This window comes from Taudactylus pleione, unplaced genomic scaffold (assembly GCF_031769625.1).
Source record: "Taudactylus pleione unplaced genomic scaffold, aTauple2 ptg000127l, whole genome shotgun sequence".
Lineage (NCBI taxonomy): Eukaryota > Metazoa > Chordata > Amphibia > Anura > Myobatrachidae > Taudactylus > Taudactylus pleione.
The window spans coordinates 7,967,630-8,039,718 of NW_028284529.1; positions in this window are offsets into that span (position 1 = coordinate 7,967,630).

Here is a 72,089-nt window from a genome sequence, read left to right on the forward strand (position 1 = left end):
AAACACATAGGATCCATGATAACTTCACAGACCTATGTGTTTTCGCCATTGCGCTGGCAAAAACAAAGCACTTTTCGGAAATTTTTCGGAACACATTAGATCTTGGAAAAAATCCCTGATAAGTGCTGGCATTGGGCCAGACTTTGGGGCTAATTGGACAGCCCTCTGGGGGATCCATTAGCAGTGTTAATTTACTGCTGCTAATTGGATACCGCTTTAAGTGTGAAAAGGGTATAATTAAAATATGCTCTAAAACTAATCAAAGACTTATCTGCAATCTGATGTCAATAATCAATACCCATTGGTTTACAAAATGATCCAAAACCAACCTTTAGTAATTTTACCCCCAAGACTCAAGGGTGCTGGAGAATTGTTGCCTCTTTCTGTTCCCTTGGAATCATGGACCCATATTAGTAGAGATTTTATGTTTGGCCTGCGTATGAGTAACCAGTTGTAACATGACCATTTAATAATTTCAAAATTGATGTCAAAACTACCAAAAATCAGACTTTAGAACACTTTAGAACATTGGAGCAACTATCAATATTTTAACATAGACAAGTATAGGAGCTACAGATTTACTAATGGTCGGTTTGCAAACTGACCAAAAACCTACCGGAAAACAATGGAAAACTTGCCTAAACAGTAGACTTGCCTGTGTTTACTGTAAGTGAGGCACTGCACAGATCACTACAGGTGGCCTACAAGTCCTAGCAAGCCTCCCCTGGCATGATGGCACTTGCCAAACCACAATTGCCAAACTGCGTGGACATTATGGGCTTGCTGGCACCTGTAGTCCACCCATAATAAAAATATTTATATAAACAGTACATGCACACCATATGTTCTTTTATTTTAATAAATAACCCCCCCCACATCCCTTGTTCAGCAAATTATTAATTACAAAATGTTGGGATCATGCCCTCTTCAGTCCATGTATCATCCGTGGTCTTTGCAAAAAATAACAAACAACAAACTTGTTTTGTAGAGAGCACCCATCAAAAGTAACAGGGTCACTCCTGGTCACTCTCCGTACTGTAGAAATGAATGGGGATGTCTTGGCCTCAAAGCGATCATTAGTAAATTTACCCCTTAGTGTTATATATCCACATGTTATTAGTATAATCCCTTGTTCACCAAATTATTAATTACAAAATGTTGGGATCATGCCCTCTTCAGTCCATGTATCATCCGTGGTTTTTGCAAAAAATAACAAACAGCAAACTTGCTTTGTAGAGAGCACCCATCAAAAGTTACAGGGTCACTCCTGGTCACTCACCGTACTGTAGAAATGAATGGGGATATCTTGACCACAAAGCGATCGTTAGTACATTTACCCCTTAGTGTTATATATCCACATGTTATTAGTTTAATGAGAAGTAAAGGGGGTCTCAGTGACCCTTTTTCCATTATACAAGGTCTATTTGAGTTCAAGTTCAGAAGTTTTGATTATTTTTTCTACTATCCCCTATTTACAGCCCAGGGTAGTGTGATGAGCCAAAGAGATACATTGCACCAGTCTTGTAGTGTTTGTCCCCTCATAAAGGTCTCAGAATATGCTGGTATTGCTCCATATTATAATAAGGGGAATAAACTTAACCAGTGTAAACAATTATCCAAATTTACCATAGAAAAGATTACCTGTCAGTTGATGTATACAATGCTGTATAAAAGTCACAGTAAATTACACCCAAGAAGGAAATGATCTCATGAAAATGAAACTAGAGTTGATCATCCCTAATATCACTTCCACACAATTCACCCCCTGCATGCACATTTCCTGGGTTGCATTGAAGAGGATGGTGTTGGAACCAAAAGTACATTAGAATAATATGTGATAAAAAGCCATGCAACTCATAATACACAAAATGCAATTTCCCATTCAAATCTTTACAGTTACACAATGTTTACATTTGGCTGCAAAATTGCTTTCTGCTCTCAGGGCTCTATTTATTAAATTCATTGCTGAAGGTATATACTATTTGAGTGCAGAAAATGGCTGCTGAAAACCATGTTGTGTGCAGTGATTTTATGAATGTGTCAGGCATTAGATAATGGTCAGACATTAGGTGGTGGTCAGGCATTGCATTCGATGGTACAGGAATGTGGAAACTAGACAAGCCATAAATCCTCAAGGCACTGTCTTTAGGTATATATGCATGCGTAGCTGTCTTATCAATATTTAACCAATAGAATAGTTGGAAACTGATTTATACCCATATTTGTAAGTGGTGTCTGAGCCTGATGGCAGGTTAGTATAAAAGTCCAGGACAAAGAAGATTCAAAGGCCTTTGACTTTCACTTTCTCTTGATGTGTGAGATTTCAGTTCCAAGGTGTTGGAGGGGGCTTCTGGAAATTTAACCATTTATGTCCTAAGTAGATGAGCTGATGAGCAAGTTAAGTGCTTATAATATATTTTCTTTTACTTTGTGATAAATGTCTTTTTAATTGATATTTGTTTTTATGGCTTAATTAAGGTCTTTGTATCCAAGAATCTTATCTTGTTCCACTGAGAACATTAGAGGTGTCAGAGTGGGATACAAAGGGTTAAAGCCATAAATCTGCTTAGGATGTATAGATGATGGTTAGGGTTGTGAAAACTTGTTGTAAATTCTCTTCATGGTTAAGTGTATTTGGGCACTGTTGTCCTGAAGGAATGTTCCTCTGTCTCATTCTAATGAGGGAGGTGTGATGTGATCATTCACAGAGTGTATATGTTGCATGTTATATGTGTATGTTGTCTGTGTTAATGTCTTTGTGTTACTGAAACAAACAAGAAAAATTTAAATTTTTTTTAAGAAATATGCAAATTTTCTAAAAGATAAATTGGAAATTCAGCTGGCTGATTTCCAGAGAAAGCATAATGTGAACAAGTAGCATGTTGTTTTATCCCTGCCTGTTGTTGATGTGAGTGGATGTAGTGACATTTTGTCTAGTCCTGTAGATGTTGTAAAGGGAGGAGGGAGTATAGAATCTATGCAGAAGAATGCAGCTATGATAAGAAAACCTATCTCACAGACAGGGCTAGGAAACTTGATTCCACATTGTCCCATGAATTCACAAGGGAGGGGCAGTGAGGGGGTTCATTACTCAGCAGCTACTGGGAGAGAGAAAACAGACACAGCTGCTATTGAGAAGAAAAGTTTTCAGATAGAAAAGTTTAATGAATCTGAAGATTCCTGTGATATTATAGAAGATCTTGATAGTCACATATTGTTAGAACAAGTGTATGATTCATCTGTGCATGAGGCAGTATGGCCAGATGTATTAGAAAATGAGGTTTCTGACAACATGCCAGTGGCTTGTGAGATGAATGATGGAACATCTGATTTACCAAGCACTGTCCAGTTTGCTATGTGTGTCTTACAAGTGGCCAGCACGACTTGTCACTCTCCAACACCCTGGTGACCTCTTCTACCACTTCTGCCTGCTGTACTGGAACTGTGCCGGCTGCTGCTAGGCGATCTGGATGCTGGATGACATCATGTGTTATTGGGAACATGGGATGATCTTCCTTTGCGGTGATTGGTTTGATACCTTTTTTATGCCTTGTAGCTTCCTCAATGCCTTGCCAGCAATAGCATGTCCATATGTGTCCTTCCGGTTCCTGTTGTGTAGATTCTGCCAGTAACTTGGCTCAGCACTTTTTGCAGCATTGGTTACCTCTGGCTGTCTCAGCTGCATCACAGCTAACCAAGCCGCACCTTGGACAATCCAGGCCACATCATTAGCCTCCGGCTGACTCAGCTGCATCATGGCTACCCAAGCCACACCTCGGCCAAGCCAGGCCACATCATTCCCCTCCAGTCATATAAGCCGCTTCATGGTTAACCAAGGTGCACCTCGGCCAAGTCAGGCAGCATCATTTACCTCTGACTGCCTCAGCCACATCACAGCAAACCAAGCCACACCTCAGCCAAGCCAGGCCGCATCATTTACCTCCAGATGTCTCAGCTGCATCACAGCAAACCAAGTCACACCTTGGCCAAGCCAGGCCACATCATTTACCTCTGGCAGTCTCAGCCACATCATGGCTAACCAAGCTGCGCCTCAGCCAAGCCAGGACACATCATTTACCTCCAGCTGCCTCAGCTGCATTACAGCAAACCAAGCCGCATCTTGGCTCACTAGTCGCACTGGGGCCCTCAAAGCCATAATACATCTACCCCACCTCCTCGTCTCTCAAAGCTACATCTCAGCTCACTAGCTGCACCGGAACCCTCAAAGCCATCATCCATCTACACCACCTCCTCGGCTCTCAATGCCACGTCTCAGTGTTTATGATGAAAAGGCATGCATTGCAAATGATGTTTATGGGTTATAAGTTATTGATGAGACAGTAGTGGTGAGAAACAAACATATTGATAACCAGTAAGCCATCAAAAATGGCAACGCATAACAGTTTTTCACCCTCAACATACAAACTGATTGGGGAAATTCTGTTTGATAACAGAGAGCATTATTGGCCATGCGAAATTTAAACCAATGTTTGAACTGTACATATTGGATTTCTTTATGACCACAGCTCCACAGTGGTGGGAAGATTTCCAAGACAGAGAGCATTATTGGTTCATGGATTATGGAGCTGTCTGCACCAATATCTAACTTTTATTGACTGTTGCTGCAGCAATGCAGGCATCTTTCGTGACTGTCAGACAAACACGTGATGAAAAGGAGCTACCCCTACTGCAAATAGGTGAGAGACCAGTTCAGGTGGCAGAGTCATATGCCAAATTGAAAGACCAGCTTGTGTGGTCCACTGATGGATCAGCCACACTGACAATGCAAAGACACTGCTGGACAGCAGTAGCAGCATTCCAGCCAGCTGCATAAGAACTGCTGCATGACAACAGTGAAGTTGGATCAAGCCAATATGCAGAACTGCGAGCTGTGCTGATGGTGCTGGAGGAAACCCAAAGTCCTATAGTTCTCTGCACAGACAGCTGGGCCATGTTCCAAGGCCTAACCACTTGGATGATGCCAACAAGGAAACAGAACAACTGGCAAATCCACAACAAAGGAACTTGGGGTAACACTGCCCTGTGGAACAAAATTTGGGATCTGTGCAACCATAGGTCTGTGTCGGTGGGCCATGTCAATGCCCACTTTGGACTAGATAGTAATGAAGTTGTGGAGGCACTGGTCCAAGTCAGAACAGTGGTACTTACCCCTGAAGAACAAACAGATCTGTACAAAATGGGAGAATGGGCTCATGCGCAGTGTGGCCACAGAGGAGCAGAAGGCACATGTGCCTGGGCTCAAAGAAAAGGATTTACTATGACACAGTGGATGGCAAGAGACATTGTAGAGAAATGTGAAACAGGTCAGCTGGTGAATTACAGAAAAAGGCCAACCAAAGACATGGGCTCTATATACATAGGAAAACAAGCAGGACAGGTGTGACAGATAGCTTTCATTGGCTCTATGCCCACTGGATGTGGGGGGAGTCAAATTCTGCTGCACTGCGGTGGACACCTACTCTTTGGTCTTGTCACTTGCCCCTCTGTACATTCTGATACACACGCCCATAGCATGAATGTGTGCAATTCATCGCAGACAAAGCATTGATTGTTGCTTGGACTCGTGAACTACAGTACAGTCTGAAGGTGCTGAAGTTCCATTCCTGCAAGCCTTATTCCAAACCATGGACAGAGACATTGCATAAAACTGTCATGTTTTAAATAGCTGAAAATGGGGCCTAACTTACTTGTTGCTGGGAAAGACATAATGAACTGTGAGATTATAACTGCACAAGAATCAGTTGCTGTAATTAACAACTTGATGGAAATATTACCTTTGAAGCATTTGAGTTACCCATCTTATAAATGGGGAAAGGTCCACTGAACGTTGCAGAACCATATACAAAGCCAGATGAAGAACAGAAGAAACTTGTGCATTTTACAGATAATCCTTTGCACATTGAAAAACAGAAGCTGGACAACTATAGCCTACCAGACCATCACTGAAACTATCTTAAAGCTTTGACAAAGATCTTTGAGACTTTTAAGAAACTTAAACAAAAACAACACTGAGTACAATGGATGGTCATTTGAAATTTCTTACTATCCACAAAACTGCCAATGTGAATGGGTGAATGTTTTTGTTTAGAGAATTGAAATGTTTAAAAGTTACATAGATATTATAGTAGGATACATATATCTGTTTATTTCAGTATAGTCTCTGATTTAACAGGAGCATGTATACAGAGGTTAAGATGTAGATTTTTACCATCTGGCAAATACACCGAACATTTAAGTAGAAAATTATGTATATAGGACCAATGTATTATGTTGTATTAGATATTGAGTCTCACCCTATTTTCTTCCTTCTTTCAGGATATATTATCAAGAAGGATGTTTATCCTGGGTCTGCTTATTTCAGTGCTTTCTTGTCTACTATATCAGAGACTGCATTAACAAGTTGTCCGATGACAACAGGGGGAAGACTGTTAAATTGTATGGGATCTTCCACAGTGCAGGGTGGGGAGGTATTGACTTTAAATTAAACTTTCACAACAACTGTAATCTGGTGTGATCTCACACAGGACAATTTCAGATACCATCAAGGACTCAATTTGTCCAAGTGTCAGGGATCTGGTGCTATGTTTATTATAAAGGATGTATTTGTACATGTATGGTGAAAAGCCAAAGAATGGTTAATGATGTTGAATCAATTGTGACATGTAATGGTAATGGTATGTTAACACAAGGGGTTTTACACTCAACATAATATAAACAGGGATTTGTTACCTGATAATGTGTATTACCTTAGTGGTAGAAAGGTGAATGAATGGATGTTATTTGGAAGAGATGGTAATTGTACAGTCATATGTGATGTGTGAGATTCCAGCTCCAAGGTGTTACAGGGGGCTCCTAGAAATGAAACCATTTATGTCCTAAGTAGATGAGCTGACAAGCAAGTTAAGTGTTTATAATATATTTTATTTTACTTTGTAATAAATTTCTTTTTAATAGATATTTGTTTGTTTGGCTTGATTAACATCTTTGTATCCAAGAATCTAATCTTGTTCCACCGAGAACACAATTTGTATCCTTTAAGTTAATAGATATGGTTACTATGATACCACCAGAATTTACCAATACTCACCTGTCTGGCAACATCCTTGGCATGGTCCTAAGCATAATCCTCCTCTCTTGCTGGCAGCCTAATGCTGTGAATTGCTCGTGCATGACAGATGTCCAGTCACAAGAATAGCTCTTCAACCCACTGAGGATTCAACAAAGACAGAAAGGATTTGCTGTAGCTGGAACTTCCAGGCATTTCCTAGTGGCAGAAAATTTCATAAATACAGTTAAACCACCAACCCCATAAGGTCAGTGCAACTTGCCAGTGGGTTAAGGCCAGATAATTAAACCCTTTGATAAATGGTCCAAAGCAGTGAAAAACCTATTTTCTGTCAGTTTCTCCAGAAAATAGGTTCATAAATACAGCCCTAAATAAAGCATGTTCAATTATAGTACTAAAACTTCTGTGGTTACTTTACTTCAGTACCACATATTAGCTGCCCCTGTCTCATTATTGTAGGTTAATAGAAGCATATTTGACTTTACTCTAATCATGCAATTTACCAAATGTAAATGTATTCTGCTGCTATTATGTAGCTAAAAATATTTATTTTTTTAGCAGTCATTAATATCTGTCCCACATTTTCATGTGATGGAGTTTACTGTTTTCCATTTTAAAAGTGAGGTGATAATTAATCTTCTCACATTAAAGCTTTGAAAATATATTTTACTTTTAAATTAGTGCAGACAAAGGATTACACGCCTACATGTTTTAATAGCTGTATACCACTAGTCTAATTGGCGTACAGCCTTTGAGATGCAGAAAGGTTCATATTTAGAATTTCAATATCTAAAGATAACTGTGACCTCTCAGTGTGCAGACATTTCATACGACACCCCAGCTGAACGCTATCTCTTCAATATGGGAAACAGAATTGTATAATGTGAATAAAGTTTCTGTAGATTTCTTCTCATGGAAAATGACACCTAAAGTATTAATGTTAAAAGCTTATACGAGCTACTCCATCACAAGAGGGAATGAGAAAATACACAATATCGCCATGGACCTAACTGTGTGTAGTTTTTATATTATCCCCATCTGGTTTTCTCCCACAATCCTAAAATGTACTAGTAGGTTAATTGGCTCCCAGCAAAAAAAGAAACCTAGGGGTAAATTTACTTAGAGCTATGTTTGACTTCTAAATGTGATTGCTGGACATTGCTGGAATATTTTATGATCAAAAACCCAAGTTACTAATCAAAGTATGTGACTGTCTATTTACATTAGATGGTGATACTCAGCAATTCTGTCATGTGCGAAATCAGTCAATTTGCCCAGTTTACAATAGACTCTGCCGACAAATCAAAGCATGAATCCGCTGACAGTTGGCAGCAGATTCAAATAACTGTACATCTCAGTATAATCTGTGCAGGCATTGGTGTGTAAAGGATTAAATAAAGGGTTAATTTTTTTACTTTGTAGGAAAAAACAGCATGGGGTCCCACCTGTGTTCCAGTAACCAGCCCTGGGTAGAACCAACTGCCAACTGGAGGGCTTACACTATACAGCGTGGGGTCTCCACACTATAATATAAAACCAGTACCAAACTGGACAGCCCAAGACTTGATAGCCTCAGAAGGGAGGGAACCCCAAAAATAAAATGGGGTCCCCACTCCCGATGATCAATGTGGAGGCCGTGGGTGTGGTGGTAATGGTGTGAAATATACATTTAATATTGTTCTTTACAATTAAACTACAGGTCCCTGCAAGCACTTGGAGAACCACATGTGCCGGCATGACCAGACATTTACAAATATTACAGGACACACACACCGAATGTTGTAACACTTTATTACACAAACTCAAACTCACATTTCATACTTACCTTGTCCTTGGATGTGTTCAGTCTCCTTTTCCATATAGAAGTCCATGGTCTTGAAAAGAAAACTTGCAAACACCCATGCCCATGCACAAGCTGTACACTATGTATAGCTCTACCCGAGATACAACAATTCCCATGTGAGCCACTGTACTAGACAATTGTGAAGCACTGATTGGCTAAGAGTTGGACACTTTCAAATCAGAGTTTTCATTAAATTCTCAGTGTCATTATTGTTATACTAATATTACAGACCTTTTATTTGCTGTATAGCTAGCTGTTGTGGCTGGCACTGCTAGTGTTTTCTTATTTCACTTTCTGTGTACCCCCCTCTTCCATGTCTATCCTCCATTTTCCTGTCTCTCTCTCTCGGTCTCTCTCCCCCTGCCCTACTGTTGTACTATTATACTTTAGTATATATTAAATATTTATTTAATATTTATCATCTACTAGTAATTCTCTCACTCTTTTAATGAATGATAATACTCTGTTCTTAGGGTTCACCCACATTTAAGTGGCCTGGGTCCTACAAAGTCTTAATCTAGCTCTCAATTATTGTTGCTGATTTGTGCTCACACTTCCATTAGCAGCTCACACTTCCATTGTCTGCTCACACTTCCATAGGCTGCTCACACTTCTACAGGCCACTCACACTTTCATAGGCCGCTCACACTTTCATAGGCTTCAAGCAGAAACATGGCAAAAGACACATCTTGCAAATCTGGTGGAAGCCGTCCTGTGGGCAGCTCAAAGGTAATTAAATCTGCCCCTAATTTCCAGCAGTGCTGTGACCCTTGGAGTCTATTCTGTGAATTCCATTAGGTTGTCTGGCTACCATATTAGCATGACACTAACAAAAATGAAAAAAAGTTTTATGAATTTCTTCTTTTATATTTTTATTGCTTTCATTTAATGTACTTAATGACTCTTTCATTTCATCAATATTTGCTTATTATAAAATTGATCATATCTTATCTTTATAAATTGTATAATAACTTACACAATATCACAATTTATAATTTTAGCACCCATATTTACCACAAAGGTTCATAGACAGAACAAGTTATCAATACATTTACTTACCTATTTGATCCTTGGTTATCCGTATATATTACTTCAGATTAGCACTAAATTTAATCAAATATTCTAAAAAGGACAAGTGAAGATGTTGTTCATGGCAACCAATTAGATTATTGCTATCATTTTATAGAATGCAGTAGATAAATGATAGGTAGAATCTGATGGGCTTTTAGGGGGTCAGATTGAAACCGGAAATTATGATTTACACTACAAAGGGAAATTATGTACTGTAAACCATACTGCACTCAAAACACCATGGTTTGATAAGATTATCAGTTTTTTTAAATATACACCAGAACAATGGGGTAATAGAGCAGATCTAAAAATTAAAGTGCTTTCACTCATCTATACTTATGCAGCCCATCGTTCAATAATACTGAGCTGTACATGTATCTTCTGCAAGTTTGTTGTTTATGATACACTGTATATCCAAGATTGATACTTCATATTTGTGCAGATGGTGAAGGGTATACCATGTGACTGATGATTTATGTTTATTATAAATGATGGGAAGTATTCACACAGAACAGAGATTATGTTCTGTATGTTTTGACATCAAAACCAATCTCTGTAATATATGAGAATTCACGATTATGATTTACTGTAAGGTTAGTTTAATATGAAACATTGGGATGGATGTTTCAGTTTGATGAATGCAAACTATATACTGTATGCTTTGTATCAAGTGATTGAATTTTTCTCCATTGCCTGAAGTTTCATTTAGGAGACAATTGGAAAGCATTTTTTCGCCTCCTCATGATTATCGCCTTGATTTATTGTATTTTCTTTTCTCATTATGAGCTTATACATTGTGTATTAAAGTGTATTGCTGTCTTAGGGGGAGGCTCACTACCTATCTGAGTATGGTTTCCCCAATATTTTAAGAGGTTAAAAGTAAAAAGTATATTTTAAATATAACTCATAATTCTTTACAAATTTCATATACTTTAATGTAAATGAGTGCCCCAAACATGGAATTAGTTTCTAATTAGCTACTGCTAAGTTTCTTCCATTGAGTGCGATGCAGTGATTCGCAAGAGTTATTTGAACCTCAAATTACAGATTTACTAACAATAATGTTTGATAGTCTCTAGTTTACAGATGGTGACACTGATCATGTTTGGTCATGTGCGAGTTCATGTCGTATTGGCCGGAAATCAATAGACCAGCCTGTGAGCTGCATGTTGTGCTGATCTGTGCAGGCTTTTGTGTGTTACATTGTAAAGAAAGGGTTACAAATTAGAACAAATTGTCATGGGGTTCCAGCCCCCCTCCCCAAAAGTACAACCAGCCCCTGACCACTGAGCCTATTCTGGTATTGCAAAGATGGCGGGAAAACATTATGAGGTCCCCCCTTATTTCCAGTAACCAACATCGGGCTTAAACAGCTGGGGGGTATGGCCATAGCAGGGGGTCACATCATGGGGTCCCTCTGACATCACATTAACCAATTCCAAAATAGTCACCCCAGCACTGGAATTCCTCAAAACCTTTGTGTACTCCCTCAAAAAAGTGGTCCCCCTCCCTAGTATACCCTAAGGCTGTTTTGAAGGTCGGGGCTATTCCATGTACCCCTGGTGGCAGTAGATGCAGGGGTAATGTGTGATAAATAGTTACAGTGGAACTACAGGTGCCAGCAAGCCCAGACAGTATGGGCCCGCTGGTACCTGTACCACCACTGTAAAGAAAATATTTAAAAAAGACAAGACACAAACACTGATATGTTAAACTTTATCAACCACTCACATGCACTTAAACTACATACTTTCCTACTCCATGGTGCTGGCTGGTCCCCTTCTACAGGTAGACATCCATGGAGCTTGGCAAACCAATCTCCTGGTTCCATGGATCCGAAAGCACTGTACTACATACTGGACTTACATTGCTTGCCTGAGAATGACAATTCCCACATGGTTTCCTGCACTTAAGCACTGATTGGCTAAAAGTCAGACCTCTGTCAGCTAATCAGCCAGCGGTTTCTATGGCAGTGGCCACTGATTGGCTGAGAGAGGTCTGACTCTTAGCCAGTTATCGCTAAAGTGCAGCAAACCACGTGGGTATTGTCACTTTGATATATGTTAAGCATATATGAGTTGTAGCTTCCATTCCAGTGCAGAACATTTTTACAGTATTTAAACATATATATATATATATATATATATATTTATTGAGTGGATGGATGGTGTTGTAGTAAATGGATGATCTGTAATGAGATAGAATGCTGCAGCCAATGACACAGGTGTGCTCCTTGTTCTCACTGGTAACGAGTAATATAGTAAGTATAGATGTGTGTCTGGACTGGTGCAGCATATAATATTGGACTAAAGGGATGTATATATTATGGCATTTATTAAAATAAGGAGTGAAGTAATATTTATGTCATGAAATAAATATAATGCATACAGCTTTTCTATAAAAAAAATGATTAATAGAACTTTAAAACAACATATATTGGATATTATGACAATCGCAAATATAACTCTATATAGTGAATGAGGTCACATTAAAAATGTAAATAGAATATACAGAAATGTATACAAATATAATCTATATAAAGACATGTAATTTAATCCAAAGTGATCTGTGCTTAAATGTAATTTGTAGTAACTATCCTTATGGGTTGGTTAGACTTGCATCAATAGTACTGTACTATTGATGCAAGTCTAACTAACCCATATATTCTATTTACATTTTTAATGTGACCACATTCATTATATATGGTTATATTTGCGATATTCATCATATTCAATATGTTGTTTTATTAATGTATTAATCATTTTTTTATAGCAAAGCTGTATGCTTTTTATTTATTTCATGCCATAAATGTTACTTCACTCCTTATTTTAATAAATGCCATAATATATATATATATATATATATATATATATATATACTTTACAACCAGCATACAATTTTCTATGATCACACTGAAAGCTTGTTAAAAGAGCGAAATAAATATTGGTTGGAGGAAATCTAACAACAAAGTATGGATCAAGTCTAGTCTAACAGTACGTAATAGAGATTCCTGTTTGTGCACAGTTGTGCTATTCTATTTGATGACATGTACATGTGTGATCATGTATTTTAAGACATGCCAAACTTTGCATTGTTGGGTGGCTAATTGCACAGTTGTATGCAATTAAATACAAACCACAAGATTGCAATTACTCCCTCATAATTATATACCTTTTGTAGTGTTTTACTTCTCTTATACTTGGAAACCAGTGAGAACTTATTGAGAAAGAAAATATATAAATATGGGCTTTCTAAAAATGACTTGCATTTACTGGAAAAGCTATAATTAAAAAATGTATATAATATGTATATTTATTTGACTACACAGTATATTGACCACAGCATGGTATTAGAATTTATTCCAGACAAAAAAATTGGAGTAGCAAATACTATAAATTTTACAATACTAAAATAAAGCTACTCATGGCAATATGTGGTCATTTGATTTGATAAATCAGATACCAGAGTCGATTCACCCATTCTCTTTCTATCAATCATTTATAATCTTTGTTGGCACAGTAGGCAGCATAACACAAGTGAAAGCTATTGTTGGCAGCGTGCTTAAAATCATTTAGATTATTTAGTGTTTCTTTCAGTTACAGCTTGTATAAATTCTATATTTTGTTAATTTCCTCTTTGAATTTAAACATTTAGGGACCCATTCAAAGTTTTTGCAGATAGCTCTTGCAATTTTAAACACTCCACATGCCATGTGGCTGAATGTATGCAAATCAGAGCCATTACAGGAGAGTCAGGGACATATGCAACACATAATCGGTATGAATGACCACCGGACGAGAGCCCGGCGGTCGAAATACCGATGCCGGCAGGCCGAAAAACGTATATCCTGACAGAGGTAAGTAAAGTACTTAACCCTCACCTCTCACCCCCTAACCCTCCTGTAGGGGTGCCTAACCCTAACCTCCCCCCTAGTGTCTAACCCTATCCTCCCCCCAGGGGTGCCTAAACCTAACCCCACCTCCCCGCACCCTAAACCTAACCCTCCTGGGGGGGTGCCTAAACCTAAACTCCCCCCGGGGGTGCAGAACCCTAACCTTCCCTTCCCCTAGCCTAACTGTAACCCTCCCTGGGGGGATGCCTAACCCTATGTCCCCCCGGGGTTCCCTAAACCTAACCCCCCATCCCCGGCTACGTGGATACTTACCCCCAGCATTGGACAATTGGTCTGGCATCCTGTCGGGGTCCCAGCATTGGGATTAACATAGGCATCGGTATTTCGATGCCTTAGTTAGCTCCCTTGCCAGGATTATACTGTCGGGATTGGGACCGGCGGCCTTGCGCCCAGCGGTCACATGACTGCATGCCTGCAACACAGTTGCATCTCAACTTGTGCCTGAACTGGGCAGCAATGGGCTGTTATTATAAAGGCAAAGGGGTATATTTGCTAAAGTGCAGGTTTTTAAAAGTGGAGTTGTTGCCCATAGCAACCAATCAGATTCTAACTATTATTTTCTAGAAGATGCTAGATAAATGTTAAGGAGAATCTGATTGGTTGCTATGGGCAATAGCTCTAATTCTAAAAACCTGCACATTAGTAAATATACCCCTAAGTGTTCTGAGAGTGTGTCATCGGCATGTAAGCATAATTGTGTGCTATGTTAAAGTATTCATCTGATTTTGGATTGATTTCTTGCACCAGGTATAGTGATGGTATAAGTGAATGGATAGGGAAGTTTGGACGCATTCAGTAGATGCATGCAACTCTGCTTACTGGTTGAAGATCTGCATTTAATTCCATGCAAGCAATGCAGACACTCTGATTTGTATGCAATTCTGAATCAGACCCATGTTTTCTTTTGGTTATCATATTTAATATGATTTTATGCAAATATACTGAGAGCATGACTGAAAATTAGCCACATAGGATTTACAATTTTAACTATGATTATATAGAAGCAGTTCAGGATGCTGGAGAACCATCACCTTTTGTTGATGCCACTAGATATAGCTTTAGTTTAGTGATATGTGATATACTATGAGCATTCTCATGAGCAATATTGGTTTTCCAGAGACTGTCGCATTGTGATACAAGAGGGTAATATAATATAATGGGTACAGGGGCTGTGCACATGGGCCCCTGGTTTAAGGGGCCAGGTGACACACACTCTACACCAAAAATAGATCTCTCTTTGCGCCAGCCAGTGCCCATCTTTTGGTCATCTATTCAAAGAGATGTCACCAGTACAGGAGATCACAAAGACTCTACCACTGTGCCAGACTCTTTGAGATCATCTGAGCTTGCACCATCTTTCTGGTAATATCACAGGAAAGATGGCAGTCTGCACAAAGTATAGAAGGACCCACTGCATGAAGGATGTGCCCAAAACTCCCTCACCATCAATAATGCCACAATTTCCTCAAATACTCAAGAATGAATCTAAATATTTGGCCATTCTCTCCTCATCTGCAGCCTCAACTACAGTGACATCTTTCTGTCTGGTATTCCCCAAACCCATATGTCCCGACTTCAATCCATCCTAAATATTTTGGCAGAACTGTTATTACGCTCTCATCACTCCACACAGCCACTACACCACTACATCTGTGAAAGTATGTTTTTATATATGTATGTATACTGTATATGAGATCTCACTCAGAGTGGAGTAAACACAGTGAACTTTGCTACTGGAGAACAGCATATACCAACAATGCAACTTTATGAAAAAAATAGATAGATAACAATAACCAAGAAGTACCAGTAACACGTAACAATCTAAAACAAATAGTACTATAGACACCACAATCCTCCTAATTTAGATTCTCAGCACAATAAAATTACAAAACCACATTGCTAACTATATTTACAAGTCCTGTCTTTGTGGAGACTTCTGTATACTGTCTGTAAAAGTTGCAAAATACCCTGGATTTCTGGGAGATGTTCTGGGACTCCTTGTTAGGTTCAGGACATTGATGTTTTTGCTTCTGCAGGAGAGTCCACATAATCCAGAATTGGTTCAGGTAAAGCGTCAAACAGATTTTCTATGTTACTTAGCTTGGGAGTGACAGGATTCAGCCTGGGAATGGCTGTTACTTACCATGGTGCCCGCTTCCCCTGACTAGCAAGTGTGGTCAGACGTCAGGTGCAGCGGTAGGTGACACACTGAGTATTCTCCCCGGTGGCCCAGGTAACTTCCACGCAATTCTCCAAATTGGAATTCCCGTGGCGGTGGTTATGGGTGCAGCCATGTTGTCTGTATCACCTAAAAGGATCCTTATCCAATGGTAGACTTGTCAGTTCTCAGCTGACTCTCTCCTCCAATTGACACCTACCTTAGGGTATAAAGCAGGACTCCAGGAAACAGGAAGTTGCCTGAACAACTCTTCACTAAACTTAGAAGCTGCTTGCTTCTAAGCCTCATTCCGGGCTCCATGTTGAATACTTCCAGTGACTATCTCCAGTGTTATACTGCTATTTCTGTGTACTGATCTCCAGTGATATACTTCAGTGCTATTTCTGTGTACTGATCTCCAGTTATATACTACAGTGCTACTCTGCATATATTCTTCAGTGACATTCTGCAGTGATATTCTTCAGTAACATTCTGCAGTGATATTCTTCACTGACATTCTGCAGAACTATCTCCAGTGATATTCTTCAGTGATACTCTGCAGTACTATTCCTCAGTGTGATCCCACAGTGTTAATCTTTAGTGATAATCACCAGTGCAAATCACCAGTGTTACTCTTCAGTGTTAATCACCAGTGCATATAACCAGTTTTACTCTTTAGTGTTAATCACCAGGGCAAATCATCAGTGTTACTCTTCAGTGATAATCACCAGTGCAATTCACTACTGTTATTCTTCCCTGATATTCTCCAGTGACATTCTTCAGTAATACTCTACCAATAATTCTACAGCATAATCTACATTGGTCACTACCGATAAATCTACAGTATAATCATCATCGGTCACTTTTAAAAATTCTACAATTTTACCAACATCGGTTCTCACCGATATTTTCTAGGACATTCAACATCATTTCTCACCAATATTCTCCAGGACATTCAACATTGGTTCTCACCGATATTCTCCAGGACATTCAACATTGGTTCTCACAGTTTTTCTCCAGGACATTCAACATCGATTCTTACCGATATTCTTCCACCTATAATCTCCAGGACATTCCCCAGTGATGTTCTCTACGTGACATTCTCCAATGATATTATCCATGTGACATTCTCCAGTGATATTCTTACCAATACTCTCCAGTGTTATTAACATCAGTCACCACTGATATTCTCCTGTGTGCTACCGATACTTTCCAGTGTTCCCTGTATCAGTCAATACCAACACCCTCTAGTGTTTATTTGCTGCCTTTCCACCTAGTTCCCTCGACTCCCAGTCCCCGGACTGGAATCTCACGGTCCAGATTGTGACACCAGTCCATCGACTGAAGATCCCCAGAGCCAGTTTATGACAGGGAGTTTTATTTAGAGTAGGCACCAATAAGGTAATGTCCTTGATACTAGACAAGTTAGCAAACTCTTTAGTTTTGGAACTCCTCCTTTTCAGACTGTTAATATAATCCCAATGTTGTATTGCTGGAATATTTTTTATTTCAAAAGTAGTTGTTTTATCCAATACATCCAATACATCATAATCATGTTTGATTGTGTCCTTATTACAACAGTATAATATCCCAGTGGATAATTTCAATTTCAGTGGACTCTGAATTACTCTTGGAACATCCTAATAAGGACTTTACTGACCATATTACCAGTATCTCTTTTGGTACTGCTTAATTGTTAATTATTTGTGAATTTACTGAAAATGTAATTAAAATTATATAATGTTTTAATTGTCAATCATATTATACATGCCCACCCTTAGAACTGTTTCTTTTTCCCTAACAAGTTAGGGATCATGTTGGACTCAACCATCCCTCTAGACTCAATGATCTGGTCGACTTGACAGCAACACAATTATTCTCCCACCTAAATTTATCATCACCACCCTAGACCCACAGATCAAACATTTATGGTAGTAATTGAATAAACTGAAGTACTATAATCTGAGCTGTGTTACTGACTTTGGGTGAGGTGTTTGCAACATAGCCTCTATTTTGACCTCTGATTTGTGAAGCCCATACTTGTTGATCACATGTCCAATGCACTGTGAAATATTTGATCTTTGAAAAAATTAAATTTGTTCTTAATGACTCTGTATTGTTGTAGTTGATAATATGGTGCCCCCTGTTAAGACTGTATTGATATGCTCAGTTTTAGTAAGGGGTATTGCACCATGTGCAAAACTGGCTTCTCCTTTGTCTTGGAATTTCCACAGTTTTGGATGGTTCACTGTGGCCCACTCACTCAATTCCAAAGGTGAAGGCACCCAAGAGTTTGCTAACTTATATACTTCTTCCTCTTCTGCTAGCCATATGGTATATGGAACAGACCATGTCTTGCAGAACTTCGGAGCATCATTAGGGCCCATTAAGCTCCTATCAAAGACAGCCTGGAAGCTCTCTTGCAACTTTTTTTTAACAGTGTCCATTTGCAGCTGAAAAGACTACAGCTTATAGATGACTTTAAATTGTTATTTGATTTTCTTGAGCCAGTTCAGACCCAAAAGATTCAGGTCACCATTATGCAAAACATATAAAAAATAAGACTGTGCCTTTGGTCTTTGTATTTAACTTTCCCCTTTAACTTTCCCACTGGCAGAACTTTCAAGCTTAACTAATGTTTTCCTTAATGGGATAAGTGAGAACAATGGATTATAATCATTTGTATTAATAACAGACAATGCTGAACTAGTACTTTCTCAGAATGGCATACATATTATATGTGTCCCAGCTGGTGGTATCTTAAATAAACTTGTCACAGAACCAGCAATGATTGGCAATGTGGGTGAATTTGCCACAAAAAAAACATGGTCATCAGATATCATTTTATAGGGGAGATGTACTAAGCCTCCAAGAGAGATGTGGAGAAAGATAAAGTACCAACCAATCAATTCTTGTCCTTTTACAGGCTGTGTTTGAAAATGACAGTTAGGAGCTGATTGGTTGGTATATTATTTCTCTCCAAGGCTTAGTACATATATTCCTAAGTGTGTTGCACTCCAGCCCTTTCTTCTGTAGCTATGCCACATTCCTGGCTTTAATGGAAATACCCTATCTAGAGGTTTTTTCTGGTTCAGACAGAAGTCTTCTCAGGATACTTTTGCTAATCATGTCATATACTAATTGGTTTCTAAGGGCATTTCTTAGTTTTTATCTAAACTGGGAGTGGTCTGATAATTCCATAATATAGTCACATATTCTGTTATGGATTTGTCCTGGTTTTGAGACAGTCTATGAAACCAAAATGTCTCAGCAATCACTAATAGCTTTGGGTTTAAGTGACTTTGTAAAATGTCCATAATATTCATAAAGGATAGCAGATTTCAATGGAGACAATTAATCAAGCAATAATTTACATTTTAAGGATCACAATGCTCAATAAAACTGTCACTTTCTTAACATCTTGAATATAACTGGCCTGGCAGTATAACTCCACTCTTTACATATATATTAATATTATATATACACACACATATGTATGTATATGTATATACATTGTATATATATTTATGTATAATATATATATATATATATATATATATATATCACACACAAAGAATCTGGCACTCCTTGTCAAATGCAGTGGCTTGGGTGCCCTTCCAAAAATCTCATGTGTAGTATGGCAACTCAGACAGCACTCACAAGGCTTGTAATGCATAAATAATTACCTCAATGCCAGCAAGTACAAAGCCACCATTTCAGGGTACCAACCCTTTTATAAAGACTTACATGAATAATAGAAAATTAACATTAAATACTTATGTTGGACACCACAGTGATCAAATGGCAGCCGCTGTTCCAGAGTGGAGACCCAATGACGTAATCAGGGTGACCCTGCGCCCACATCCCGGATGTCTCCAGGGGGCGTGTCTGAGAATTATGTACCATCACCATGGTGATACAAAAAAATCTTTCCACCATACATTAAAAAATTATAGACTGGATCCCCCCCAATTATAGAGGTGGTGGCAGGGGACATGTCCTACTCCAGAGAGAGGTGCATTGGATTCATACCCTGCAAACAGTTCAACCCCTGGGTCTCAATGAGGTGTTATCTTTACCCTATTTTCTGTAATATTACAGGGCTGAGGTGTGGTTCTGATCATTTGATGTCATCTGCATTGTCTCATATTATAGGTCATGCCAGTGATTCCCCTTTAACCAGTGCATATGCATTTATTCATGTTCCCATTTGTTCAACTATATGTCACTGTCTGTGACATGGTACTTACAGCTCCTATTTTTTCTCATAGGACCACATTATAGTCAGATATATTTTTCTAGGTGATATATTTTAATAGTATCAGGTGTGTGTTTTTCATGCACTGTATTAGTCTCTTTTACAGGTTTCCGTGTGAGGCATTTGCAGTTTGTCAGGACTGCGACTATTTCAGTACATAAAGATAGATTACTTTTGCCAAAGTTCCATTGTAGTCATTGGAGGAGCTATCCTGCTTGCTGGCATGCTTCTCATTCAGGGGATAGAGTGTTAAAGTGATCATCTGTTTCCCAGGTGTTATCAGGTTGTGGGATTCCTAGATTGCTCATTATTTCAAACCTGATTCCATTTGGGTCACATGTTCTGAAACTTCCTATGGATCACAGACCTCTAGTATAAAGCCTGTCACTAACTGTGTCTCAGTGTCTGTGCAACGTTGCTTTCAGATCTTTTCTTGGACTCCTGCCAGATCCCCGCTGTGCCTGTGGATTGCTGTGGACTTTGTTATATTCCAGATGAACTTCTGATGCGTTATCCGCTGCACTACAGAGCCCAGCATTCCTATTGTCTAAGTATTGCTTTTATCTGAAAGACAACTTTACCTGTTGTCTTTCCATTCCTGTGGATATTGAACTCATCCTTGTTACAGTTGTAAACTGCACCATTACAGTGTTATCTCCGCATCACGGGGCTCAACCCCGCTCCAAACCCTAGCTACATTACAGGGCTCAACCCTGAAACAATCTTCTCATCAGGGGGCTCAACCCTGCTCTGAACCTTAGCTACATTACAGGGCTCAACCCTGCTACAATCTTATCCACATCACGGGGCTCAACCCCTCTCCGAACCCTAGCCATACCACGAGGCTCCAGTTTGCTTCATCTCTCACTGCACCGTAGGTCTTGGCCCTGTCCTGGAACTATATTATTTTGCAGGGCTCGCTCTGCTCTGGATTTCCATTATTACAGGGTTCTACCCTGGCCAAGGTCCTCAATGCCATCCTGAGGTGTTAGCCTCATACTGGACTCTGGGTTCTCTACCACATTAGTTCTTATATGTTAAAGACTGCATATATATTTGGGGATTCTCTCCTATACTTATTATTGCATATATGAATCTTTGTGCTGTTTGAGACTTTATATGAGACCTTGCTGATTATAATTCTTTCGTGAATAAATTCTATTTTACTTTTATCCTGTGCTGCTGAGTTTCATGGAAATGTCATTACTAAGACCACCCGAGTTTATTGTGCCTAGTAGGCCTGCCTCCAACCAGGAGTCTCAAGTGTCAGCAGTCGTGACAGTTTGCACAGACCTAAAAATGAATCCGGATCTGGAATAGGCTACTGAGGTACAGGTGCTTCAGGGTTTGACCGCCCATTTGGAAGTACAGGAAAATACCCAAGTTCAAGTTTTACAATGTCTACAGGATGTTTCCACATGTCTTGATAAACTTAAAATTCCTATTACAAGTACATCAGGGGTTTCTGCTTCTCATTTACGCCTACCAACTCCTACCTCTTATGATGGTACTCCAAAAACATGTAGAGGATTTCTCAACCAATGTGAGATTCATTTTGAATTCTTACCTCAGAGTTTTACCACCCCCCGTATCAAAGTGGCTTATATTATGTTATTATTGTCTGGTACTGTTCTTGAGTGGGCCTCTCCTTTATGGGAGAGAAACGATGCCTTAATGTCTAATTACCATGCTTTTGTTTCTACTTTTAAAAGGATATTTGATGAACCTGGAAGATCAGTGGCTGCATCTGAGGACATTTTACGAGTAAAGCAGGGAGCAGCTCCAGTTGGTCAGTATGTGGTTCCTTTTTAACCTATATCCACAGAACTTAAGTGGAACAATGAGGCATTAAGAGCAGCATATTGGAATGGTCTCTCTGAGAGACTTAAAGATGAGTTTGTGACTCGGGATCTTCCTGAGAATTTGGATGAGTTAATTTCATTGACTATTAAAATTGATCTGCGTATGCGAGAACGAGGGGTTCAGAGGAATCGCACTGAGTATTCTAAAAATTCTCTTCCCCAGTCTCGCTCTGTTTATGGTACATCAGATGAGCCTATGCAAATTAATAAAGCCAAATTGTCTGCAGTGGAGAAGCAATGTAGAAGCCGTTCTAATCTGTGCTTGTATTGTGCATCCTCAGAACATTTTTTGGCTAAATGTCCAGTCAGGCTGGGAAACGGTCATCCCTAGTTGATGGAGGGAAAGTCAAACTAGGGGTACTCTCTAAAGTTTCCCCCAAAAAATATTGTTTAATTTCTGTGAGCATTCCTGACTTTGGTTCTTGATGTCAAGAGTTTTCTGCATTGCCAGATTCTGGAGCAGCTGGCAATTTTATTTCACTGTCGGTTCAAATGTTGAAAATTCCTGTTGTCAAATTAACCCGTTCTTTTTCCCTTTCTGCAGTAAATGGGACTAGAATCTCTAATGGATATGTTACACATCAAACAAAGTCTGTGAAGTTGAGGGTAGGAGCTTTGCATGAAGAAAGTTTAGAGTTTTTGGTATTACCTATTTTCTATGTATGCTATAGTATGCTATTTGTTTACCATGGTTAACTCTTCATAACTCTCATATTGATTGGACTTGTTCTCAAATTCTTTCTTGGAGTCCAAATACAAATTAAATTGTTTGATTCCTGTGGTACGATTGGCTGAAGTGAAAGTAGACGTTCCACCTTCTCTCCCACAGCCTTATCATGAATTTGCTGATGTCTTTTCTGAGCAGGCGGCATACAAACTCCCACTGCATCATCCCTGGGATTGTCCTATTGAACTTATCCCTGGTAAAATGGCACATAAAGGTCGAGTATACCCTCTCTCTGTTCCTGAGACTCAAGCCATGTCGGAGTATGTGCGAGATAACCTATGAAAGGGGTTTATCAGGCCTTCTTCATCTCCCGCTGGAGCAGGCTTCTTTTTTGTAAAGAAAAAAGAGTGGGGTCTTCGTCCATGTATTGACTTTAGAGGTCTACATGAGATTACAATAAAAAATAAATATCCTTTACCTCTCATTATGGAACTGTTTGATAGAGTTAAGGGTTCTCAACTATTTACTAAACTTGATCTAAAAGGAGCTTATAACTCAGAGTTAAAGAGGGTGATGAGTGGAAAACTGCGTTTAATACGCGAGATGGCCATTATCAGAACCTCATCATGCCTTTTGGTTTATGTAATGCTCCTGCGGTGTTCCAGGAGTTTGTGAATAACATTTTCTGAGATATACTTTATCAGTTTGTTATTGTTTATCTTGATGATATTTTGATTTTTTTTCCAGGAATCTTTCTGATCATCGTACCCATGTTAAAGAGGTATTAAGTTATCTTTGAGCTAATAAGCTTTATGGTAAGATTTCCAAGTTCGTTTTTGAAGTTCCAGTTATACCCTTTTTGGGGTATATCATCTCCAGTTCTGAGCTTCAGATGGACCCTGAGAAGTTAAAGTCTATTCAGAGATTTTTAGGCTTTGCCAATTATTACAGAAAGTTTATGAAAGCATTTTCAATTATTGTAGCCCCAATTACTGCTATGACAAAAAAATTGGCTAATCCCAAAGTATGGACCCCAGAGGCATTGAATGCCTTTCAGACTCTCAAAGATGCATTTTGTGCGGCCCCCATTTTAGTTCAACCTGATGTTGAGAAACCATTTATGTTAGAAGTGGATGCTTCCAATTATGGAGTTGGGGCTATTTTGTCTCAAGTGGCTGCAGATGGGAGAACAGTGTCTTGTGCATTCTTTTCACAAAAGTTTTCTAGTGCTGAGAGTAATTACTCCATCGGGGACCAAGAATTGTTAGCTATTAAGTTAGCTTTGGAGGAGTGGAGATATTTATTAGAAGGCGCAAAACATCCTGTTACTATTTTTACAGACCATAAAAATTTGTTGTATTTGAAGACTGCCCATTGTCTGAAGCCACAACAAGCATGTTGGGCACTCTTCTTTTCTCATTTTGATTTTGTCCTCAGGTATAGTCCAGGTTTTTTGAATAAAAAGGCAGATGCACTTTCACGCTCAATGTTGGAAGAGAAAGATCAACATGAGGATCAAAGGTACCCTATAATAAACCCTCTGGCCTTTTCCATCTCTCCTGATCCTCCTCCTGGGAAGATATTTGTGGCACCTGAGTTAGGAGGTAAAATTCTTTCCTGGGCTCATAATTCTCGTTTCTCTGGACATCCAGGGGTTCATAAAATGTACTCTTTTTTGCAATGTTCCTATTGGTGGTCTTCCATGAAAAAAGATGTCCAAGAGTTTATACGTTCTTGTTCTAAGTGTGTACAACATAAGTCCTCCCGGCAGTCTCCAGTTGGTCCTCTCCATCCACTACCCATTCACACCCAGCCGTGGACCCATCTATCCATGGATTTTATTGCAGATCTTCCTGAATCTAGGAGGTGTACAGTTATTTGGGTAGTGGTGGATCGTTTTACCAAGATGGCTCATTTTTGTCCTTTGGCTTGAATTCCCTCAGCCCCCAAATTAGCACAAATTTTTATCAAAGAGATATTTTGTCTTCATGGACTTCCTTCTGAGATAGTGTCTGATCGGGGTGTCCAGTTTGTTGCTCGGTTTTGGAGGGCTTTATGTTCATTATTGCAAATTAAATTACAGTTTTCTTCGGCATATCATCCTCAGTCAAATGGACAAACTGAAAGAGTGAAGCAGGAGTTGGAGACCTTCTTAAGAATGTACATTTCTTCCTTCCAAGATGATTGGATGGATTTTTTGCCTTGGGCTGAGTTTGCTCATAACTTTCATTATTCATCTGCTACAGGTGTAAGTCCTTTTTTTGCCAATACTGGTCGACATCCTCGAGTTCCTGAGCTTCAGTCAATTCCTACTGTGGACGTCCCAGCAGCTAAAGCTACCCTCCAATATTTTTCTGGAATTTGGAGACAGGTACATAAGTGTCTTAGGAAAGCCTCTCATAATTATAAAACCTTTGCTTATAGAAAATGTTCGGCTGTTCCTAAATATTATGTTGGGGATTGTGTCTGGTTGTCTACTAGAAATCTGCGACTTAAGGTACCTACCATGAAGTTTTCTCCTTGGTATATTGGTTCTTTTCATAGTATAAAAATTATCAACCCAGTGGCATGTAAGTTACAGTTACCTCCAACCATGCGTGTACCTAACTCCCTTCATGTCTCTTTGCTTAGACCATTGATTCTTAATCAATTTCATGACAGCTTGCCTAAAGTACCTCCCATAACAACTGCCCGAGGTCTGGAGTTTGAGATTGATAAGATTGTGGATTCATGTAAGCATTAAAATCAATTGCAATATCTTGTAGACTGGAAGAGTGATGGTCCAGAAGAGAGATCTTGGATTAAAGATTCTGATGTCCATGCTCCTAAGTTGATACATAATTTTCATGCTAAATTCCCTTTAAAACCTTTTTTAGGTGATTTGGAGACCACCCAAAAAGGGGGGGTACTGTCAGGACTGCGACTATTTCATTACATAAAGAGACTACTATTGCCAAAGTTCCATTGTGGTCATTGGAGGAGCTATCCTGCTTGCTTTCATGCTTCTCATTCAGGGGATAGAGTGTTAAAGTGATCATCTGTTTCCCAGGTGTTGTCAGGTTGTGGGATTCCTAGATTGCTCATTATTTCGAACCTGATTCCATTTGGGTCACATGTTCTGAAACTTCCTATGGATCACAAACCTCTAGTACAAAGCCTGTCACTAACTGTGTCTCAGTGTCTGTGCAACGTTGCTTTCAGGTCTTTTCTTGGACTCCTGCCAGATCCCCGCTGTGCCTGTGGATTGCTGTGGACTTTGGGGGTCAATCAGACCCATTCACGAGCAAAGGACACTCGCAAACGGGTCGATGTTCCCCCACTGCGCATGCGCACGACGGAGGGAGCTCCATCGTGTGCATGCGTGAGACCCGAACTGCAACAGCCAAGCTGTCGCTCTGGGTCTCGCACAAAAGGGAGCGTGCTGTCGATGTTGATTGACAGCATGCCCCCTTTGGTGGGTGTGCCGGGGGCGTGCCTGCCAGATGGAGGTGTTCCCATGGGAATGCCTACCATCTGGAGCCGGCCCCACTGACATCACTAGTGATGTCAGTGGGAGTGATTTGGGCTCTGATAGAGCCAAAATCACTCCTGGGCTTGAGGCAGTGAGACCCTACTGCAGGGTCTCCGTCGCAAGCCCGACGCTCGCATATGCTGTGGGTGGTCACCCACAGCTATGCGAGCGTCCAAGAGGACGCTCCATTTTCACAGAGGAGGGCTCTGATTCAGAGTGAGTGCTCTGGTCAAAGCATTCAGCTCTGAATCAGGCCCTTTGTTATATTCCAGATGAACTTCTGATGCCAGTTATCTGCTGCACTACAGAGCCCAGCATTCCTATTTTCTAAGTATTGCTTTTTGCTCCATCATTGTGCTTTCATCATTTTGCTGCACTTTACCTGTTGTCTTTTCGTTCCTGTGGATATTGAACTCATCCTTGTTACAGTTATAAACTGCACCATTACAGTGTTATCTCCGCATCACGAGGCTCAACCCCGCTCCAAACCCTAGCTACATTACAGGACTCAACCCTGCTACAATCTTCTCCACATCTCAGGGTTCAACCCCACTCTGAACCTTAGCTACATTACAGGGCTCAACCCTGCTACAATCGTATCCGCATCATGGGGCTCAACCCTGCTCCGAACCCTAGCCATACCATAAGGCTCAAGTTTGCTTCATCTGTCACTGCACCATAGGTCTCGTTCCTATCCTGGAACTATATTATTCTGCAGGGCTCGCTCTGCTCCTGATTTCCATTGCTACAGGGTTCTATCCTGGCAAAGGTCCTCAATGCCATCCTGAGGTGTTAGCCTCATACTGGACTCTGGGTTCTCTACCACATTAGTTCTTATATCTTAAAGACTGCATATATATTTGGGGATTCTCTCCTATACTTATTATTGCATATATGAATCTCTGTGCTGTTTGAGACTTTATATGAGACCTTGCTGATTTTAATTCTATTGTGAATAAATTCTATTTTACTTTTATCCTGTGCTACTGAGTTTCATGGAAAGGTCATTCCTAAGACAACCCCAGTTTATTTTGCATATGTAGGCCTGCCTCCCACCAGGAGTCTCAAGTGACACAGTTGTTATCTCTATGTCATTGCTGGTATGTTTGTATATCACCATGGTGATGGTACACAATTCTCAGCCACGCCCCGTGGAGACATCCGGGATGTGGGCACTTATGACATCATAAGGTCTCCACTCGGGAACAGCAGATGCCATTTGATCACTGGGGTGTCCTACATAAGTATTTAATGTTAATTTTCTATTATTCATGTAAGTCTTGATAAAAGGTTTGGTAACCTGAAACGTTGGCTTTATACTTGCTGGTATTGAGGTAATTATTTATGTGTTACAAGCCTTGTGAGTGCCGTCTGAGTTGCCATACTAATATATATATATATATATATATATATAAATAAATAAAACAGTCTAGTAGGATGGCACTCCATGGAGAAGCCAGCACCTTCCCAGTTATATCAACAGTGATGGCGGCACCCTGGTATAATTCTGGTATAATGACACCAGGCAGGACAAATGCACCAACATTTCAATGGTTTAATGCATCGTTTTCAAGAAACACATACAGTAAAAAATGCAACTTACTTGTACCCTGAACCGCACCATTTGCACGCTGCAGCATCCAGTTCTGGATGTAAAGCACCTACTGATGACTTTGCCGGCGCAGCCCGTTGCCCTGGTTACAATAGATGCCATTCCATAGAAGTGCCATATGGTCAGCTCTGGATGGAAAATCCACTGATCAGCCCATGGCAAAGCATTTTGGTGATGCAAGGCATAGCCTTTCCTCATTGAGGTATAAAATGATAGATTGGATACCGGAAAGCCATCATGGAGAGGACAGATCTAAACTTCTTTTGCAGAAAGAGGCTCATTGGATATATGAACTTGACACCATGAGCCCTAGGGGGCTTAAAGAGCAATTTATTCTGAACTGTTTTCTATAACCATTTTTTACAGTTATAGATTTCCTCCATTCATTCTTTTTGTACCCACAGGTTCATGGTATGATGCATTTCCTTCTGTTTCATGGGATAATAGAATTTACATGGGTTTGTATGCCCTGGGTGTGTTTTTAGCATGCTGTTGATTAGGTCTTCAGTGTTTACTTGGAGGCTTCTGTTGTGATTCCAATGCTCAGGGAATTCTGATGCTGTAGGCATGTCAAGGTTTATGCAAACTATGCAGTTTGTATAAGTGTGTATACTTACCTGAGCCTGTTTATACCCTGTGTTGCAGAAACAGGTTTTTACCATTTATTGTATGCAAGATGTCCCTCAGAAATTGGTTATGTATTTTATATGTTATATATGTTCCTTGATCATTTGTTTGTTTGTTTGTTTATATTTGTATCATAGCAATCGGTCTCCTGCTGCTGACGTCATGCGGCCGCGACAGGGCTCCGGGACGTTGCTGGTGGAAGTCAGCCGGGCTTGTGGAGGCTGGAATGCACTTTGGGGTGTTTGGTGAAAGGTATTTAGGTAAATGACTGTTTTATTGTTCTTTGACCTGATGAAAATTCTTTTAATAGAATTGAAAAGTTGACGCTTACTAAAGGAGGCTCCTTGTCTGTTATTTATCTGATCGTCTGAGTGCCACCTATTATTTCTATTTCTATATATATATGTGGTCCAGTTCTAAATATCATTGTCATCTCAGGATATAGAGGGCCTGATTCAGAGATAGATGCTATTAGCATCACTGCTGTATCTTTGGATGCAGCAGTTATGCAAAAATATGCTACTGCTCTTCTTTCAACTGCACTTGACCAGAAACTCATGTACGGACCCCAGGCAGAGATCAGACCCCATGAATAATGGAATAATGTTCAGACAAGAAACACCACAAGGAAAATGGGAGTAGCTGGAATAAATAATTATCATACTTTTATTTATCAATGGGTGGAAAAATTGTTAGTCAATCAATTATTTCTTAAAGAGGTATAGATTAGCAAATCAATAAATTAAATCAATGAATAAATAAAGGTTCATCCTACAATCCCACAATAAATCCTCTACTGTTTACAATAAATGATTTAATCCATCACAAGCTCCAGATGATTATTAAGTCTTCAATAATAAAATAAACTTCAACAAATGAATGAATACATACTACAAATTAATAAACTTTTCTACTCTACAATAAGTTAGTCAATACATATTAAACTTTTATGTTACACAACACATGTGCACAGTAAATATGAAAATCAGTTCATCTGCTGTACCTCACTGTAATCACCTGTAAAGCTGGTGCAGAGGTTGGGCTCATGTAGCTTTTACTTAGGCAATGTCTGTAGCTGCATAAATGACCCTTATACCCCTTTCACACTGCCAACAATAACCCCTGATATTGCACATGAACGTGCAGCAACTCAGGTTAGTGTGCAGTGTGAAATGGCCAGGTGAAATAACCAGAGTCGAGCAATCCGGCATTTCAACCCTGGTAACGAGCAAGCTCTTGGAGATGATCTCGTGACATCAGGTGATGGCGGTAATGTCATCAACCCATCAATAAGCCGGGTTGGGCAACCTGTCTGAAAGAGGTCTCAGTTGGGTTGCACCCGGGATGAAACCATTTACAAAATCTTGCGTGTGACCTGGCATTGCAATGTGAAAGAGTTATTATAAGCTCCTTAAATGTGTGGATTTTTTGGCATGTGCCCTCTTACACCATCTGGCTATAATAATTACATATTAAAGCTGGAAACTAGTGATGTCCTCTCTAAATTGAAAGGTATAATATGTATATGTGATACATATTTTAGTTCCTAAATAAATATACAGAAAGTTATGTGTTCCTCGTTGTCTGCGCTGCTGAGCTGTCTATATATAGACAATGACCAAAAGGATCCCCAATAGCTCATAGTAGCACATAGTACTTTCAAGATAATGTTTATAGCTTTCAAGTTATATGTTTATATCGTTTCTGACAGCAAATGCATAAATGCTTTTCTGCTTTCCATATAGTCAAGGTAGTCTGTGAGGTTATACTGACATTAGCAATAGGATCTCTTTGCAGTGACTGACAGTTGGATAGTAAAATGGCTGACATTGTTTTTACTAACCAATGACAGGTGACTGGTTCCTGCAGCAGCTTATACTTGTAGGCTATCCCCACTTTAATGCTAACAGTCTCACAATTTTCAATGTTATAGTGACTTTGCCTCTTTAGTATTTCTCTCTCTCTCTCTCTCTCTCTCTCTCTCACCATTGCTTGTTTCTCTTTGAATCAACTATGCCAAGCTGTCACTGCCCACCCTGTCTCCTCATTTATTCATTAATCAGCTCTTATGTCTTACTTGCTTCTCTCTGTCTCTGTTGATTGTTCCCTTCAGAAATGCTTCTGACCTCTCTCTCAAGCAGCTGCTCCATTTCTCTCCTCACTTCTCCCCATCTCATTCTCACTGTCCAACAGACACCTGCTTCCAAATGTCATCTGTTTTATCACCTGACACCACTTATGTGACATCCTCCTGACTTCCTGAGCAGTTACAGATTTAGTCTGTGATCTACTGTGTAACAACATGTTCATATGCTGTAGCACAATGCAGTTTTGGACATAATCCCTCACATAGCTGGGTATAATATAAACTTCAACTGAACAGTCTAAAACAAATAGTTCTATGAACACCACATTTCACTCACATACAGAGCTTTCAGCAAAAACAATGCTTCATCCATCTGAAATCTCCTCTCTAAAATCAAACTCATTTCTGCTTACAAGACTTCTCCCTTGCCTCTATCCACCTATAGAATTCATTAAAACACCTCATCACACTTTACCCCATTATTGAAATCTTGCTGAAAGACATGCTAACTGAAGACCAATCGCTTTAATAGACCGTATCCTATAACACAACCATGTCACTAACATTGGTACATGCTAGCTACCTTCCCAATTTTCACCATCCATTCTCATTTTTGATCTGCACTTTTCCCACTCTCATGAACAAAGACCTCTTTGCCCTATGTTTTCATGCCTCATTTATATTGTCTACTTTGTCCCTTCCTAATGTTTGCTAGATTTTCTCCACCTTCTGATGCAAGGGAGCACTGTGTAACCTTTATTATTATTATTATTATTATTAATAATAATAATAATAATAATATAATACTACTACTGTCTCATCATGCCTATCCTCAAAGTGCTGTGAATAATTGCTAGTACGTAGGTTTTATTTTTACTATTGCTAGAACCTCACATATAGTTAACAAAACTATATATACATAAAGATAGCAGTGAGTGGTGATTACATAAAGGGGATTAAAACAATTCAAAAGCTTCATAGAATCTCTCTTATAAATTAACTAACAGTCAATACATTCAACAGGATGGAAACAGCACACATATGGCCTCAGGCCTATAACTTTAATTAGAAGCTAAAACGGATAACATGCATAAAAACATTTATTTAATGTAAACATATAAAAAACAAATTAAGCTAAATTGGAAACAGCACAGGCGAAGGCCTTTGAAAGAAGGTAAATCAGCAAATATTACAAGTAAATGTCAATAAGAATTAGTAATCATCCAAATAGCCATTTGGTATGGCATAATATGGACTTTTAAAGTGACAACACCAAGATTCCTCACAAATCTGAGTTTGGTAACTCAGAACCCTCAACCTTAAGCCTTGATGTAGTCTTGTAATTTGATCGTGAACTGATAACATAAGGACGTCAGCTTAGCTGTGTTCAATATCAGTCAATTAGCAAGAGGTTTAGAATGTGGAATTTTTATGTATGTGTTTTTTGTTCAATTTAAATGTATTTATGAAAAAAGTGTGAATGTGACTATATTTATATGTTATTATGAGCAGAGATATATCCTATAGTAATCAAATGCTGACTAAAAAATAAACAAAAAATTATGATGATGATGATGATGATTATATTTAGCACCATAAAATGATAGCGACCTTGAAAACTGCTAATATAATTAATGAGATTATTAATGATTGTTCTGAAATATATCTTAATAATACATTATTTCAGGAATTTGAAACATATCATTGCAACATATTTGCTTTTTTTCATAACTCAACAATGGACATTTATGTATTTTTTTAACTAAACAATAATAAAATCAGGATGAATGATATATTATGTTCTATCTGGTGTTATGCATTCACAGTTAGGTTTCTGGGAATACATTCTGAGAGCTGGTAAACATTTTGCACATTAACAAAGAATAATAGGCCCTAAATCTGAATAACATTTTGTTCCATTGTATTTAATATAATGGCTTATAAATATCAGACATGATTGAGAGAATCTAGAATGTGTTATTGGAACTAAACGAGTGAGTTTAATTAGGATAACATTATTTATTCACCATTAGCCATTTAAATATGTGAAAAACACACACACGCACACATACACATTGTTCTCTATGCAGTAATTTGTTACAGTCCAAATAGGTGTATCACCTTTAAACCATTTTTTTGTGTTCCAGAACATAATTGCCTCTATATTGTTTATATTAAAATATTGTCAGCTAAAGCTACCAAAAATATATACTTTTTAATTCTACCTAAGACTGTTATTTAATGTCAGTTAACATTATATAGTACCTTCAGTACAACCACAAAATCAGAATTATGTACAAAAACTCTGTAGAAGTAAGCCCTTATTATTACCTATCAACCATTTGATTACCAATTTTGTTTTCACTAGTATAGCACAGTATACTTTATGCATTGCTTAACAATGCCATTAGAGTAAAAGGTTAGAGTCTTGCTAAAGCATTCTGATTTTTACCATCATAGATGGGGCTGTTTATATGGTGACTGTTACCCAGTATGATTCTGGACCCAAACTTATAAGAAGTCCAAGGGAATATAGTGAAGAGAGAAGGTTCAAACAATGCTTTCCTTGCTGCTTCCACTAAACATGGGAAAATAGATACAGTCCAATATAAGAAAAAGTTTGTATCAAGGCAATTTTGGTCTTTTTCAATATAACCTTAATGTGGTGTTTTAACAAATGATTCTATTTGGTTTCTGATTTTTATGAAAAATATGATTGACCATATATATTTTAAAAACAAAGAGTAGAAATGTCTGTACTACTTCCCTTACACCAATCAATAACAATAAATGGAAATGTGAATACTTATGAATGTGTTGCCTTATATTTGATTTGTTGATAGGTTCAATCCAATTACTGTTGAGTATAATAAATATCTAGCTAATGTAATTTAGTGCTAAACAATGCTAGCTAATTGGTGTATGTGTTTGACTGAATTGGTGTATGTGTGTTTGATGTGTGTTTTGTGACTGGAGGCTAATTTTGGTGGAGTTAGATTGCATTTCTGGAGATGAGCTTAGTTTTAGCAAAGGAATGGGGAAGAAATTATTCATTTATAATAATTAAGCCAATGATAATTTCCAAGAAAACAAACATACCCATGGAAAAATCTTAGAAAAAAACTATGACTCTCCCAGAGTATTACATTTCATTTTCACTACTACTGTGTTATACAGTACTTCTACTGTGTAGTGTGTACTGTGCAGTGAAAAGCATTTCAGGAAACATTTACAATAAAATAATATATATTAGAGTAACTTGTAACACTAATGTCTGGGGGTCATATTGATATGTTAGAGGCTCATTTGATCTATAGAAATAAAAATTAAAGTGTAGGTTTTCCTCTGAAGAAGTCACAATATGTGATGAAATGCATAAGCTATAGAAACTCTTGATTTACTTAATCAGTACAGATTTAAAATGACTGACATGAATCTGGTCAAGACAATTGTAGGTAGTATATGAAATAGGATCAAAAATACTGAACAATCATAATACACTCTAAGGACAACTCTGAGAAAATATGAAGTCAGCGTACAGTGATATTGTGGGAACACAGTGCATGTATATAAATAGTATGAACTGGGCAGGGAGTATAACAATATACCCAAAGACAGACAAATGCCAGGGCCAGTGGCTATTATCATAATGATAGCAGAAGCAATAGTTCAGAGCCAGCAGCAGACAATAGTGGTCTAATAACAGTCTGAAGTATTGGTAAAGGCAAAGACAATATTAAATAAAGGTCCTAGGTCAAAATAATGGCAGACAGAGTATAAAGTTAATTAAGGAGCAAAAGACTGTTTGCATCCAAATCCAGAGCATGATTAGAATAAGTTTTCAATTATTGACAGATTGATTAAGCTAATAACTGGATTTGCTATATTAAGAGAACATCCTCATCTGAAACTTTTGAATGCATATTGTTGCATCTAAAGAAACACAAAGAGGATTTCTCAGTCCTTGCACATTCAAATGCATGCTTGTACACCAGTGGAAGGGCTGGTACTAGCATTAACATAAAGACTATGGCTAATGCAGTCGCATCAGTGTGTGACCTTGAATCACACCCTTAGGGGTATATTTACTAATATGCAGGTTTTTAAAAGGGGAGTTGTTGCCCATAGCAACCAATCAGATTCTACTTATCATTTACCTAGCACCTTCTAGAAGATAATGGCTAGAATCTAATTGGTTGCTATGGGCAACAACTCCACTTCTAAAAACCCGCACTTTAGTAAATATACACCCTAGTCTTTAAACCTTATCACTTTAGAAGCCATGTTTTAACCCTCTAACATGCTGCAACAGTCAACCTATTTTATAATTTATCAGCCAATTTATCAACCAAATCATCATCCAATTGTTATCATTCTTTTAGGAGAGCATGTTTGTTTCAGGTGGTAGTAATCTCAAAAATGACTTAGGCACACATATAGGGGTATACAGTACTTATCAAGCCCTGCAAAAGTCTAATTTCTTATCTCTGCCTATTGCAGCAATTATAAATTATCTGGGAAATGTGTAAATTAAATCATGCGGGGACACTGGTCCTGCAAAGTACAAACAGTAAAGTGATTGTTTGGACCTAGCAGTGATACTGTGTAAATGTAGCCATCCAACTGCTTATGTGTAACAACCATTACTGGAGAGGTAATAGACTACATTGACTGATGCCATACAAAGATGGCATTAACTATTCAAGACTAGCTCTGATAATGTAAGCTTAATTGCTTCAGGGCAGCCCCTTTGCACCTTAAGGGAAAACATGTAAGATTTAAATTGGCACAAAGACATCTGGCGGCGGCGGGACATAAAAAGTAACCAGAGCTCCATTCTCAAATGGTGCTATGTGTTACTGGACAAGCAACAAAAAGCCCATCCTTTTGCCATTAATATAGGGAAACATACTGTAGCAAAGAGCAAAATGAGTTACTTGTTAGGGTGCACTAGGGTTTTTTAGAGAATAAAAAATAGAAGTGTGTATGATATGCATTAAAATTCTGTCATAACAGATAATCCTCCCTATTAATTTTCTAATCAGTACATTTTTATTAATTAAAATGCTGACATATTTAATCAGATTATCCCAAATTTGAGATGCTTGCTCCTAATATGAAATACAATGTAAATGAAGGGCCTCATAACAAGTGGAGTGCTTCTGCACCCTTTTTCTTTTGGGATAATGTATATCTTGCTGTCTATTTCTAACATACCAGTGACCATTTCAGATAGTGATCATGTGCAAGTATGTTTTTAAAACTCTACATGTGCAGCAAGAGCAGGCTGCTTGAAAATAAAGGCTATGACAATATGGCATCCCCTCTCATAGGTATATATTATACAGTAATTGTATCTAAATACCTGTATTGTTATCTAGGAATTGGTATGGAATCCCGGCTACCGCATGGCCGGCAGTTCGATTCCCGGCAGCTGCAGCCCGACAGATCAGCAGAGCCCAGCAGCAGAAGTCCAACAGCGCTGGAAATCCCAATCGTCCCTAAGGTAAGTATTAACTAACCTAACCCATTAACCCTAACCCTCCTTAGGGGTGCCTAACCCTAACCTCCCCCCCAAGTGCCTAACCCTAATCCCCCTCTAAGTGTCTAACCCTAACCCCCCCTTCCCTGCTGTCTAAACCTAAGTCCCCTGGGGGGTGCCTAACCCTAACCTCCCCCCAGGGGAGCCTAACCCTAACCCCCCCCTTCCCGTAGCCTAACCTTAACCCTCCCGGGGGGGTGCCTAACCCTAAGTCCCCCTCAGGTGCCCTAAACCTAACCCTCCCCCCCACGACTGTCCGCTCATGGCACCCGGCAATCCTTTGATTGGGTTGCCGGGCGCCGGTCTCCTAGCGTTGGGTAAATGACAGGCGTCTAGATATAGACGCCGGTCATTTATCCCATGCTGGGATAAAGCAGCCGGGAAGCCGGCTGTCAGTATTAAGGCAGCCAGTTTCCCAACTGCATACCATCATATATGCAGTTACTGTTATGACATATGTGGTTCCTTAAATGTCCCCAGATGGGTTCATTAGGCACCATAAAAGCTTTACCCTCTCATGGTGCTACTGTCACTCAGGCTAGAAGATGAGCACATACGGGGTATATTTACTAAAGTGAGAGTTTTTAGAAATGGAGATGTTGCCCATAGCAACCAATAAGATTCTACTTAACACTTATCCCTAGCACCTTCTAGAAGATAATAGCTAGATAATAGCTAGAATCTAATTAGTTGCTATGGGCAACATATCCAATTTTAAAAACCTGCACTTTAGTAAATAAACCCCCTAGCGTCGACTGCTCACCCAGTAGTTTACTGGACTTCATCTGCTAGTGGTCACTAATACTGTGTTGGAAGTGTCAGTCAGCTCTGAGCATGATTTTTCCCCAAAAGACTGTAAAAGACAAAATCAGGAGGTGGCCCAGGATGTCCAGATATGAACATTCTCCTTTATATGGACATAGAGTATGGGACCCCATTGTTACCAACCATAAATCCCAAAGCTCACCCCAGCAGAGGGTCTTCTGACTTACTGATCAATTAAGGGGAGTGTGTGATTCTTTTAACAAGCAGGCCTCAATTCAGTGAGAATTACCTAGCCTCTGGGAGATTCCAGAACTGTGGGAACTGAATAACACAGCATTTTTCCACAGTAATGGGAGTCGGACGCAGTGGCGATGTCCGATGCAGTGGAGCAATATTTTCTACTGCTCATGTGTTCAGATAGCATATGCAGAGAGTTGGAATACTTGTGGTGTGTTGTGGTTTTGCAATAAAGTGCAGCTTCCTTAACGAATATACTTGTCAGCGTGATTTTGCACCCACTAGGTTTACCAGATGTGTCAGGTTTTTGATTGAAGCTGCCTATAGACATTTAGGGGTGGATGCTTATTGAGAACTATTGTATGCCAAGTTTCATAGTATATTTTTCATGATATGACTCTGCACATGTCCAGTAAAGCACACATGCACCCGGAGAAGCATGGGTTGTGTACAGTATTGGAGTGTTCATGGAATTACCAACACTTACTTGCCGCTACACAGACACATATATTCATGCATAAGACGCATTATATGCGACTGGTTAAGTGATGATTACAACATATGCCAGCACTAGCGCACAACTTGTGATTGACTGACCGTTAATGCACCACTGATGCTAATAGGTGCACTCTTCATTGATTTTGCATATACCAAGGTTTTGTGTGCATGTTATAGAAAAAATGGGGGGCATGAGGTGGAGATTTGACAATTTGGGACTCACAGGCAGCCAACTGTGCTTCACCCCTCTAGTTTCAGTGGGTTGGGTATGATATCCCAGTGGCTGAATAACCGCCGGGGAAAGACCGATGCCAGAAGCCCAATCATGAGAGATCCCAGCACATAAATACACTAACCCTACCCCTCTCCCCCCTACCCTAACCCTCCCTTGGTGGTGCCTAACCCAAAACTCCTTAGGGGGGTGCCTAACCCTAACCCTCCCCCTCGGTGGTGCCTAACCCTACCCCCCTTCTCCACACACTAAATCTAACCCTCCTCATGGGGTGCCTAACCCTAACCCTGCCTAACCTTAACCCTCCCCGGGGGTGCCTAACCATAAGTTCCCCCGGGGGTGCCTAAAACTAACCTTCTCCCCTGCGGCTAAGAGCTAAGACAGGCCGGCTTACCTTCATTTAGGAACCCATCTGACGATATTCCGGCATCGGGATCTAGACAGGCGTCTGGATTTTGATGCCTGTCTTTATTCCCGAGTCTGGATTTAGATGCCAGGATTTAGACAGACGGCTTCCCAGCAGTCTGTATTTCAACTACATCCCGTTTCAGTAGCAAGGCAAAAAAGCTCAACATATCTTTACAGTGAGCCCTAAAATGTGTGCCTAGAATGTCTTCCCTTTTCTGGATGTCTTTTAAATGTGTTTGTCTGCAAAGATGATTGTGATGAGATACAAACTGAAATGTGCAGCATTTCAGTTCCATTCTTGACAACAGGAAATTGTGAAAAAAAAAATGAGCCCAAAGTTATAAAAAGAGAAATTTGGTTCAACTTTTATTTAAAAAAATGTAGTGCTGTGTTATAGCTATGTTACTGCCAGTAATGAAAAGCTTCAAACTGTATTTCTTATTACATGATTTGAATGTATCCCATGTCAACTTTTATCCTCGTCAATACCAAAGTGATACTGTCATTTTTATTCCTTAAAGTACTGAAATCCTCCTTGCAGTAATGTGTGGAGCTGTGCCTGTGCTACTTGCAAAATGATGACACATCTATTCTGAAGTGACAGAAAGGGATGAATGCATGATATGTACAGGTAACAAGTAGTTATAGCTGAACCATCACTCAAAGATAGCACTGTGCACTATAAATACTTCCAGTTGCAAAGGCACTTAGAATATCAACACAGTTGACACAGGAAAGCAAATTTTAAGTGCTGCCATTGTTAGCGACTGCCTCGCTGTCTGTCAAATATATCATTGCACTTTATGTAAGGACTAGGTCAAATTGTGACTGGTTTATTATGTTTGTGCACAAGATGCATTCCAAGACTGTGTTACTGAATCAACAGCCTGATGCTTTTTACTTCATCCATTGTAACCGCCTTATAACATTATAGAAAAATATCCATCTACAGATTCTGCCTTTCACATGAAACGCTCTAAGATCAGTGGCAGAATGTGTTTGCGACAAAGAATTCTCTAGAGGAAAACAAAATCTAAAATACATATTGTATTGTATAACATGCACATAAAGCTTGAAGTTACTTGATGTATTGTATCAATTTGTAGTGCACAAAGAGATAATGGTTGTATTATTTTACCAATGCTTCTTTACTGCAGCTAAAACAGATTCATTTCTAAGATTGCATAAAACTACAATAAAAAAAACTAAATTTGCATATGTAAAAATTCATCGGTTGTTGAGACATTTATTAAAATACTGTAAAAAAAATCCACCAATTTAATACTTAACAAATCCTTGGATGGGCTCCTCTTTTCATTCCAATGGTCTGGCAAAATAACAATCCCAACGGAACCAATGGACATGCTAATAACACAGCCATCAAAACATGCATTTGTGAACACTGCCCTAGAAAATGATTGAAAATGAACTGAGTGGTGGAGAGAGCACAGTGTCATAGCAACTGATCCCACACTCTCAACCCAATGTATCTCCCACAACCATCTCAGTCAGTTGTTTCGACACATTGAAGTTACCAACAGCAACTGCAAGAACTGACATACCAATTGCTGAGAATATTTTATCAGGGAAAAGAGTCTGATTATGTATATCAGTCTTGCACAAAAATAGACTTAGCAAACAGGGCAGCATATATCATCTTTTTGTCACAGTTCAGACTGAATTTGTTAATTATAATCTGCCATTCTGTATTTGAGTTTACAGCAGTAGAGCAGATGAGTTGGGTTTATCTAACCCCTGATCTTCTAAAGGGACCCCCTGCAAGGGGGTTTGGGCTTCATTGAACAAAAGTTTGAATGTCCTGGCCCCCTGCTGTGTTTCCCAATGTTACATATAGAAGATTCAGAAGTATGGTCAACAATCCCATAACTAATTGCAGATAGGGCAGGAGGATTGCCAGAAAAGAACACCAGGACAAGTTGGATCATTACCAAACAGACAAGTGTTGTTCCAAAACAGTTGAAAAGAGGGATGTAAGCAGCTAAAGAGCATTACACAGAATGTTAGTGCCAAAAGGAAAAAACAATAAACAACAATTACATTTACAGTGCAATTTTATAGTGTACTCCCTTTTATGGTGTACTCAGGTTGGGATTGTCCCTCAGGGATATAGGGGAAATCCCAGGTGAACCCATTGCCTAAGGGTCCCACCCCCTACCTTTAATGTCAGGTTCTATGCTGTGCACTGATATTATGCATTGTTAATCTATTTGAGGTTCTTCATTTTAGAGCAGGAACATGGATGAACATGAGTGTTTGGATTGTTTCTACAGAAACTACTGTTGGAAGGTGTAGGCTTCTGCGCTGCCTTCCTCCAGCATCTTGTTAGTTTCACTAAGTTGGCAGTCACTAAGACCCACAAGAGCTCAGTAAGAAAGGGTCCAACCTCTGACATGTGCTACTGAACATGCATGGTCATCTCTGAGTATCTTTACTCTATTGCAACCTTGACGACAGGACCAACTCTGAGACTCTCACCACAGCCAGAGCCATTTCAGCACCCAGACATAACTGCAAGTACCCTATTCCACCACCAATATATAGCAGGATACCAGGGCTACCATCTACTGGTACATTTGCCCAACTCACACCCAGCACACTACAACACCCAACATTACCCTATAGGCAGGCTGTTATATTCCACACATATTGCCTACCACTGTTACACCTGTGAAATCCTGTGTCATGTGTTACTTGCTGTTCTACCAAGTTACAGAAAATATAAGAACTGGTTTAGCATACCACATGTGAACTAACCATCACCAGCACCACCACTTGTGTTACACACACAGTACCATCAGTTCCTTAGCCAATATATGTATACCTAGGTTCAACTTTTTATCTGGAGAACTATTGCACTAAGCACATTCGACTACGCATATCTGTGACAGCTTTACTCTGCTACTACTATCTGCTGTCACCATACTATTCTGCTATTAGATGCTTGTTGGTTGGAGAAGTTTGAGGTGTGTGTTCGATTTTTTATTACTAGATTCCTTAGTTTATAGATATTTTGAACTGCTATAAATTCCCTCTCTTCCACCCTAGTTGCTTTTTGTCTTCTTTATTAGGTGAGCAAGAAAGAATGGCTGCAGTGACCTTCATGCTATAGGTTGTGAGGTGCTCTCACCACCAATACAAGGATTAGGCTGATTCTACCACACTGGGGCCAGCGGCACCACTTGTTCAAGTGTGACTATTGTGTCATTACGAGGAGAGTTTGAATAACTTGAGATGGGAGCAGTTGGTTCCCATCTAGGGATGTTTGTGTTTATTTGGGCAGATGGCAATAATGTGAGTAGGACTGTTCTTTCTCCACCACTTTACATTTTACAATTTACTTTTATTTTAAATTCATTCTATTCAATAATGCGGACCCTTTTCCCTGCCAATATATGTCTCTTTGTTATTCAGATAAGTAATGGTTTATGATAACTGCTTTGGAAGTGTGGACTGACATCAACTGATAGGGAGTATAGATGCAACATGCATCTGTAAATGTTAAGAAAATTGGAAGAATAACAGCGCTCACTTAGAGTAAAGGAAATTACTAATTTAATAAAGCTTGCAAAGTATATTAACAATACATATTAAAATTAATAAAAAATGTATATAAATATACATAAAACCATCCAATCCACCAATCACATCAGTCTCTTATAGGTGCTGGGAGGCTTAAATGGTAATCCAATAGATTGTGATCCAATGGTACTGAGCGTGTAAAGTTTTGAAAGTCAGTCCAGATTCTTAATTACCAAATCCAATGTCCAGTTGAATTGAGGGGTCCTAATTAGCAGTGCTGATAGGCTTCCACAAGAGTTTGGTCCCCTGGGCAGAGGTTCGGCAGTCCGTTAGTGTGACTGAATGGGCACGTTGTTTAGACCATATGTTGGCACTCCTTTGGTGGATGGATAGTAGGAAAAAGCAGCCAATACTGATGCATTTCGCTGTGTTGTACCCACACCTTTGATTAAGCTGTGGGTACAACACAGCGAAACGCGTCAGGATTGGCTGCTTTTTCCTACTATCCATCCACCAAAGGAGTGCCAACATATGGTCTAAACTGTGTGCCCATTCAGTCACACTAATGGACTGCCGAACCTCTACCCAGGGGACCAAACTCTTGCGCAAGCCTATCAGAACTGCTAATTAGGACCCCTCAATTCAACTGGACATTGGATTTGGTAATTATGAGTCTGGACTGACTTTCAAAACTTTACACGCTCAGTACCATTGGATCACAATCTATTGGATTACCATCTAAGCCTCCCAGCACCTATAAGAGACTGATGTGATTGGTGGATTGGATGGTTTTATGTATATTTATATACATTTTTTATTAATTTTAATATGTATTGTTAATATACTTTGCATGCTTTATTAAATTAGTAATTTCCTTTACTCTAAGTGAGTGCTGTTATTCTACCAATTTTCCTATCACCCTTTGAGGACTGACTATCCTCTTTTTATACAGCCTGCTCTACGTTGGTATTTATATTTGTCTATTTGTTACTTTTGTGACCTGTTCAGCGCTTCTACAGTGTAACTACTGTGTTTCGTAACTGTAAATGTTAAAACCTCATATTCTGGCAACCCAAGGAGGGTTACATGTGACCTGCAGACATGCTCCCTGGGCCTGAAAATTTGCTGTACTGGCTAGCCTCAGGGTCAGTGATATCCAGTGGATATATCCACAGATGCCAAAACATTCCATAAGAAAAAAAATATAGAAAAACTTATTAGAATGTTGATTTCATTGTGAATGTGTTGTGCTAAACACATAACAAGATTATAATAATATCATACACAGAGCCTTAACCAGTGGTCCTGGCGCCCCGGTGCAGGCCTTGCCCTCTCCATGTGATGTCATACGGAGGGGTCAAGGCAATGAATAGTGGGAATTACAGCAATGCCCTGAGCATCCTGAGGATGCTCCGAGGGAGCTGTAAGGACAGCAGTGTGTATGCCTAAGGCATCCTGAGGATGCTCCAGACTGCACTGCTGCAAAGATTCTGGCAGCAGGGTGCCTGGAAAGGCACCTTGCTAGCCATATACAGGGGCCGTGGGTGAGTTGCGGTGCACCCACAGAGCTCTGCGCTCTAATCGCACACCCCTAGTTACAGCCCTGCTCATATATAACATTATTTAGATGACACATATAAGCCCAAATATATTGAATCCACATATTGTAGAATACAGTCCATGATTTAAAATAAATACACTCATAAATTTTGTTTCAATTTGTTAGTAAAAGAAAGTAAACAAAAGTTTTAAAAAGGAAGTCAAAATAAGAACATATTTAAACATATGAACAAGTGTAGAAAGATGCAATGATGTATTTTTTTCAATTATTGCTATTTAATTACTGTATGCAGCCAATTGCTCATCTAGTGATACACACATATGCATAAATGAGTGTAAACAGAAGAAAACACATTGGCATGCCATTCAAAACTCCTATTGTTGACTGCTGTAAACATGCAATTGCTCATTTATGTGATATATGTATGCTTAATGAAAACAATATAATAAACAAAGAAGTGTAGTGCTTGAGCATACTGTGTACCAGTATGTATCAGCTTTCAATTTTTGTTAAGGTATAAAAATCAATACATCTATATAGGATCTTGGGGTAAATTTAATAAAGTTCGATTAGAGATTAAAATTTATGGATCACTGAAATCTCCTGAGATTGAATTTAACTTGAACAGCAAAATCCCTTAGCAAATCTCAAATTTACTAAGAATGGATTTTGCTTTCGACTCGAATTCGATCTTGCTTCAGTTTAAGAAGGGATTTGCTGATCAATTTTGCATGTTCATGTGCAAATCGAACAGCAAATCCCACTCCAAAATGAACTTCAAAGCCCCAAATGAATAGAACTGCTTCATGCTTTAATTTTCAGCATGAGCAGTTAATTTTGACACAGATACATGCATACATCAGTGAGATGGGGATAGAGATAGGGCTGTGTCTGAGTGTTCATTAGCTGAGAGAGGTCAGCCCCCACCTCTCTCAGCCAATGAATGGCTCCAACTATTGAGGTCAATGTTGGGAACCACAGAATCACCTTTAGTAACCCTACGGCTCTCACCATTGACTTCAATAGTGGGAGCCGTTCATTGGCTGAGAGAGGTGGGGGCTGACCTCTCTCAGCCAATGAACACTCATAAACAGCCCTACAATGGGAAAAGCCATGTCTGAGCTCTCCATTCGGGAGGTAGCAACCATCGTGGTTGTTACCTGTTGCGTAGGTCAGGTTTTCTCATTTTTTTTATTTTATGATGACCTAGGATGCCTACAGGGAGAAGGAGACCAGTCCAGGTAATGTAAGTGGGTATGTGTGAGTGTGTGTGTATGTAATAAAATATACTGTCATGGTGTGTGTATTGTGTTTATTTAAAAATTTCTTTACAGGTGAACTACAGGTACCAGCAGGCTCTTAATACCCCACATGCTGGTACTTGTGGTTCTCCAAGTACCAGCATGTGTGGGGAGGCTTGCTGGGACCTGCAGTTCTACTTGTAAAGACAATGTTTACTATTCTTTTTTTACACTACACTTACAATATCAACCCACCACCCACCGCCATGGCTTGCGGGGATAGTACCGGGCTATCAGCCTAGGCCTGTGGTGCTCTGGAGAGGGGGACCCCTTTATTGGGGGGGTCCCCAACTCCCCAGGGATCCCGGGCCTGGGCTGATTAGTGGTCAGGACTAATTTTTTGGCTGGGGAAACCGGTGATAGGGTTTCCCTGACTGTGACTTTACCCCCACACACACACACACACACACTAGAAAGCGTCCGGTGCTGGTTGTGAAAATTACAGGGGAACCCTACACATTTTTTCCCCTGGAATTCCAGAACAAGCACCAGATCAGAGCCTGGTGCTGGTTGTGCTAAGTACAGGGGAACCCAATGCAACTTTTTTCCTGTACTTACACAACCAGGACTGACTATGAAAAGTCCGGGGCTGGTTCTGTTTTAAAGGGAGACCCCACAACATTATTTTTTAAACATTAAATCTTTACAAGCTTTTTACAGTAAGATACATGCATGCATCTCACTGTTGTAAACATGTATCAGTGTGAAATCAAACTGATCATGCTGTAAAGGAATGCATGAAGTTCTTCTATTCATTTGGGGATTTACAGTTTGAGTTTGAGTTAGTTTATCATTCGATTTACAAATCGAATGTTAGTAATTGAAGGGGTCCTATTGTCCTCTATCTGGAAACATCAATGTTTTTCAGAAATTTTATTTAATTTCAAATTCCTTTTTCTGTTTGATTTGACATTGGATTTGGCCTTTATTAAATCCTGTCACAGTCCTGCGAGCCAACCCTCCAGATACGCCAATCTGAGAATCACCGCCAGTGACTTTGACAGGTTACCTCAGCACGTGTGGTTAACTTTCTGGTAACTGCCAACAGCAGAAGAAAAATGTAATGCTAATGCATAAGGTGAGCTTCTGCTCTCACCTGCATTCGCAATTGTCAATACTTAGAGAAATAGGTAACATGAGCCATATGACGCCTTGGGTCATAAAAACACAGATCCAGAATTAGAATTAATGCTTAATTCAAGAATATCTTCAAAGCTTATGTACCAAAAGTTACAAAGAATATAATAATGTTAAAAAGAATCACAGTTACTGACACTTTCTATAAAATAAAATAAAGGGGGAAACAAACCATTCTTGTCTAATCGGATTAAATGGTGATGGGATGAGGCCTTCACAGTGTCGAACTCTGGATCATCTGTACCCTTTGATAGTCTCATGCAGAAAGAATGATAAGCCAGGGTTGAGTCACATATTTATACCTGCTTTTCCAGGCACCCCCTTCCTGTAGTGAATTTAACCCTTTTCAGCTCAGAGTGGATTGTCCAGATGGCTGAAGCTCAGGGTTTCCAGACCACATGAGCAGGGGTTCTATTAATTATACATTCAGCTCTCTTTGAAGTTGGGAAGCAGGCTGCGGTCATAAACGTACACAGCTGAATAGGTGTAGAAATTCACATATCTCTGTATAACAACCATTCTTTGATCATTATCCCAAACAGAATACAGGATCTTAATGACTGTTTTAGCAAGGGTCTGGTCAGCTGTCATATAATTCCACAGACATATTTCTTTCATGCCATATACAGCAAGACAGGTTTATGGCTGTTCAGGAAGACATACCTTCCTACAACCCCTCTTAGATTACACAGACCCTAATTCAAAGCATTTTAACATACAAATGATGCTACATAAATGGACAAGGGAAATTTACATGTTTTTACCAACACAATATCATGTGCAGTTATGCCCATGCTGATGTGAAATGAGCTTTTCTGCTACAAATCCGTTCATAAAAAATCAAACCAAAATTGAAAGCAAAGTCGAACAGAAAACAAAATTGGACCATAGTAAATATTCCCCCTGGTGTTCCAAGGTAATCGCTAATGGTGAATGTGTCCCAATCTTACTTGTCAACTTATCGGCTGTCCCATGGAATGGGACAGCCAGGTTGAATGTCAGTAAAGTGGGTGGTGCAGAGGGCATCATCCACAATTGCATCATCTACCATGATTACTGGCACTGTAAAGCAGAGGGCCACAATGATGAAATTCAGTGCGAATCAAGTCAGCAACTGAACTGCCCACTTATCTTGGGAAGTTGGTGGAAGTGTGATGCCTACTGGAGGCTTGCTCACTTCACTGGGTGTCTGGGAGTGCCACCTGAGATTCAGGAGTCTAACGTATGTTAGACCAACCATGATGTCAACAATGTGAAAAATTCTTCTCTCTGAGTTGAGATATCCCAAATGGTTAAGTCTCGCATATTGACATGTGTATAGAGAATACTGTTTGAATACTGTTTGAAAAAAATCTGCTGTGTGGCTAATAAGAATAATCATGTCCCTACATCATAGAATCATAAGTAACTAGGGAAAGCCAGCGGTAACTGCCTTAGTTATGGAGGATATTATGGATATTAGTTACTAAGGATATTATGGAGATAATGAGTCTGTAATTTAAGGGTATTTGTCATAAAGAGTTAACTGTCACAGTTTCTAGACTACCCAGCAGGTCACATGTTCCAGGTCACCCAGCAGGTGCACAGGGAGAGTTCACCAACTGTCCAGAGCACAATGGTGATGCATTGTAAATGGCAGGTAGATGTTTTGCCACATAACTCTGAAACAAAGCAACCAATTACAATGTCAATATTTTTCTGCAAATCTACATACCAAGACCTTTAGGGGCTTATGTTTCAAAGCTGGGAGAAAGATAAAATTTTAACAAATAAATCATCAACCAATCAGCTTTTATAATTTTTAAAACACAGCCTGCAAAATTTAAATTGGAGACTGATAGGTAGTACTTTATCTCTCACAATTTTATCTCTCCCAGCTTTGATAAATACCCCCTTCATTTTGGTATATGATGTGCTCTGCTCAGACAATGGCATCATAGAAATACTGTATGTCATTCATAAGAGTCATCCTTCTGCTATTAATTTATAGATGTCCATAAAAAATGCCACTGTAGATTTTCATGTTATGGTCCCAAATGCATCAACCTCAGCACCTTATATATGATACAATATCAATTACTAGCAAACACTCCAGTTTTGCAGTCTCTTAAGTGAGATAGTGAGTCTGATTTAAAGGTGGACGTACTGCTAAAGTTTTTGCAGTTGAGCAATTATTGTGAGTCGCACTACGCATGCGTCAATTTTAATTTATGTTGGCAGTCACAGAGAGGACTTAGACACAGTGAGATTGAAAGTCAGGAAGCATTTGTGGGAGGTAACAAGAGGCTCAAACTGTGGTATGTTGCAACCATTTTGGGAGCATGTTGCAGACTATGATCCCATATGTAGTAAAAATGCCTCTGACATCTCGGTTCCCACAGCCTTTCTGCATGATTATAGGGTTGCTCAGATGTTTAGTTATTAACCAATGTGTGTCTGATGGTGGCGCTCCCATATGCAAGCAGCAGAAGCCATTTGTATCCACCTCTGAATCAGGCCTAGTGGTCTCACCATTAGTCTTTATGGTGTCTCTGTTTTCCAAAGGTCCTGATAACCCATTGCTTAATCATGTGTTCATGTGAGGGAGGGGTAAGGAGGTAAGAGTACTGCTTGCATGGTAACTTTCAAAACACACTTTATTAAGATCCATAAACAATAGTATTTAGATTAATCTAATTTATAGACTCTCCAATGAGCACAAGCATAGAAATAGTACTAATTGTGGTTCCTAAAAACTGTAGATGGCAGCATGGAGCATGCTGTTGGCTCAAATTAGCTTCCTACTATGTTGTTTGACTGTGTGATATTGTGCTAATGGATCTGTGCTGTGTGGAGACATGCGCAACACATGCCATCACTTCCGTTGAGTTCTTCAGGGGTTTATTATGCTATTACCTCATTGTGTATGAGCAGCTGAGAAGCACCAGTCATTGTACAGTTGGACATTTATGAGCACCATGCTCTATCTTGTTTGTTAATGACAGCAGTATTGTCAGGCATGACAGTTATTTCCCAGTTGTCTGACAGGATAATGTAATCGATGAGATCATGCTGTCGTTTATCATCATCGTGCTCTATTTGGTGATTTTCATGGACTGCATTTGTGTGAATAACCCTTACTGTACACTGCCTCTCCACTCTCCCTTTCTACCAGTGTAATGGTAAGGACTGATACATAATTTCATTCTATTCTACAATCATGTATTTACATGCATTCATATTCTGGGCATGCAGTCATGCACATTTAAAAACATGCAAAAACACCTATACAAGGGGTAGAGTACTCACTCCGCCATTATGCCATGCTCTTAAGTGTGATATAAATATAATTTTTTTAATGAAATCTCATTAGTAGGTAATTGCCCCCCATAAACTGAAAATAAAAGTTTTTAATGCTTAGCATCCAGTCTTTGGTCGTGTTTTTTCTCTATGCATTCAAATATAAAGTACTATTAAGCCCGTAATAAATCCAGTTTAAGCTATATAAATGAACATTTCATTTGTGGGTAAATGTATAATGACAAGCAGAAAAAAGCACTGCATGAGATATGTGACTAAATGGAGAGAGAGATATAATACACTTTTAAGTTATAAAGGTTGCTGTAATGATCTCACAGAACGTGAGGAAATGACTCTTTACAAAGTAAATGTTATTCATGTTGTGTAACTATGGCAACATCCTTTGCAAATGAGGTCTATCATCTTTACATAGCAACAACAGGCAATGTTACACATTGTGGCTTAACATACTACTCCTTGGGATAACAACATATTTCTTTTACCAATATGAGCTCTATATTTTCACTTGAATTTTAAATATGTAGAAGCATAAACACTGGTAATATGTATTGCAGCAGATCATTTATTGCCATGAACTATAGTAAAAACTATGCTTTACAGATTGCTTTTTTTTCATTAAATGGGCAGTACCCATGGGATTCTATGGGGCTGCAATGTGCCTGCGTGTACAAAGTTTAGGAAAGTATAATATTTTGTAGCTTGTGCCCGATTGCCATTCAGTGGTGTTGCCTATTGAAGACTACAGTACAGTATGTGCTTCTGTTTGAGAAAATCACCAGTGAGGGATCCTAAGGATCCCTTTCTGTTCCTTGCAGCTTGTGCATGCACAGACCGATGGGCGCGCATCCATATTTTGATGCCTTGGTGATAAGCTTAGAAGTCTATACATCACCAGGACAACTCTATTTTGGAAGAGCTACCTCCGCAGGTAAGTAATATGAAAATCAAAAATGTTGGTATACAGACAAATGGGAAGGGGAGATATATTGCAATGTGTATGTGCATATAGATACATTTCCCCCATAGGGTCATATTTATCTAAATGGTGACAAATGCAATTTTGGAACATGTTTTGGGGAAAATTACCATGAGTTTGGTATATTAGGTTGTCATTCATCATGTCAACATTCTTAATGTAGACACAAGAATAACAACATGGCCATTATGTTGACAGTGAACATGTCATCATTCAGCATGTCAACACTGATGTAATGTCAACATGGTCAAAAGGTCGACAATGTGGTTTTAAGATATATTTATCCCTAACCCTAATATTAACCCTAATTCTAACCATAACCCTAATGCTAATGTCGACATTTTGACAATGTCGACATTTCATATGTCAACATTTTGTTCATGCCAACATTTTACTGGTGTTGACATTGTCACTGTTGATGGTCTCATTGCTTCCCTTTACCATTGCCCCATGCAAAGATATATAAATATTCTTCTAATTATTAATTCCTTTCATGCTAGTGATGACACCTACAGTACAGTAACCATATGCATTATTCTCTTCTCTTACAGCTAGTGTGCCATCTGCGCAACTTCCATTCATATGCTCCAATGTCTCTGATTACAAAACAAAGGGCCTGATTCAGGTTGGTTCGCAAGGCTGCGTTTGCACACACCCTGCTCGCTGCAAAATATGCTAATGAATGCAATCGCACGGCAACCGCAGCTCTATACCAAGATGCCCACCACTGTATAAAGCCACCCACTCCCCATGACATGCATCCGCAAGTCAGCAAAAACATTGGTACTATCGAGTAACATCGGAACCATCCGCACGGTTGTGGCGGACCTGACCTTACAGCACAAACTGCTAAACTTCCTGTCACCATGTAGATTTCTGCCAGCATATGCTATTGCAGGGGCTGAATTATGCACACCCTTGTAACAGTGTTTAAATACTCAGGCACGCCTGCATTTCTCTGACCACCCCCCCCCCCTGTCTCCACCCTCAAACGGTCACTTCCTGTCAATCACTGTGTGAAGACTCTGCATGCTCACTGCGAATGCCTCCCAATCGCTGTGGCCGGTTCGTCTTATAAGCATGCGCAGAATGCAAACATCGGGTGGCTACGTGAGAACACAGCCTTGCAAACCAACCTAAATCAGGCCCAAAATACTGTAGGTAGAAAAGAAGAAAACAATGGACACTTCCTGCTGGATCTGTGATTGATGGGTGTATTCATTTGCACATAGAATGTAAACTAGGGGTGAGCGGGTTCGGATTTCTGAAATCTGAACCCTCCTGAGCCCCCCTGATCCGGGGCCGATCCGAGTCAGGCTCGACTTTTCCCACCTGTCTCGGATCTGAAATCGAGGCAAAACGTCATCATCCCGCCTTCCGGGTCTCGCGGGTTTTGGATTCTATATAAGGTACCCATGTTGGCGCCATTTTCTCACTCGGCTGTGGACAGTGAAGAGGGAGGGTGAGAGTTAGGGCTGGCTGGGCTGTGTAGTTTAGTGTAGTGCAGTGTAATGTTGTGCTGCGCTGTGCTGCTGTTGTCCATAGGGGCTGTGTCCACTCCTCCAAAGTCCATAGGGGCTGGCTGTGTTGTGCTGTGCTGTTGTTGTCCATAGGGGCTGTGTCCACTCCTCCAAAGTCCATAGGGGCTGGCTGTGTTGTGCTGTGCTGCTGTTGTCCATAGGGGCTGTGTCCACTCCTCCAAAGTTCATAGGGGCTGGCTGGACTGTGCTGTGCAGTCAGTTGTCCATAGGGGCTGTGTCCACTCCAAAGTCCTGTGTAGTGTCCCAGTCCTAAAGGGGTGCTGTAGTGTTGTCCAGGGGATGCTCTGTCCATCAGGGGTGCTCCCCCCAAGTGCAAAAAAATAAATATTTTTTCTGTGTTTGTGAATTGTGTGCGTAGTAGCCGCACTTGCATCAACAAAGTAGCGCCAAGTGTGCGCCTGTGTCATAAGTAAAGGGCCAGCTGGCTTGACCGTTAAAGGGTGCTGTAACCCCCAAAGTGCACTCCAAACAAAATAAAAAAATATTTTCTGTGTTTGTGAATTGTGTGCACTGTGGTTGCACGTGCATCAACAAAGGAGCAGCACCAAGCGTGCGCCTGTGTCCCATAAGTAAAGGACCGGCTGGCTTGTCCGTTAAAGGTTGCTGTAACCCCCAAAGTGCACTCCAAAAAAAATAACAATATACATTTTTTTGTGTTTGTGAATTGTGTAGGCTGTAGCCGCACCTGCATCCTCAAAGCAGCAGTGACAAGCGTGCGTCTGTCTGTTAAAGGGTGGTGTAACCCTCAAAGTGTGCTCCACAAAAAATAAAAAATTCTTCTTTTTTTTCTGTCTTTGTGAATTGTGTGGGCTGTAGCCACACCTGCATCCTCAAAGCAGCAGCGACAAGTGTGCATCTGTCTGTTAAAGGATTACATCGGTGACAGCATCCAAGTAGGCATGTCAGACAGTCCTTACCTGTACTGGCAGGAAAAAGAGGCAATTTGGAGGCCCCTGTACAAACTGGCTCTATTTTACCTGAGTTGCCCCCCCCTCCAGTGTGTACTCCAAAAGAGTGTTTAGTGCAGCCGGGAACCTTGTCAGCAAAAGGTGTAGGAGGTTGCTTTCACAAAATGTGGAGAAGATGATGTTCATAAAAAATTAATTATCAACTCTTCCAGGGAGACCAGCCTCCATAACGTACAGAGGGACCTGTGGTGGTGGATTCCAGCGGGGACGAATTAATACTCTGTGAGGATGAGGATGTACACAACACTGAAGAGGGTGAGGAATCAATGAATGAGGAGGATGAGGACGACATCTTGCCTCCATAGAGCCAGTTTATGCAGGGACAGACTAATTGCCAGCTTGTTTTGTGGGGGCCCAAACGAACCAATCATTTCAGCCACAGTCGTGTGGCAGACCCTGGCGCTGAAATGATTGGTTTGTTAAAGTGTGCATGTCCTGTTTATACAACATAAGGGTGAGTGGGAGGGCCCAAGGACAATTCCATCTTGCACCTCTTTTTTTTCTTTGCATTATGTACTGTTTGGGGCCTAGTTTTTCAAACTGCCATCCTGTCTGCCACTGCAGTGTCACTCCTAGATGGGCCACGTGTTTGTGCCGCCCACTCGTGTCGCTTATCATAGTCATCCAGCTACCTCGGTGCAACCTTTTGGACATAAAAACACTATTGTGAGGTGTGAGGTGTTCAGAATAGACTGGAAATGAGTGGAAATTAAGGTTATTGAGGTTAATAATAGCATAGGAGCTGAAAAACCCACAAATTCTGTGATTTAGCTGTTTTTATGCTTTTTTTAAAAACAATACAGATCCAAAACACAAAACCCAGAACCCAAAACACGGAAGGGTGGTTTTGGCAAAACCAATCCAGATCCAAAACACGAAGAAAGATCCAGATCCAAAACCAAAACACAAAACACAATAAGTGGCCAGTGCACACCCCTAATGTAAACCAATCTTCTGTTCCGCAAAACATTCACTTTGCTGGTAATAGGAAAGTAAGACACAAAACATAACTATTAAAGCCACCAGTTTATTTACAGTAAAAAGGTTTCCATGACAGACTAACTTTACTCCTACTGGCTATTTTTTTTTTAAAAAGTGAAATCATAGTGAGTGTAGTAATGAGTATAAATAACAGTCATGTGTAATTTTAGCCAAAGTCTTATACTACTGTATTGTACTTTTACAGAGATGCAATTTCAACAGGCAGACTTGTGAAAGGGCTATTAATAATAATAAGTACGTTCCGAGGGGCCTCATACATCATCACTAAATGTGCAGTAGGTGAAAACAAATTCACTTTTATTTGTAAAATCCAGGTATTGGAGTTATTTGAGGCTGTGGTAATGCAGAACATATCACTGATATCTATTTCTTACCCTTCAGCTGTGCTCATGGCTGCCTAGTTAGAGGCGGGGAGATGGAGGGGAGGTGCGGGTACTCTTTACTGAGGCCCGGGCCCAGGTACTGCAGCCTGGCTGATAATTGCACTGTTTATGGCCAAGTTAACTGTAAGCTGGCAACAGAAGCATTTTGGAATGAAACAGTTTCAAGTTAGTAAAAATGGGTAACACATTTAATTTAGTTGAAAAATATATGCTGCATGTTAAATGTATCAGGTTATAAAGTGTGTGCTTCACAATTACTATTAAAATCTTTCAATTATAAAGTGTTGTACATTAAGAAATAGAAAAGTTAAAGTTGGCTTTGCCAAAATTAGCTTACAATGTAAGTGGTGTGGGCAACATATGATACATAAGGTAGCAGAATAACAAATGTAATAATTGTAAGTGCTGATGTGAAAAATATGTGTGGTAGGAGTTATCTAGGCCATCAATAATAAAGCAGTCATAAGTGACTGGCATATCAGCTAGCTGTGATGATCAATGGTTTGAACAAGAAGAGATAGTGTAAAGGGGTTGTTTACGCGATCCCGGTACTGATAATGCCAGTGGTCAGAATCCCAGCAGCATAATCCCAATGGTGGAAATCCAGATGCATGCAGGTAAGTATTATAACCTTCCCCTAACTCACCATTCCCACAGCCTAACCCTCCCTTCCTGCAGCCTAACCCTAACTGTCACCCCGCAGCCCGACCCTAACCCTCCCCTAGAGCCTAACCCTGACTCGAATCCCTAACCCTAAACCTAACCCTAATACTAACCATTGGGTTCCATAGTCAGGATTCTGGGATTCTGACTGCTGTTGGGATTTCAGTGCCGGATCTCTGACCACCGGCATTGTGTGCACCAAGATGCCGTCTACATCCTGTGGAGACATGAAACATGCTGTCAATCATAACTATCTTTCCCCAGTTACCTAACTCAACCACCTTCTACTGCTGGTTCTAGAGAAGCCATTTGCTTTCATGTTGCATGGGTACTTTTGCTTATCTTAGAGAGGCTGTGCTTGGTATTTTTTTTTTTAGTATAAAGTAGCTGCTGGAAACAGAGGCCCTGATTCAGAGCCGGACGCTCTGACCAGAGCGCTCGCTCTGAATCAGGGCCCTCCTCCATTCAAATGGAGCGTCCTCCTGGACGCTCGTATAACTGTGGGTTACCACCCACAGCATATACGAGCGTCCAAAAAGATGGTCGCGATGGTCTTGACCTTCACGACCATCGGACTTGCGACGGAGACCCTGCGGTAGGGTCTCCCAGCCACAAGCCCTGGAGTAATTTTGGCTCTATCAGAGCCAAAATCACTCCCACTGACATCACTAGTGATGTCAGTGGGGCCGGCTTCAGACAGTAGGCGTTCCCATGGGAACGCCTCCGTCTGGCCGCCACGCCCCCGGCACACCCACCAAAGGGGGCGTGCTGTCAGTCACCATCGACAGCACGCCCCCTTTGGTGCGAGACCCGGAGCGACAGCTTGGCTGTCGCAGTCTGGGTCTCGCGCATGCGCACGATGGAGCTCCCCCATCGTGCGCATGCGCAGTGGGGAACATCGACCCACTTGCGAGCGTACTGCCGCTTGCGAGTGGGTCTGAATGACCCCCAGAGTCTGCACAGTTGTTTTTCAAGCTTGGGCTTGGAGATAACTGCTGTCACCAAAGAGGTAGAGCAGATCATCAAAAGAGGAATAGAGTTGGCAAAAAGCAATGACAACTGAAATCACTAAGTCAAACAGCTGTGCTGATGTTATTCCAGTCGATCTTCTAAACAACCATTTCAAGTCATAATGTCGACACTGACCATGTTGATATTCATCATGTAGACACTGTGGGCCTGATTCAGAGCCGGACGCTATTTGCACTCGCTCGTTCAGAAAAAGGGGCCGGCTATTTAAATTGAGCGCTCGCTCTTTGCGGTCTTTTGATGCCTCTATGTCTGTGCGAGCAAACGAAACATGCGCTCGCTATTTTGTAAAGACACCCCCTGGCCACTCACATCCTACGTCATCTCCGCTATTTATTTGATTAATCGAGTACATCGAAAGGCATCTGAACTGCTCGCAGTGCTTGTGGTTGGATTTTCCTACCGCAATCATGCGAACAGTTCAGGCTAAGAAACAACCAAGTGACGTGGTCGATGACGCTGCTTTGCTAATTATGCATACCCTTAAAACGCCCGTTTTGACCGTTTGGCATGCCTGTGTTCGGATCTCCACTCCCCGTTTTCAAGCACCTTCCCCTGTTACCACCCACAAACGCCTCATCCTGTCACTCAAATTAGCAGGCACTCGCAATTTTGCGAACACACGTTCTCCGACCGCACTGACTGGTTGGCGCATGCGCATTACGTCCCATTCGTATGCGCAGATGTGCGAACATCACTTGGAGCAAATGAGCAACCGCTTATGAGCGGCTCTGAATCAGGCCCTGATTGTTAGAATGTCAATAAATCATCCCTAGTGTCCCATCGGTCACTTACCTGCTCCTGATGGCTAGAACGGCTTCCATTCTGGCTTCCAGGACCCGGCAGTCATGACCTCCAGCTTTCGGGTACATCTCCCCTATCCCCAATTCCTACTTCCTAACCCTGCCTCAAATGCCTAACCATAACCTCCCCCCTCGCAGTATAACCCTAATCTCCCCTTAGTGCCAAACCCTCTCGTCTGCAGCCGAACCCTAATGTCGACATTCTGACATGTTGACATTTTAACAATGTTGACATCATAACTGTCAACATTGTGGTGTCAACATTATGACTGTTGACAATGTAAATGTTGACCAATTGACTACATCCCCCTCAGTGCTACCATTTTTTTCATTACCAACAGAACTTATTATTAATTCAGTACTTTTTATTGAAAAAAACAAGCCAAATAGTAACAAAACAGGTCTCAGCCATGTAAACCAGAAACATTTCTCACATATTATGGAAGAGCAAAGAGAATAATCACATACATGAATAGTTACTGGTACAGTCCACATCCAACACACATATATATTATGCATATAAAAACTGACATTTGTGAGTTAATGTTTCAATCAATAACTGCTGTCCAAATGCTTTGTTTAATCATGTGATCAAATACAACATAGAATTAGATTGTATACAGTACCTTGCATGTAGCCCCCTTATTCCCCTGGCCCATACATCTCATTAGCCCTATTATTAGGCACCTCAAATTACCATTACTGAACCTACCATCACTATTTACTAACAATGAGTTCTTCTTTACCTTATATACTATGTATTCACGCTATTGTATCTGCTGTTTTTTATGTCCTGAAACTGATTCACTCCACAACTATTATTTTGTCCCAGCTATCAATGTCCTCCATGCTCACCTGAATTTTTTTCTCTTATACTTAGGGGCATATCCAATTAGCCGTGGGGTCTACCCTGCGGCTAATTATTGTGCAGGTCAGGATTCAATTAGCGGGGACTCCACGCGTGGGTGTCCCTGAGACCCCGCGCGCGAGTCCCTGCTGTCAGGATTTACCTCGCACCTCAGGTAGGTGTGAGGTAAAATCTGCGTGAGGCCTCCCTATTCGGCCTCGCGCAAGCATGAACAACACACTGATTCCGCATTTCTCACGGAATCAGTGTGTTCTCGCGTGGAAGTCCTGTTTTTGGATGTGGGGAAAAAGCTATTTTATTGAATAGCTTAACCCCGCACCGTGGGACTTTCACCCCTCAATTACTCGCGGGAGAAATCTTTCAAACTCTCTCTGCTGATCTCACTTACTATGAAATACTTCTAGCAACCTACCCTTAGTGTCTTTTACTTTTCCTTCTGTTTGCCTGTGTGGTCTTCTACTCCATATCTACTAATCATTACTTCATCATTCATAATGTTCTCCCTCCTTATGCAACTATGCTGTCCTACTCTGCAACTATGCCCTCCAATTCACCTCTCATTCTGCCATCACTCCTCTTTTTATCCTTCAACCTCACTTCCATTCACATCTCTACACCTCCACTCTGCTATCTTCCTTTGTTCTCTGCCCTCTGGAGCTTTTCTACTTCCTCTTATTTTCCTCTTCCCTTTGCTTCTTTTTCACCTCACTTGCCCCTGCTTACTCCCTGTTCACCTTCCATAAGCCTTACTTTACTCATCTCCTCCTACTCTTATCTCTCTTCCACCACTGATCCCTCCCTGCACCCACCTCATTTTGCATTCACCTCTACTTGCACTAGTTCTTGTCCTATTGCCACTCTCTTCCAATCCAACTCAACTACCCCTTATCCATGTTGTAGTGCCAACAATATTCCTATTTCCTATCTTCACACTCTTCCTCTTTCCTGTGTGTTGTGGAATGTCAGGTCTGTGTGTACAAAAACTTATCTCATATTCAACTTATTTAAAATCATTGCCATCACTGAGACTTGGATCTCTTACTCTGATACCATTTTTCTTGATGCCTCTCTTGGTGGGCTCTCCTTTTTCAACACCTCCTGCTCTGATGACCAACAAGGAATTGGCACACCCACTGCAGCTATTAAGTACTTCCCCACTGAACCCTCTCTTTCCATTTCCTCTTTTAAAGTCCACTTTATCCACCCGCTATAACTCTATCCACCTTCAGATCGCCATCATCTACCATTATCCTGGTCTCTCCTACAATTCTTTAAAAACTTCTCTATTTGACTCCCCCACTTTCTAACCTCTGTCCTCCCCTTCCTCATCCTGACTGACTTCAACTTCCTCATTAATAAGTCCATAGATTCTACTTCTTCTAAATTTCTCTCTCTCTTTCCCCTTCCCTGAACCTTGCTCAATCATCATCCTCCCATTTTTACTCCAGTCTTCACACTGCTGACCAACAGTAGTCTTATCATTGTGACATCTCTGATATTTCCAACTTACACCTTTCTCTCTCAGGCATCACCTTATTTAACTCTTATTCTCTCTTCTTTGTTCCTCCACTCCCTTTCTCAAGACTATTTTCATTCAGTGCAACCTTGATGCTCTTGGCCCAATTTTTCTTATAGCCCTTGACCCTCTTCTATGCCTCATATCCTCCCTTTCCTACTCTGCCAAGGTCTACTTTACTCTATGATGCCACAATTGTTTCCTCCATGTTGGACCAGCAATCATTCTCAATCTCTGACCATTCTTATCACAATTATGGCACTTTAGACTGACCCATTTTCTCCAAAGATGTTCCTCACTGTGGAATGGCTTGAAGAAAATATTTTCACTCTCTGGCTCACTTTATTTAAAATTCATGCTCTCATCTTACAGCTCTGTTCTTTACCTCTCCAAACACTTCAAATCTTTAATTTTCTCCCAACCTTCCAACTCATGTTGCCCCTTTTAAACCTTCAATTCCACCCTCTGGGCCTGGTTTAGACCTGCTCGCAAGTGCTATGCGCTCGTGAGCAGGTCGATATTAGGCCACTGTGCATGCACACGCCGGAGCCGGCTCCGATATGCGCATGCGCGAGACCCGGCCAGCGACGCGCACTCCGTCGCTCGGGGTCTCGCACCAAAAGGGGGTGGCTGTCTATTTTGAGCGACAGCTCGCACCATTTTGGAGGCGTGGTCTGGGGGTGGCTTCACAAACAGAGGCGTTCCCATGCGAACGCCTGCCATTTGTGGGCGGCCCCAGTGACATCACCAGTGATGTCAGTGGGAGAGCTTCTGGCTCTATTAGAGCCAGAAGCTCTCTGGGGCTTGCAGCCATGAGACCCTACCACAAGAGTCTCGTCGCAAGCCCAATGGTCATGATGGTCTTGACCATCGTGACCATCATCCTGGCCACTCGCAATAGCTGTGGGTGGTCACCCACAGCTATGCGAGCAGCCGGGAGGCCACTCCAAAAAAAAAATGCCCTGATTCAAAGCAAGCGCTCTTTCAGAGCGTCCAGCTCTGAATCAGGGCCTCTGTTCTTACCCTAGTCACATCCACTCCTCCCTCATGCCCCTGACTTTGATACTTATGTTTTCCCTAACATTTTTTGCAATTCCATTCAGTACAATGTTGAATTCCATTCAGTGCAATTTTGAATAGAGCTTGGAATGAGTACCCTGAGCCATTCAATTGACCGCTCTGTTAACCCCAATAAGAGGATTTCTGCTCGCACTCTCCTGAGGTGCAAGCAGAAATCTGACTAAACTAGGGCCGCAATGTTGGTTTTCGGCTCAGCACATGCACTAATAGCATCATAGCCGGCACTTATGTCAGAGAAGGTTACCACGACTAAACACCTGGCATTAGGCGCTGTAACCTACATCTTCTAACTTAAGTGTAGGACACAATAGGGACAACTGAATAGCTCTAACTGATTCTCAGAGCTATTCAACACTAAATTGAATCACCTTCAAAGTTTCTATTCATCAGGATATATCCTTTCAAAATTCTTCACCTCCTACCCTTACTTTTAATGCCTGCTGAGGCATTATGTTCTCCTCTCACCTCTGGTGACAAAGTCACTCCCTCCTCTCATTCCTTTCTCCCTCCACCTTCTCCTATGCACTTTCTTTCTTGTTTTTTGCTCCCAACTTGCTCACATGTTTAACCTCTCTCTCTCTCTCTCTCTCTCTCTCTCCATTGGCACTGTCCACTCCTAATATAAACATTCCCTTATCTCTACCATTCTAAAACAAAACACTCTCTTGATCTTAACTTCCTCTCTAACTATAGCTTCATATCTTTCCTCCCCTTTACCTACATATTCTAGGAATTGCTCATCCAGCTATCATTCCCTTCACGTCACTGAAACTGTCCTTCTCAATGCTAATTCTAAGTGTCACTTTCCCATTATTATCCTCTGTTATTGAAGAATAACTTTACATAATGGAGTCTTCTTAAAATTTAGTATGTACAATTGTATAAAGCAATCTAAATCAATAATGAAAGATTTATTTCATACAATTCATCAGCCTTACAGTAGTGTTCAAAAGCCTTTTTACAGAGTTTTCTAAATTTCTATTGTCCCTACTTTCAACAATTCTGCATTTCATTTTCTAAACTTAGTATAAAATAATAAAAATTGATAACACAAATAGTCACTGAACACTTTTTGGATGTATATTAACAAATACAATATCCTGAGGCTCATAAGTGTTTTGACAGTACAAAACTTTTCATTACATGTAAAGCATGCAACAAAATTAGAAACAGTAGCATTTGTTTATCTAAGATTACTCTGTAAACAAACTGATCCATAATACCCTCTACACCTATAATAGAGAAGCACCCCCAAACCATGACGTGTCCCCCACCATGTTTCACAGTAGGTACTGTACCTGGAACCTTGCATTGTATCTTTGATTCTTAGGGTGATAAAAGTACTTCATCAGATTTGTTATGCTCTTATCACTCATAACACCTAGGACTAATCAGTAATCCAGTTGAAGTGATTTTTGGCAAAAGCAACCCTGCTCCCCTATTCTTGGCACTGATGAAGAGCTTTTTAAATGGATGGCAACCCAGTAAACTGTGATCCTTCAGTTTCTGCTTTACAGTTGAAACATGGACATTTACTGTATAGTTTTCCCATAAATCTTGGGCTATTCAACACATAGATTTGCAAGAATCAGCTACCGACTTATTTCTAATCATTCTGTCCAGGGGTGTATCTAGGAGTCCGAGCGCCCCTGACAAAATAATGGACTGGTGCCCCCCTCCCCCCCATATTTTCTGAATAATTACTCTGCACTTATAACGTCTCTACAGCCAGCCCTCCTTCTGTGTCCCCAGCCAACCCCCATGTTTTATCAGCCAGCAACCCCTTCTGTTTCTTCAGGCAGACCCTTTTTTGTCTGCCCAGCATCCCCATCTCCCTCCTGTCTCCCCAGCCACCCCTCTCTTGTCTCCCCAGTCATCTCCCTCCTGTCTCCCCAGCCATCACCCTTCTATCTCCCCAGTCATCACCCTTCTGTCTCCCCAGTCATCACCCTCCTGTCTCCCCAGCCACACCACACCATCTCACTTCTGTGTCCCCAGTCACCCCCCTTCTGTCTCCCCAGCCATTAGATGGCTTGTGATGTGGGGCTTCAGTCCCTGGCCCCCTGCTCCAGTCCCCGGCTCCAGCCACCGGCCCCCTGCAGCCCACAAATACTTACAAACTTCAGCCTGTTGCTCGGCAGCTCATCAGTGCAGCAGCAGCGATGAGACACACATGATGTCCTGCGCACCTTGTTAAAAAAAAAGATTTATTCTATGTGCTGTACCTGGCAGCCGCCACTGCTTGCCGGTGGCTGCCTGGTATAGTACATAGAATAAATAAAGCTTTTTTTTTAACAAGGCGCATGTGACATCATGACGTCATGTGCGTCTCATCACTGCTGCACTGAGGAGCTGCCGAGCCACAGGGGCTTACCCGGGACTGCAGTCCTAGCAGCCCTGTCTTCATTCAACCTCCTGGCCATGGGTGGTACCCCTGGATGGTGCCCCCCCTTGGCTAGCACCCCTGGCAAGTGCCATCCTGGCCAATGGGTAGATACGCCCCTGATTCTGTCCACCCTGATTGTGATTTTTCAGGCATAGCCTTGCCATGGCTTCTTGTTGCCATGGCCCTGAACCCTCTAGATATGATTCCAAACATTGACTATTTGAGTACTACTAGACTACTAGCAAGATGCCAAAATCACATTCACCACTGCTGTAGCATGACTTCATCCCCACCTTTCAGCATGAATAATAGGCTGCGTCAAGTAGACCCTCTCAGAGTACAGGTCCTGGGTGACTTGGCTATGCCGAGCGACTTTTTTGCTCAAAATGTGCATCTTATTCGCATAAATACAACTGGGAGTGAAAAAAAGACATTGTTAGATTACAATGATCAATTTGATGTGCGACATTTGTACTTGTGTGTGTCTGATCCTTAATCTGTGTAAAAAAAGGGCTCTGACATGAGTGCCCACAGCTTTTTCTCACTCTGTGAGCTTCATCTGTGATGTTGGAAGTGTCTAAAACCAATTCCTGTGCAGTTTAAGTCACAACCTAGTGTTTCACAACCTAGTACACTGTAAGTAGTTTTTCTGTGCATCTGTGATGTGACTAGGACACAAAATTAAAAGAGAAATATGGTACAGTACTCCTCTCAGTGCATCTCAGTTGCATCAGGCATCTGGTGCCATATGACATAAATGCCAGGTGTATGAGGACACTTCCGTATATACCAGATTTGTTGCTAACAAATGCTAATCAAAGTTCCTCATATACACCTCTCATATCTCAATCTCATGAGTATGATTACAATATCTAAAAATATTCCACTAGTAAAAACTACCCATTTCTCCTGGAAAGTTCCCAACCACTACCAATCATATGGCCATGTTTCATTACAAGATGTTGTTTGTCTCAAAATACTTTAATACAAGATAATCAAACACAGAAAACTTTTGCAATCTTATATTTCAGCATTAAAGCAAAATAACACTTTTAATCTGACCTATCAGCATCCACATTGTATTACTTTAATGATTTTATTGCTGTCAATACTCATCAGTATCCTGCTACACATATAAAAAAATTACTAATCTCAATTACTAAGGTGGTTTAGGATAACTTACAACAAAGAAAAAGGGTAGTTGCACAGGGCACCAAACTAAAAACTGACACTGCCGACATCAGACATACAGTACCTGCCCCTAACTTTTGTGTTAACCTTTGGTGTAACTAGGAGAGGAACAAAACAGCTGATTCATTATTCTCTAATAGATTCAACATTTTTTCCTGCCTCAGTTCTACATCTAGGGGTAAATTTATTAAAGTGAGAGTTTTTAGAAGTGAGTTTTAAAAGAGATATTGCCCATAGCAACCTATCATATTCTATATATTATCTTCTAGAAGGTGCTAGTTAATGTTAAGTAGAATCTGATTCATTGCTATGGGCAACATTTCTTTTAAAACTCACTTCTAAAAACTCACTTTAGAAAATTTACCCCTAGGGTGTTATATACATATGTTTCAATTAGGATATTATATCTGCTGCAAAATCAGTATACACAATTTGTGATTCATGATCTATCACAATTAAGGCTGGGTACACACGTAAAGATTTTCTGTCCAACCATCCAACTAGTTGATTGGTTGGAATGAAAATCTGGTAACGTATGGGAGTAACTGATGATCAGCAATTTGCACCTGAATGCCAGAAAACAGATGAACATGGTCGTCAGACAAGTTTGTTAAATGTTTAATCTAAACAATTTGTTCAAACAACAGTTTTTGTCCATTTTCCGGTGTTTAGGAGCAAATTGCTGATTGTCATTTGCTTTCATACCTTACCAGATTTTCATTCCAACCAATCAACTAGTTGGATGTTGGGACAAAAAATCTTTACATGTGTATTCAGTCCCTTAATACACTGTATGCAAATCATTTGACCACTCTTGAATACTGTGCCAAAAATATTTATGCCAACCATAATATGTATTGTATAATTCCAGGCAAGTTTAGTAACACATTTGATCCTAACCATCCACATAGATCCCACCATTGTCCTTCTGCAGCATCCATTTTCCTCAAGTCTCTCTGTAATTCCTTAGCCTTCTTTATATGCCTGACTTATTACCATCTATATATGTACAACATTCCTAACAACACAATTACTGCATATGTAAAGTACCACTTTCGGCTGCTAACAATTAGTCCAGTGCCATCCTTTTTCTGTAGGGCCACTTTCCTAAATTGGAAAACTTCTTCCATTGATTGAATTATATGATACCTCCTAACATGACCCATTCCAGGAGGGACAAAATACTTTGCTCTTGGACTTTAAGTTATGAATGCAGTCACCTGTGTTGAACTAGTTACATTATAAGAAATGTGTTGCAACACAGGTGATGGCAATCATAAATTAAGTGGGAAGACCAGGAACAGAGCATTTTGTCCTTCATGGAATGGGTCATGTTTGAAGGTATGCTACATTATTGCTGAATGTACACTCTCCATTAATAATATAGTGGATAATGGAAAAAGTACCCCAGCAGGTCACACACCACCTGAAAGGATGCATACCCAATTTTTACTTCTATCTTGCTTTGGTATTTCAGATATGTCAAATCAGCAGAGACCAGGTCATGCTCCATAGGGATGTTTCTAGAGCAGTGTTTCCCAAACTCGTTCCTCAGGAAACACTAACAATGCATAGTTTCTATTTTTCCTAGCAGGTGCACAGGTGTATTCATTACAAGCTGACACATTTTAAAAGATCTACAGGTGCAGCTAATTATTTCACTTGTAATTCTGGGAGGAGACCTCGAAGACATTCACTGTTAGTGCTCCCTGTGGGATGAGTTTGGGAAACACTGTTCTAGAGTATTGATTGATAAAGCATCCAGTACTTAGATGCTGTTTTTCTTTGTATTTATTTATTGAGAATAATTATGTTTTACCACACATTAATAATCTATAGTTTCAAGGACTAGCAGATATAAAGCCATAAAAATACCTCATATACAAGGTTAAATATATTTTAAGGCTAAATATATTAATAAGTCATATTGCATTATGTGAAAACCAGAATAAAGTGTTTTAGAAATGTTTATACAGAAAATGCGTTCCTTATGAATAAATAATCTTTATATTTTAAGATAGCAGCTGCTAAACTTGATTACCAAAATCTCACATTTAGATAATGAAGAAAAGCAGAAGTATGATAAACGCTAAGCAGAACTGCTGATATTTGATCTAAGAATCTTTTTAGATATTAATAAAGCAATTGAAGGCTTGTACAGCTAACAAGATGTACAGTAGGTAAATAGCATTCATATAGAGTTTTATGCAGTATAAGCATTATGATTTAAATATAAGTTGATTATAGGATTATCAATAAGGCTAAAATGTATATTCAGCATTTTTGTGTGGAGTGAATTAGCTATATTGTAGCAATAAAATGGTCCATGATTAACAGATGTGAATCAATGGTCACACTTTACTAGGAAGTGTTTCAATCATAAAATGGCTAAAAGCAGAAATAAATTACATTTTCTAGTTTCAGTTCTGCCACCCATGACAAGGAGACCACAGAAGGAAGCTACACCCAAATGAGACTTGACATTCTATGAACACTAAACTCATTTGTTAGAGACTTAAGATCTATTGCAAACAAACCAAATATTATTAGAAATCCACAAAACATGACCTGTTGGGGTACTTGACAACTACAATTGAGAACCCCTGCATTAGTCTATTCAAGAGGAATATTGTTTGATTACACTACTTACTTTTGCATCTGTCATGATATATTTCAATTCCCATGTTATTTTGTGCATAGAATACATATATTCCATCATAAATTCGAAAATTAAAGTTTTTCATCACAGTAAGTCTCTGCTGTCTACTACTATTGGGTACACATTCTACCCAGACTCCTTGTCTTCTATGTATATATATGTATATAATCAGAATCTCCCTCCTCATCTTCCGCATTATTCTCCATTTGCTGGTTCTGGGGCAGAACATCCTGTTAGAGCTGGATGCCATGTTGCTTACTGCCTCCTGTCCCAGCTTACAGCTGGAATGCAGAAAAATAAGTGGCCAGAGAGAGAAACCTATGTTGCTAAAGAGAAAAGCATTAAGTATACTCCAGTGGTTGAGCTGCATAAAATCATTTTACCTATATTTCACATTAAGTTTGGCCTAATGAAGAATTTCATAAAAGTTCTTGAAAAAGAAGGCTGGGCTTTCAGTTAACTGAAATAAAAGTTTCTGAAGAAAAGCAAAGCAAAGCTAAAAGAAGGCATATTTGTTGTTCCCCAAATAGAGAAAATGCTTACGGATAAAATATTTAATGCTAAATATACAGAAATTGTATCTGCATGTTGAAGACAGAAGGTGTAAGGCTGGAACACAGAAGGGGGATTGGCTGGAGACATAGAAGGGGGCTGACCGAAGACACAGAAGAGGGGATAATATATAGATAGAAAACACAGCGCTTCAATATGAATGTAGCCCAACAGACCTTTCAAAGAGTTTACCACCTCTTCAGGAAATTAATCAACAAATCACAATAAAAAGTCCAGGTGCTTTCTCCAGATTATATAATGATCATACAATGAAATATAGTGTCTAATCGGTATATCATTCCCAAATTTGTGACCATGCTGCAATGAGGAGTAACTGAAGAAAAGTTTGAATTGAACTTACATCTGGGAATAATATACCGATTGGAGACTATATTTCATCGTATGGTCATTATATAATCTGGAGAAAGCGCCTGGACTTTTTATTGTGATATACAGAAAGGGGGATGGCTGGGGAGATAGAATGGGGTCTGGATGGGGAGACAGAATATGTGCCTGCTGGGAAGACAGAAGGGGGGCTGGCTGGGGAGAAAGAAGGGAGACTGGCTGAGGAGACAGAGGGGTGGTTGTCTGGGGAGACAGAAGAGGTGCTGGCTGGGGAAACAGAAGGGAGGCTGCTTTGGGAGACAGAAGGGGGCTGTATGGGGAGACAGGAAGGGGGCTGACTGGGGAGACAGAAGAGGGCTGACTGGGACACAGAAAGAGACTGGCTGAAGACACATAATTGGGCAAGCTGGGGAGACAGAATAGGTGCTGGCTGAGGTGACAGAAAGGGGGCTGACTGGAGAGACAGAAGGGAGCTGACTGGAGCTTGAGAGACAATGTAGGGCTAGAGTTGCAGAAACATGGGGGCTGCCTTTTTTCCAGTCACAGACCCCACAATTTCTAATGTCAGCTATGATTACATTACAGCTAACTGAGATTATAAGAATTTCAGAAGTTTAGCTACTACAGGTTTTAAGCAATTCTGTAGCTTTATGAATATGATGAGAATATTTCAATTCTATAGAGATTAATTAAAATTATGACTTATTTTACTTTCTTCATATATAGCTATTACCATTTTTTTTATTTGTATGTATCTGTTAAATGTGATGTGATAGAGAAAATTAATTTTTTTCCAGTGAATTCACTATCCCTAAATTTGGTGAAAACAAATATTCATATGCCAGATGCAGAGAAATTTCTTTTTTTAAGTTTTGCAGAACAATTGATGGACATGTGCTTTCAATCAATGACATTAGGAGATGGCACATTTAAGACATATTATTATTATTAAATTATATATATATATATATATATATATATATATATATATATATCAATGATGTGCAGACAAGTGAGGCAGAACCTTTCTTGTCAAACTTAGGTATAGTCCAGAGTTTTGACTATTAAAAACTATAACAAAAATTAAAAAAAATATTATAACTATCTTCTTTGTAGTATTCTAATAATTTTCATAGTCAAAACTCTGGCATAAAAAGTTTATGACAGGTAAAGTACTGCCTCCCATGTCTACCTGTTTTGCACATCCATGATCAAAACTCACCAAATTTCTAGCACTATATACTGCTGCACCTTTGTATAATGCCCACATGAACCCTTGGGTTCATATATGTATCTGTAAATCTGGCTCTGATACTAGAAAGGGCCTCCCCAGCCATTTCACATCACTAATACACTGTATATATACAGTGACTTGCAAAAGTATTCACCCCCCTTTGCATTTTTCATGTTTTGTTGCCTCACAACCTGGAATTAAAATTGATTGTTTGAAGGTGTGCATCATTTCATTCACAGAACATGCCTACAACTGTGAAGTTGTGTTTTTTTTTATATTGTGAATCAAACAACATTTAAGACAACATAACAGAAAACTTCATTGTGCATAACTATTCACCCCCCTTAAAGTCAGTACTTTGTCGAGCCATCTTTTGCGACAATTACAGCTGCAAGTCGCTTTGGATAAGTCTCTATGAGCTTGCCACATCTTGCCCCTGGGATTTTTGCCCATTCCTCAAGGCAAAACTGCTCCAGCTCCTTCATGTTGGATGGTTTCCATTTATGGACAGCAATCTTCAAGTCTGCTCACAGATTCTCAATTGGATTGAGATCTGGGCTTTGACAAGGCCATTCCAAAACATTTAAATGTTACCCCTCAAACTACTTGAATGTTGCTTTAGCAGTATGCTTTGGGTTATTGTCATGCTGGAAGGTGAACCTCTGTCCCAGTCTCAAATCACTGGCAGACTGAAACAGGTTTTGCTCGAGAATATCCCTGTATTTAGCACCATCTATCTTTCCCTTGACTCCAATCAGTTTCCAAGTCCCTGCTGCTGAAAAACATCCCCACAGTATGATGCTGCCACCACCATGTTTCACTGTGGGGATGGTGTTCTTGGGGTGATGGGATGTGTTGGGTTTGCACCAGACATAGCGTTGTCCTTGGTAGCTGAAAAGTTACATTTTAGTTTTATCTGACCAGAGCACCTTCCTCCATACATTTGGGGAGACAACCACATGCCTTTTGGCAAACTCAAATCGTGTCTTCTTATTTTTATCACTATGTAATGGCTTCTTTCTTGCCACTCTTCCATAAAGCCCAGCTCTATGGAGTGTATGGTTTATGTAGTCACATGCACAGATACACCAGTCTTTGCTGTGGAACTCTGCAGCTCCTTCATGGTTACCTTTGGTCTCTGTGCTGCCTCTCAGATTAATGCCCTCATTGCCCGGTCTGTGAGTTTTGGTGGGCAGCCCTTTCTTGGCAGGTTTATTGTGGTACCATGTTCTTTACATTTGATGATGATGGATTTGATGGTGCTCCGGGGATCACCAAAGATTTGGATATTTTTTTATAACCCAACCCAGAATTGTACTTCTCAACAACTTTGTCCCTGACTTGTTTGCAGAGCTCCTTGGTCTTCATGGTGTGATACCTCTTGCTTAGTGGTGTTGCAGCCTCTGGGGCCTTTCATAAAAGGTGTGTTTTATACTGACAGGTCATTTGACACTTAGATTTCACACAGGTCGACTTCATTTCACTAATTATGTAACTTCTGAAGGTAATTGGTTGCACCAGAACTTTGAGGGGCTTCATAGTAAAGGGGGTGATTACATATGCACATGCCAATTTTCAGAATTTTATTTATAAAGATTATTTTCTATATATATTTTTCTCATTTCACTTCACCAAATTAGACTATTTTGTGCAGATCCATCACATAAAATTCAGATAAAAAACAAAAAAAGCAAAACAGGTTGTAATGTAAAAAAAAAGGTAAAAAGCCAAGGGGGTGAATAGTTTTTCAAGGCACTGTATAATTGTATTGATGTATTAATGTAATTCCCTTTTAAAATCAGTAAAATAGATTTTTATTTCAACAAGATTGGAATACAAATTATTATACTTAACATAATCTAAGTGGACAGTTACTCTTACACAAGGAACTACACATGAAAGAACACATTGTCCACTAGCTCCCAGGGGAAAAAAAGCCCATGTTCTACATACATATATATATACATACATAATGTACATAACCAATAGATTCCCTGATGCAACTATATATCCATTTTTTTAACATAAATAAGTCCCATGTATGCCATTAAGAAAGCCGTTTTGGGTCTTGATGCATTTTTACAAGTTGTATTATCAAAAGTACAACTATCTTTTTGTAGTTGAAACAAAGTATTATTCACAATCAATGACCCCAACTAATCTACAGAATGTCAACAGGAATGTACAGTAAATAAATTAATAATCAGGTATCAGGCAAATGTTTTGACGGTACAATTAGTAAGACCCAACTTCTGTTTCTTAAAATTTAATGTAATAAATGTACCCTCTTTATCCCTGTAATTAATTGTATGCCCTAAAAATTGTTTATTATCTATATTTATGCAAAACTCAGGCCTCTCTGTAGCAATTGTCGCTTGCAGGGCAGGCACATGGATTAAACTAGCTGCAGACACATTAAGATATGGAAAAGAGATTACAGACTGTTTGAGTCTGTTGTCTGTTTTCTCTTATGACAAGGCCATTTGACAAGTATCATTTCTGTGATATTGATTAAGTGAGCTAGTATGGGTAAGCCCAACTCTACACTCATAATTTGGAAAGTATAACTCCAAAACAGTATTTACTGTTATTAAGTTTTTGTGATCCTACTGTGCATTTCTAACATTGAATTTCTGTTGAAAAAAATGCTTCTATTCTACCCATTGCAAGACTTTTCTTACATCTTTTCTTTCTGGTATATTTTTTATCTCATGTGTGTCATATGTCTCATTAGTCACATCATCATCATCATCATCATTATATATTGAAATATTCAAACCCTCAGTCAGAATAAAGGTCATGAACAGCAGAATTTCCTATTCAATAATGCACTTTCAAAGTCCCAAATCTAGACTTGTGCCCAAGAACATACATCTGTTCATAATAAACAGTACTGCTTAGAGTAATGCTTCTCTTTAGAGTTACTGTGCTGGCAAGTAGCCCAGTTTACTTAAGTATTCACTTAATGACAAGTGGCATAAAATAAACCTGTAAGAATGACTCACTTGATCTTTTTACTGGTGAAGTGGTGTATCCTAAAGGAAGTCCTCCAGGTGAATGATCTCATTATATTTAATTTTTTTATAAAAAGTGTGAATCCACGTTGTCTTTTACATTAACAGTAGTTGGAGTTGTTATCAATATTCCCACCTGCCTTTCAGCAAGCCTGATCTCTATAAATTATGGACCGTCACCTCATCACCAGATTGTAGATCATGGGACACACTTTTCACAGGTATTGATTGTGTACCTATCACAGCAGCATTGAGTTTCTTCAGTCAGTTGCTTAGTGATGTGAGATAATTAGCAGTTAAGTAGGTTATCTTAATTAGTTCACAAGTGGGTGCAATAATAACATTGACCAATTTATAATATTTCATAAGGGGAAATATTTTACTGACCTCTAGGGGAAATTCTCAAACAATGTAGTGCTAATGGTAAAACTTCTGGAAACTGCTAACTAGTCAGGTTTGTTTTAAATATCCCATTATATCATTCTACTTTCCCACTTGATTGTGGGTGTTATGGTGTTTTATCCAAGAAGTCTAGTGAAATGTGTACTTTGATTAGACAATATGCTATGAGATGTAGAATTTCTCCAACATAATGTCTCTTTAAAAAATTAAGCTGAGTGGATCACTAATCAATGCATTACTGACCAAAACTTAGTTTGAATC